Genomic DNA, 66,609 nt, shown 5'->3' on the forward strand with positions numbered 1-66,609 from the left:
TTTATCATTTGTATCTTTACACTTTTACTATATAATTTTTTTTAATCTGGAAAAGTGAAAATAAGATTTTTCTTTCAGCATCTTCAAGTTTATGCCCCAATCTCATTATCACAGAATATGCTGATACACTGTGTGGAAAGTGTAAAAATGGGGAGAAAACCCATAATCACACCTGTAATGTTATTTTTTTTCCCATTTTTTATTTTTATTTCTTCATTAATCTTTATTGTTCAGATTATTACAGATGTTCCTCTTTTTTCCCCCCTAGTTCCCCTCCCACCTGGTGCCCCTCCCACCCCATGCCCTTACCCCCTGCCACTGTCCTTATCCATAGGTGTAAGATTTTTGTCCAGTCTCTTCCCGCACCTCCCACACCTCCTTCCCCCCAAGAATTGTCAGTCCACTCCCTTTCTATGCCCCTGCTTCTATTATATTCACCAGTTTATTCTGACTTAAATTTTTAGGTTCACTTGTTGATAGACATTTATTTGTTGTCACTTTGTTGTTCATAATTTTTATCTTTACCTTTTTCTTCTTCTTCCTCTTTTTAAAGAATATCCTTCAGCATTTCATATAATCCTGGTTTGGTGGTGATGAACTCCTTTAGCTTTTTCTTATCTGTGAAGCTCTTTATCTGACCTTCAATTCTGAATGATAGCTTTGCTGGGTAGAGTAATCTTGGTTGTAGGTTCTAGCTATTCATCACTTTGAATATTTCTTGCCACTCCCTTCTGGCCTACATGGTTTCTGTTGAGAAATCAGCTGACAGTCGTATGGGTACTCCCTTGTAGGTAACTAACTGTTTTTCTCTTTGCTGCTTTTAAGATTCTCTCTTTGTCTTTAGCCCTTGGCATTTTAATTATGATGTGTCTTGGTGTGGTCCTCTTTGGATTCCTCTTGTTTGGGGTTCTCTTCGCTTCCTGGACTTGTAAGTCTATTTCTTTCATAAGGTAGGGGAAGTTTTCTGTCATGATTTCTTCTAATAGGCGTTCAGTATCTTGCTCTCTCTATTCTACTGGCACCCCGATAATTCCGATGTTGGTACGTTTGAAGTTGTCCCAGAGGCTCCTCACACTGTCTTCATATTTTTGGATTCTTTTTCGTTTTGCTTTTCCGGATGGGTGTTTTTTGCTTCTTCATATTTCAGATCTTTGGCTTGATTCTTGGGATCCTCTAATCTGCTGTTTGATCTCTGTATATTATTTTAAATTTCAATCAGTGTATGTTTAATTTCTGACTGGTCCTTTTCCATTTTTTTGGCATTCTTATTAAGATCCTCAAAGGTCTCACTAAGTTCTTCGGAGGTTCGTAGAAGATTCTTGAGTAGCCTTATAACTGTGATTTTGAACTCTATGCCCTCCATTAGTTTGCTTTCCTCCCTTTCTTTCATTTGTGACATGTTTCTTTGTCTTTGTATTTTTGGCTGACTGTGAGGGCCCGCTGTGTCTACAGTGGAAGAACTGCTGTGCTGGAGACACCCTTATGGGGTAGGACTTGCTTCAGTGGGGCTTTGGTGTTCACTGAGTCTGCTTCTTGAGTGTGTCCCTTATGGATGTGAGGAGTTGAAATCTGGTGTCTGACCAGGGGTACCCTGGCTCCTGGATCTCCAAGTCAACCACTGTGTGAGTCCACCCAGCAGGAGCTACAGCGACACCAGCAGATTTCTCCTCTTTGTTTGGTGTTTGGAAGTTTTGGAGCTCTCTGATCCAGCTGCAGTTTGTTAGGCTGCAAAAGTGTAGGTGATTGCTTTGCGCCACTGGGCACCGCTTGGGTGGGGATGTAAATTGAGTGGGGCGGGGTCTCAGAGAATCACCAGGGCGGAGCAAACAGCAATGGCTGTCGTCAGCCGTCTCCGAGACTCCATGTCTCTGCGTCCCAAGTCCCACGCCCCCACAGCAACAATGATCCCTGCGAGCAGCTCTGCGAGAAAGTCACCCTCGCTTTCCGACCTGCTGCAAGACAGTCCAGTTTCTCCCTGTAGGAGTCTGGGACCCCAGAGTCTCGCGTAAATGAGTTCAGTGCATTCAAGCGCTTGTCCCCTTCTGATTGAAAAAAAACGCGCATCCAGGTGCAGCTGCCTCTCGCGCACCTCCCTACCTCTGTTCTTGGTGCCTCTGCACCTCCTATTCGGTCTCAGTGCGCTTTTTTCTTTCCTTCTGGTTGTAGAACTTCCACTCAGTCAGCTTTCCCGTGGTTCTGGATGATAGCTGTTTTGTCTTATAGTTGTAGTTTTAATGTTGTTGTGGGGGGCAGCACGTACAGGTTTGTACTTTATGCCACCATCTTGGTTCCTTTTTTTTCCATTTTTAAAAAAAATTAAATTCTTTATTCTTTAAAGTATTACATAAGTCTCCTTTTTCCCCCATTGACCTCTCCCTGGCCGCCCCCACCCCCCAACACATGCCCTCTTCCCCCCCCCCCCCATCTATGTCCATTGGTTATGCTCATGTGCATGCATACAAGTTTTTTGGTTGATCTCTTACCCCCTTACCCCCCACCTTTCCTCATACTAGTAGGTTGGACAGTCTGATGCTTCTTTGACTCTGGTTCTATTTTTGTTCATCAGTTTATGTTGTTCATTATATTCCACAAGTGAGTGAGATCATGTGATATGTATCTTTCTCTGACTGGCTTATTTCACTTAGTATAATACTCTCCAGTTCCATCCATGCTGTTGCAAATGGTAAGAATTCCTTTTTTACAGCAGCATAGTATTCCATTGTGTAGGTGTACCATAGTTTTCTAACAGTTGAAATTTTGATGTCTTTTCTCCTAAAACCGTTGTAAGGGAATGTTAGTAAATGTTTGGGTAAGATTTTAACAAATCTCCCTTTCCCCTATTTTAAGAAGTATAAATGTGAAATAAAGTAAAATAGCATCATGCATCTATTTAATGTATAGTTAGTAAGCCATAGTTAGGTTTGATACCTCTGCGGGGCAGTTCTTTTCCTCTCATAATGTCCCAGTCTCTCCTGCTCTATTTTTCCTCCAGATTCCTCCCATGATGAATATCAACATAGTCCTGCCCTCATAAATCCTAGAGACTGGGAGGCATGCGGGGGGATATTAAACAGAATAATCAGAGATATAAAAATGTCATGGCAGATTTTAAAAGTTCTGTGAATATACGTATGGGTACTGTGAGAAAGGGAATGATGTTTAAGTTGAAGCCTAAAGGATTGGGAGTGTTTGTTTATACAGGGCTTTAGCTAAAAGGTAATTTCATTTGTTTGTTTATACTAAAGACTTTATTTCAAACCAAAAATTGAGAGCTATTTCCCTGGGTGTGGGGAACGGATTAGGGCAAGGAATTCCCCGTGGCTAGGCCAATACCCTCACATACCGGAGGGGTTGTGTAACTCTCTTCGTGGCCCCTGTGATTGAGAATCTCAGCAAGTGCAGGACCTTATGCCATAGCTCACCCACCAAGGGGAACTCCAGCTAGGAGTCAGTATCTGGAAAGAGCATGGCCAAAGGCAAACCACAAGATCAAGTCCTAAGTACTAGGAACCCACTCTTTTCCCCCTTCCTAGGACCCAGAACAGATTAAGAAGATGGCCAGGGAGCTCCCCGCTGTCACACTTTCTCAGTGGTTAGAGTGTCGTCCCAGGGACCAAAGGGTCATGGGTTCAATTTCTGGTTAAGGGCATGCATCTCTGTTGCAGGTTCAATCCCCAGACCTGGTTGAGGCATGTGTGGGAGATGACCAATCCATGTGTATGTATCTCTCTCTCCCCTCACCCTCCCTCCACGCTCTCTCTAAAAATCAATGAAAAAAATATCCTCATGTGAGGATTAACAACAACAAAAGAGATGGCCTGTAGAGAGAACCTCTCAGATCCTGGTGAGAAGAAAGACCCAATGTCCTCACATTTATCACCTCTGTTCTCAGGAGGGCACTAAATCCTGGAGTCTCTCAGGTGGTAGTACTGGCACCAATGGAGGCAGGGAAACCCCAGCAAGTCTGGACCCTAAGGCTGACTCTCCCACCCTCTGGAAAAGTCTACACTCACCTGTGATCCTTTGTATTTCTTGCCTTCCATTTCCCTTGGGTGGATGGGTGGATAAATTAGGTTTCTTTAATAAGGGCCCTCCAGGAGGGTCCCCTGAATGCCCATCAATCCAGGGCCTGAGAAAGGACGGTGTCACATGATGTTTGGCGCTGATTGCTGCTCCTGTCATGCTCATGTGGAATCTCTCTGAGGTTATGGATGGTGCTGGAGCCCTGGAAGCAAGGAAGCTGAGAACTTTGCTGCATGATTTCCATGATTTGTCTTTGTCTTTGTGTTTCCAAGCAGCAATCCTGCAGCATCCACATCTTGTAGTAGTGAATATGTCACCATTCAGGCTGCCTCTGTGGTCAGCTTAAAGGCTGACATCACAAAGCTCAGGTTTCAGGGAGTGCTGGACAGGATGAAGCCAAAGTTGATGTGAATGATGTGGCCTGCGTCCAAAAGGATGTTCCCATTGTGTCTCTTTGACTTGCAGCAGGTAGCTCAACTTTGCATGAAATTGTGCTGGGCACTAAGGAATGCCTCTGGTGTAACTGCCATGCTCCTGCAGGAAGTAATCGAGCAAGGACAGCTGTCTGTTTCTTTCCCTGGTAGATGAACAGTGTTGACCACTGGTCCAATCATGCTACTGTCCACAGAAATCACAAGAATCTTGTGTGGCTTGATCCACAGGGGCACTTGTCCCTATTCCCAAATGGACTGCAGTTGCTTCAACAGCTGGAAGGTCAACAGTTCCTTCCCAAAGATCATCTCCCATACTTGACAGTGACTGATAGAACTCCCAATTAGGGAGATGGCCATAGTAGACGCCCTCTCTGATCACCTCACTTTTTTCTGCCAGGGCTCTTTGAGAGCAACTGTAGAAGGGTCTTATGGGTCTCATTTGAAGGCAGGGGGTGTGAACCAGCTGCTCTGAAAGGCACTGTCATACGTACCCTGCTGCAATGAACACAGGCTCCTTGCTCTATTGGATGTTGATATTGTACATGGAAAACATACTGTCTCAGCTGTTGGTGTGCATTCAGGGAGCTCCACCTGCAGCTCCCCTATGTTGTTCACTAACCAGGCCTCATTATTGTTTTTCTTTTTTAAAATATATTTTTACTGATTTCAGAGAGGATGGGAGAGACAGAAACATCAATGATGAGAATCATTGATCAGCTGCCTCCTGCACACCCCCTACTGGGGATCAAGCCCAAATCCTGGGAATGTGCCCTGACCGAGAATCTAACCATGCTGGCATTCATAGGTCTTCTACACTCAAAGACCAAGCCACACACCTGCCGGGGCTCATCATTCTTTTGTTAATCTTCACCTGAGGATATATTTCCCCCATTGATATTTAGAGAGAGTGGAAGGGGCGGGGAGAGATAGAAATGTCAATGTGAGAGAGACATTGATTGGTTGCCTCCTGCACATGCCCCGGTCGGATATTGACCCTGCAACCCAGGTACGTGCCCTTAACTGGAATCAAACCCATGACCCTTCTGTCTGAGGGCCAATACTCTAACCACTGAGCACATAGATCAGGTAGGGAGTCTTGTCCTTGGAGTTGAGGACAGGATATGGACCATGTGGTGGCCAAAGCTAGTAGTGGGCAGTGAGACTGAGGGAGCTCACAGTTGAGCAGGGAGAGCTCTGAGATCAGCCACTGTGTTTTCTGCTCTTTGGAGGAAGGGGTGGGGTTAAGGGTGGCGATTGCCATCAGGAATTTGATGAATTCTCATTAAGGAGCCAGTCTGAAAGGCTCATCCCCATTCTCCACTTTGGGGTTGCTGGTATTCGTTTCAGATTGCTGCTGAGACTTATGCTGGTGGTGGCATCTGACTTAGGACACTGGTGAACTCTTTTAGAGGGAGACAGCCCTGCCTATGTCAGGGACTGGACTCAAGGAAGGTGGCTCCCTCTTTCAGTGAGCTGGCTTCAGCTCGTCTGAGATCATCTCCCGTAGCTTGGTCCCACAGGAGAGTTGTTGAGTGGAAATGTGCAACAGGCACACTAGAGGGAAATATTAATGCTCTAGCAGCAACGGTGGGCTATGTAGGGCTTGATAGCATCATCCATGACCTCATCCATGTGGATGTACATGGTAAACAACTGGGGCAAATGGAAGTCCATGTCTCTTCAACATCACTCATCATCAGAGAGATGCAAATTAAAAACACAATGAGATACCACTTCACACCATCAATAAATCTACAATGGGCAAATGTTGGTGAGGATGTGGAGAAAAGGGAACCCTTGTGTACTCTTTGTGGGAATGCAGATTGTTGCAGCCACTATGGAAAACAGTATGGAGGGTTCTCAAAAAAGTTAAAAATGAAACTGCCTTATGACCCAGTGATTCCATTTGTGGGTATATATCTGAAGAAACCCAAAACACAAATTTAAGAGTATATGCACCCCTATGTTCATTGTAGCATTATTTACAACTAGTGGCCCGGTGCACGAAATTCATGCATGGGGGTGGGGGAGTCCCTCAGGCCAACCTGCGTCCTCTTGCAATCCAGGACCCCTCAGGGGATGCTGGGCCCAAACTGGCAGTAGGACATCCCTCTCACAATCCAGGACGCTGCATGCACCAGTGACCATACTTTTCATACTGGTGAAAGGCATCTTGCTGTTGTAAGGGCAGCTACATTTTTTTGCCCTGATTATAAAAAGTAGTACATAACATGATCCTTCTGAGGCAGTAATACCATTTCCCCCATCTAATGGGTGGAAAAACTGAAGCAGAGAGAAGTTAAGTAATTGCCTATGTCACACAGTTAGTTATAAGTGTCAGAATCAGGGCTGACCACAAAATGTGCAAGCCAGAGTCAATGCATGTCATCGCTGCATCATCCTGTTTTGGGTTTTTTTTTCAGCGTTAGAGTAGCCTTGCCAGGTTTTAATTTTTAAATCTAAGAGACTGTTTCCAATATATAGTGTAGGGTCCCTAGGCCTGGCCAGCGGTCAGGGCCGATCTGTGGGGTGACTCGTGGGCAGGGCGATCAGGGCCCCCCCCCCCCCACTGGCACCTGCCTTGACTGGTGGCCTGGCGCTGCCCACTGGCCGGCCCTGCCCCCCAATCACCTCCACCAGTCGCCTCCCTCAGGGGGCAGACACTCAACGCAGGAGTTCCTGCATTGTCTGCCCCCCTGGTGGTCAGTGAGCACATAGCGACTGGTTCTGCCAGTCATTCTGCTGTTTGGTTGATTTGCATATTAGGGTTTTATTATATAGGACTAGAGGCCCGGTGCACAAAAATTTGTGCACTGGTGGGGGGGGGGGTGTCCCTCAGCCCCACTTGTGCCCTCTCACAGTCTGGGACCCCTTGGGAGATAACGACCTGCTGGCTTAGGCCCGCTCTGGGGTGGCAGAGGGCAGGCCCAATCCCTAGGTATAGCCCCTGGTCAGGCTCAGAGCAGGGCCGATTGGGGAGTTGGGGCACCACCCCCTGTCATGCACAGAGCAGGGCGGATCGGGAGGTTGCGATGCCACCCCCAGTCACACTCAGGGTAGGGCCGATTGGGGGGTTGGGGCACTGCCCCCTGTCACACTCAAGGCAGGGTTGATGGGGAGGTTGTGGCGCCACCCCCTGTCACACACAGAGCAGGGCTGATTAGGGGGTTGGGACGCTGCCCCCTGTCACGCACAGAGCAGGGCCCATCAGGGGGTTGGGGAGCTCCCCCCTGTCACACTCAGGGCAGGGCCGATGGGGAGGTTGCGGCTCCACTGGGTCACACACAGAGCAGGGCCCATGGGGGGGTTGGGGCGCTGCACCCTGTCACACACAGAACAGGGCCGATCAGGGGGTTGGGAAGCTCCCCCCATCAGGCACAGAGCAGGGCCTATCAGGGGGTTGGGGCACCTTCCCCTGTCATGAACAGAGCAGGGTGGATAGGGAGGTTGTGGCCCCACCCCCTGTCACACACAGAGCCGCAGGGTGATCAGGGGGTTTGGGCGCTGCCCCCTGTCATGCTGCTCCAGGGGCCAGGAGGCCTCACGGCTCCGCTGATCCCAGTGCTGGGAGGCCTCGCGGCTCCAATGATCCCGGTGCTGGGTGGCCTCACGGCTCCACTGATCCCGGTGCTGTGAGGCATATTAGCCTTTTACTATATAGGATAGAGGCCTGGTGCACGGGTGGGGGCCGGCTGGTTTGCCCTGAAGGGTGTCCCGGATCAGGGTGGGGGTCCCGCTTGGGTGCCTGGCCAGCCTGGATGAGGGGCTGATGGCTGTTTGCAGCTGGTCACACCCCCTTCAGGGTGGGGGTCCCCACTGAGTGCCTGGCCAGTCTGGGTGAAGGGCTGAGGGCTGTTTTCAGGCTGGCGGGCAACTGAAGCTCCCAACCTCTCCTTTTTTTCTTTCTTATTTTATTCTAGGATTTATTTACCTTCTATGGCTGTCACTGGAACTGAGAGCCGGCTTTAGCTCTGAGGCTCGGCTCCAGCTATGAGACCTTGGCTGCTGATCTGGGTTTGTTTGGATTCTATAATTGAAACACTGTTTCAGCTCCAGCTCCGAGGCCGGCCGTCTGGAAGCAGGTTTCTGGGGTTTGTTTAGGTTCTATAATTGCAACATTGTTTCTTAGACTGCAGCTCAGAGCCCAGCAGCGGCAGGCGGGGAACCTTGGCTTCCTCCGTCACTGGAGCAAGCAAGCCTCCTGTTCATTTCAGCTGCCTGGCTTCCAGCCGCCATCTTGGTTGGCAGTTAATTTGCATATCTCGCTGATTAGCCAATGGGAAGGGTAGCGAAGTTATGGTTAATTACCATGTTTCTCTTTTATTATATAGGATAGCCAAGATATGGAAGCATCCCAAGTGTCCATAAATAGATCAATGGCCCATCAATAGACAAGTGAATATAGAACAGGTGGTACATATATATATATACAATGAAATATTACTTGGCCATAAAAAAGAACGAAATCTTACCATTGTGACAGCATGGGTGGACCTAGAAAGTATTATGCTAAGAGAAATAAGTCAGAAAAAGACAAGTATCATGTGATTTCACTTATATGTGGACAAAATAAAGTTGAAACACTCATAGCACAGGGAGTGGACTAGCAGTTGCCAGAGGGGAGGGGAATTGGGGAACTGGGTGAAAGAGGTGAAGGGATTAAGAGGTACAAATTGGTAGTTGCAAAATAGTCATAGGTATATAAAGTATAGCATGGGGAATATAGTCAATAATATTGTGAAAACTATTGTGCCATGTGAGTAATTGAAATATTGGGGAAGAAACACTTTGTAAAGTATATGATTGTCTAACCACTATTCTGTTCACCAGGAACCAATACAAAATTGTGAAAGTAAACTGTAATTGAAAAAAAAAAAAGTCCACATTCTGATTGTGAAAGCAGAAGAGCCAGTTGTTGATGTAGGCTTGTAGTCTAGGCTCCTTGGAGTTATACAGCTATAAAACGGCCATGGACATCTCAGAGTTTTTACTCAGTCTCAGCAGCCAAGATGTTGTTTTGCCACTGCCTTCTTGCTCTCTTGGCTGTGCTGGAGGCCACAATGGCCCCCATCTCTCTTCCTCCTCTCTTATCTGGGCAGATGGATCATCCAGGCAGCGGATTTCACTGTGCACACCATCTGCATTAACCAACTCCAGTGGGATGCCTCTGCTAGAGACAGCCATACCTCCATGCAAAAGCTTGACCTTCTCCAGCACCTCCTGGCAGGCCTTTTGGGCCACTTCGGGTTCAATTTCTAATAGGTCTCCACCCCTCTCCATGATGACACTTAACAAGGAGCCCCCATTATTCCCTTGTGGGCCAGGAGTGGGCTCAGAAGTTGGCCTCAGGGGGCAGGCTCCACTATCATATCTCCCATAGCCACAGCCAGACTTTGAGCTTAAAAACTCCACAGGACCCCTGTTGAGCGGATGCTGGTGGTTTGGGTCGTGCTGCCAACACTGCCACCTTAGTGGCAGTGTAGTTGCTCCAGGTTCCATTGGCTGCCTGTGCTTCCCTGACAGTGGCCACAGGGTCTGCCTCTAAAAGGTAATTTTATTTTTCTATTAAATTTATTGGGGTGACATTATTATACAGGTCTCAAGTGCACAATTCTACAACACATCATCAGTACACTGTATTGTGTGTTCACCACCCCAAGTCTTGGTCCATCACCATTTATGTCCCCTGTACCTTCCTCCACCTTTCCCCACCTCTCCTCCCCATCCCCACAATCACCACACTGTTTTCTGTGTCCATTTGCCGGAAGCCGGTCCATCCTTGCTGCTTGACACAGTCACTGCAGGGAAGAAACATCTGCACAGCATATGTTTCAAGGGACCTGGCGTATATGGCATACTGTTCTTAATATGTTTTCTCCCCTTCTTGGCGCTATGTGTTTTAACAAAGGTCACCTCTCCGAGAAAGGTTGTTTCCCCAGGTAGGGATTTTTTCCCTGAAGTTAGGGAATAAAACCCCTTAACTAAGTGCCAGGCGGGTAGTTAATCACTTTAACTACGAACAATCACACTTAAGCTACATAATCTTTACTCCCTGGAATGGAGATAAGAAACGCCCTAACCTTTGGAATAGAAATTGATAGTATTAAGATCAACTGGCAAAAATACAGATGTAACGAGACAATAAAACACAGAACTTGGCTGGAAAACCTGGCTACAGAACCTGGTGAGAACCTGGCTATGCTGATCAACTGAAGGCTGCCTCGGTGTCCTTCCTTCTTCGCTGACTCTGTCCACACCTTTGGGAACCCCTGGACCTGTTGGGGCTGGATCCCAACATCCATTGATTTTTTCTTTTTGTTTCTTTTTGGTTCTATCCCTCTACTCACCCCCTACCCCACCTCTCCTCCCCTGAGAGCTGTCAACCTGCTCTCTATGAATCTGTTTTTATTTTGCTTGTTAGTTCATTGCATTCATTAGATTTCAAATATAAGTGAAATCATATGGTACTTGTCTTTCTCTGAATTGGCTTATTTCACTTAGCATAATGCTCTTCAGGTCCATTAAAAGGTAATTTTATTTTTTAAATATGTTTTTACTAATTTTTAGAGAGGAGGGAGATGAAGAGAGAGAAACAGATGAGAAATGATCAGCTGGCTCCTGCACTCCCCACAATCCAGGCCTGTGCCCTGACTGAGAATTGAACCAGTGACCTCTTGGTGCATTCATGGTATGATGCTCAACCAACAAACCACACCAGCCAGGGCTAAAAGGTAATTTTTATTATTTTTTTAATATATATTTTTATTAAGATACAAATTATGAACAACAAATATGCATCTATCAACAAGTGAATCTAAGAATCAAGTGAATAAATAATCTGATGAACAGAATGAACTGGTGATTATAATAGAATCAGGGACATAGAAAGGGAATGGACTGACCATTCTTGGGGGGGGAAAGGGGTGTGGGAGATGCGGGAAGAGACTGGATGAAAATCGTGCACCTATGGATGAGGACAGTGGGTGGGGAGTGAGGGCAGAGGGTGGGGCGGGAACTGGGAGGAGGGGAGTTATGGGGGGGAAAAAAGAGGAACAAATGTAATAATCTGAACAATAAAGATTTAATTAAAAATATATATTTTTATTATTATTGATTTCAGAGAAGAAGGAAGTAGGAAAGAGAGATAGAAACATCAATGATGAGAGAGAATCATTGATAGACTGCCTCCTCCACGCCCCCTACTGGGGATCGAGCCCACAACCTGGGTATGTGCTCTGACCGGAATCGAACCTTGACCTCCTGGTTCATAGGTCAACTGTCAACCACTGAGCCATGCTGGCCAGGCTAAAAGGTAATTTTAATTACTGTATCACACATTTGGGTTTTACACCATTGGAATGGGGAGGAGGGATTTTTTTGACATTCTCATACATGGATACATAATCACATTTATTTTTTAAAAAATATATTTTATTGATTTTTTTACAGAGAGGAAGGGAGAGGGATAGAGAGCCAGAAACACTGTTGAGAGAGAAACATTGATCAGCTGCCTCCTGCACACACCCTACTGGGGATGCGCCCTATAACTAGCTGAAAAAGGACCATGTCAGTAATCATGGGCTCTTAACATATAGGAGAAAGGCCAAATGTTACAATGGCTTCTGCTCTTAAGGTCATAGGAAGAGCCTGAGGAGGGAACATAGTGATTCACAACTATCTACAAAGGTGAAATTAGTGCTGTGATGGTCTTCATGCCACAAACATTTACTGAACAGGTACTAAGCATTGTGTCAGGTACTGAAGTTAGAACAGTGAATGGGAGAAACAGAATTGGAGCCCAGAGAAACTGGAGGTAGGGGCACAATACAACTATATTGTATAGCAGTAGAGTTAACACTTAATGAGGATTTTGAATTAGGGTAATAGCAGTAGAAATGGAAAGAGATTAATTTTGATTAAGTTACATCCTTGAGTTGTAGTTATCTAATTTGGTGAGGGGGAATAAGAACTCTTAGAAGGCCCCTTTTACAGATATGAATGATGGTGCCATTCATAGGAAAACAAGAGTCAACAAGAAGAGGAGCTTGGTGCCCTGACCAGTTTGGCTCAGTGGATAGAGCGTCGGCCTGCAGACTCAAGGGTCCCAGGTTCGATTCCGGTCAGGGGCATGTACCTTGGTTGCGGGCGCATCCCCAGTGGGGGGTGTGCAGGAGGCAGTTGATGGATGTTTCTCTCTCATCGATGTTTCTAACTCTCTATCCCTCTCCCTTCCTCTCTGTAAAAAAATCAATAAAATATTTAAAAAAAAAGAAAAAGAAGAGGAGCTTGGTACGTGGTGGAGAAGTTACTGCATTTGATCCTGATCCTATTAGATCTCAAGTATTAGTGGGCAGAGTAGGTCTAGAAATCTGAAAAGAGGCAGAGACTAGAGGGATTATGAAGGAAGGCCATTTGGAGACAGATGTGAAGTCTGTTAATGGCTAAAGTTAGAGGGAAATAGGAGAGTTAACTTTTTATTACATAAAATTTAAAACATATAAAATAGAGCAGTATTATAAATTCTTATAAACTCAACACTCCACTCTTCATCTGTATCCTCAGTAACCCCAACTCCAAATATTTTGAATCAAATCGCAGGCATCATGTCATTTCATCTGTAAATAAATATATTGGAATATCTCAGAAAATACATACACACACACTCAACCATAATAAAGAAAGACTTAAACTTTAAAAAAGAATCCTCACCTGAGAATATGTTTAGAGAGAGGAAGGGAGGGAGATGATAGATGATGATTGATAGATAGATAGATAGATAGATGATAGATACATCAATTGGCTACCTCCCACATGCACCCCAATGAGGGACGGAACCTGCAATCTAGGTATGTGCCTTGCCTGGGACTCTAATCCACAATCATTTGGTGCACGGGACAATGCTCCAACCCACTGAACCACCCAGGGAATGGCTAAACTTTTTTTTTAAAGTAAGTTTTGGTTGTGGTCTTTTTTCCTTCAAATAAAAATATCTTTATTAGTTTTTTTTCCATTATAAAGAATATATGCTCATGAAACAATAAAAGAAAGTACAAGAATAAACACCTGACATTTCACCACCCAGTTATAATCATGACTAGTATTTTGGTGACCATATTTCTAAATGTTTCTTTGTTGTGGACATTTAAGTACTTTTGCATGTTGTTTTACAAACCTGTTTTTCTCCCCGCTGCTTGGTCAAGGCTATTATTTTCTATGTTGATAAATGTAAGTCTCCTGCTCTTTAATGGGGCACAGTATTCCATGGTATGGATATTTCAGTTTGGGTGATGGCTTTTGTAATGATTTGTTCAGTAAGGTATAATTTCCATGGAATCAAATGTGCAAATGTTAAGTGCACAACTTGAGTTCTTAATTTGTAATCTGGAATCATGAATGGAGGACTTTTAAAAGCCGTGTGTGTGTGTGTGTGTGTGTGTGTGTGTGTGTGTGTGTGTGAAGATTAAATAAAGTGAAGTTGTCAGCATACAGCGATGTTCAACAAATGTTAGTTTTTCTGCCATGAATTAAGGGAGTTCAAGGCCAAATTATAGGAGGTGAAGAAATTATCTTAGGCAATGAGGGAGGAGGGCTCCTGAAGAATGATTCTCAAGAGAGTGATGGGAAAGATGGTGAGGGTTGAATGAGATTTGGCATTTCTTTTACATGCTGGAGATTTTTACTATGTAGCTGGATAGAACTGATAGCTGGAAAATGTTACTGTTTCCTTTGCATCTTAAGTTCTGTTGAGATTTCTAAATTTAATTTTTACCTAAGTCATTTGGGCTTTTAGAAACAGATGGCTATTCTAATTAGCTTTTTGTAAATGCTAACCTTTAAACTCATTAAAGTTTGTTACAGCAACACCTTAGACTGCCTTTTAAATCACATTATTTATCTCCTTTATCTCTAAGATAAGGGTTGCAAACTATGGCCCCTGGGCCAAATCTAGCTCACCACCTGTTTTTGTACAGCTGGCAAGCTAAGAATTGTTTTTATATTTTTTAATTTATATTTTTAAAATCAATAAACAATATTTCATGACATGGGATAACCATATGAAATTTAGAATTTATTGTCCATAAATAAAGTTTTATTGGAACACCAGCTACACATTCATTTGCATATTATCAATGGCTGCTTTTTAAAAATTGTAAAGTACACATAAAATTTACTATCTTAAATTTTAAGTGTACAACTCAGTGGCATTAAGTACGTTCACATTGTAGTACAATATCTATGGCTGCTTTTGCACTACAATGGCAGAGTTGAGTAGATGGAACAAAAACTGCATGGTCCACAAAGTCAAAAATATTTTTAACCTTAGCCATGTATGTGGGAGGCCGCCCATTGTCTTCACTAGCAGAGAAGTGCAAACTAGGATCCCGGAATGCTGGTGACCCTTGAACCCATGGCAAGGGCCTGAGTTATGCACCAATTGTCTAGTCCTGACAATGGAGGCTCAAGCTATTTCCTGATCAAATAGTCTCAGGGTAAATCCTTCTAATATTTACTGACCTTTAAGATAGCCTGTCTGTTACTGCAATTACCTGCCTCACTAAGGGCTATATGTTTAACCAAAGTTGAATAAAAGGCTGGCGAGGCCTGGGCACCAGTGGATGTCCTTCCCCTTGAGTTGGACTTGCCCGCCTGTACCCCCAATATTTCCAAATTATCTCGTCTCTTCTCTTTCATTTGCGTGCGGCTCCTCTTCCAGATCCTGAACCCTGAACCACGCGGGACGTGGGGGAACAAACATACACAATGTATACAAGTTTCCCAACCTCTAATCTAAAATAATAGAAATCATTTTCAGAGCAAGCAAACATCTAAACCACAAGTCTATTACTAAGAGGCAAAGATGACTAGATAAATCTACTGATAAATTTCTTACTCCCATCAAATGTCTATGCATTCTCCACCACCCCACCTCATCCCCTATCCCTGCCATTAAATCAAGTTGAATTGATACCTTTGCTGTGCTGGAGAAAATAGGTACATCTTTTTGTTTGATGGATTCTAGCTTTACCTAAAATAAGTAGATAGTAAATATTGTTTGCAATTTTAAAAGGATCCTTCCACAGATCGATAATGGCTTCTTACCTAACAGAATGGGGTCTCTAACTTTTTCTTTCCCTATTCTTTATTTTGAAAAATTTCAGACCAATTAACGTTTTGCTACATTTGTTTCATACCTAGTATATATACACACTTTTTTTCTCAACTATTTGAAAGTAAGTTGCAGACATGACTCTTTATCCTTAAATACTTAAGTAGACATCTAAAAATAAGAACTTTCTCTTCCTATATAACCACAACACTGTTAATATGCTTCAAGAAGTTTGGCATAAAATATATACATTTTATTATTTTATTTTGTCTTATTCACCTTTTAAAAAAATCTTTATTGCCGAAACCGGTTTGGCTCAGTGGATAGAGCGTTGGCCTGCGGACTGAAGGGTCCCAGGTTCGATTCCGGTCAAGGGCATGTACCTTGGTTGCGGGCACATCCCCAGTAGGAGATGTGCAGGAGGCAGCTGATCGATGTTTCTCTCTCATCGATGTTTCTAACTCTCTATCTCTCTCCCTTCCTCTCTGTAAAAAATCAATAAAATATAAAAAAAAAAAAAAAAAATCTTTATTGTTGAGAGTATTACACATGTCTCCCTTTATTCACCCCATTGCCCCTCTCTACCTAGTTCCTGCCCCATCCCAAGCCTTCACTACCCTATAGTCTGTGTCCATAGGTAGTGCATATCTACACTAATAAAATACAAACATGCAAATTGACTGTACCTTTGCTATGCCTTAAGCCATGCCCACCAGCCAATCAGAGCGACTATATGCAAATTAACCCAACCAAGATGGCGGCTGGCAGCCACGGAGCTGGATCAAGTAGGAGGCTTGGTTGCCCCATTGATGGAGGAAGCCAAGCTTCCCGCCTGCTGCGGCCGGCTCTGAGCTCCACTCAAGGCAACAAAGTTTCAATTATAGAAGACAAATAAACCCCAGGTACCTGCTTTCAACCGGCCGTGGCCACGGAGCTGGAGCAAGCAGGAGGCTTGGGTTGCCCCTGGCAATGGAGGAAGCCAAGCTTCCCACCCCGCCCAGGCCGGCTCTGAGCTCCACTCAAGGCTACAAAGTTTCAATTATAGAAGGTAAATGAATCCCAGAATAAAAAAGAAAAGAAAAAAAGGAGAGGCTGGGAGCTTCCGTCGCCTGGGGGTCTTGGCCAGCCTGAAAACAGCCATCAGCCCCTCACCCAGGCTGGCCAAACCCTCATGGGGTGAGGGTCCCCACTGGGGTGGCCTTGACCAGCCTGCAAACAGCCATCAGCTGCTCACCCAGGCTGGCCAGGCCCCCCAGTGGGGAACCCCACCCTGAAAGGGGTGTGACCAGCCTGGAAACAGCCATCAGCCCCTCACGCAGGTTGGCCAGGCACCCCAGTGGGGACCCCCACCCTGAAGGGGGTGTGACCAGCTGCAAACAGCCATCAGCCCCTCACCCAGGCTGGTCAGGCACCCCAGCAGGACCCCCACCCTGATCTGGGACACTCTTCAGGGCAAACCAGCTGTCCCCCACCTGTGCACCAGGCCTCTATCCTATATAATAAAAGAGTAATATGCAAATTGACCCTAACAGCAGAACAACTGGGAATGACTGGTCACTATGACACACACTGACCACCAGGGGGCAGATGGCTCAATGCAGGAGCTGTCTCCTGGTGGTCAGTGTGCTCCCAAAGGGGGAGCTCTGCTCAGCCGCAAGCCAGGCTGATGGCTGCCAGCACAGTGGTGGTGGCGGGAGCCTCTCCCGCCTCCTCAGCAGCACTAAGGATGTCTGACTGCAGCTTAGGTCTGCTCCCTGCTGGTAAGTGGACATCCCCCGAGGGCTGCCAGGCTGCCAGAGGGATGTCTGTCTGCCAGCTTGGGCCCGATCCCCCAGGGAGCGGGCCTAAGCCAGCAGGTGGACATCCTCTGAGGGGTCCCAGACTGCAAGAGGGCATAGGCTGGGCTGAGGGACCCCCCACCCCCCGAGTGCACAAATTTTTGTGCATCGGGCCTCTAGTCCTATATAATAAAAGCATAGTATGCAAATTGTTCCCTCAACCAGGAGTTTGTCTGGGAGTTTGACCAGAGGGCAGGGCTGGCTGGGGGAAGGGAAGGAGACCCAGCCAGCAGCTGGCAGCTGCCAGGGACCCTACCAGTGCTCAAATTTTGTGCACTGGGCCTCTAGTGTGCATATAAGATCTTTGGTTAATCTCTTGCCACCCCCATCCCCATTCGTCTGAGATTCATCAGTCTGTTTCCATGCCTCTGATTCTATTTTATTCATCAGTTTATTTTGTGCATTAGATTTCTTGGTCACTTGCTTTGATTTTTAGATTCAATTGTTGATAGATATGTATTTCCATTTTATTGTTCATATTTTTTATCTTTTTCCTTTCCTATTCTTTTTTTCTTCTTCTTCTTCTTCCTCTTCTTAAAGAATACCCTTCAACATTTCATGTAATACTGGTTTGGTGATGATGAACTCCTTTAGCTTTTTCTTGTCTATGAAGCTCTTTATCTGACCTTCAATTCTAAATGATAGCTTTGCTGGGTAGAGAATCTTGGTTGTGGGTCCTTGCTATTCATCACTTGGAATATTTCTTGATACTATCTTCTGGCCTGCAAAATTTCTGTTGAGAAATCAGCTGACAGTCGTATGGGTGCTCCTTTGTAGGTAACTAACTGCTTTTCTCTTGCTGCTTTTAAGATTCTCTCTTTGTCTTTGACCCTTGGCATTTTAATTATGATATGTCTTGGTGTGGACCCCTTTGGATTCCTCTTGTTTGGGATTGTCTATGCTTCCTGGACTTGTAAGTCTATTTCTTTCATCAGGTAGGGGAAGTTTTCTGTCATTATTTCTTCAAATAGATTTTCAATATCTTGCTCTCTCTCTTCTCCTTCAAATGTTGGTACATTTGAAGTTGCCCCAGAAGCTCCTTACATTATCTTCATATTTTTTTTTATTCTTTTTGCTTTTTGCTCTTCTGATTGGGTGTTTTTTGCTTCTCATATTTCAAATCATTGATTTGATTATCAGAATCCTCTACTCCCTTGAAAGTCTCTCTAAGTCCCTTGACACTCTCATTAATTCCCTTGAAGCTTTTATTAAGTTCCTTGAAACTCTCATTAAGGTCCTTGAATAACCTTATAACCATTGTTTTGAACTCTGTATCCAGTAGTTCGCTTGCTTCCATTCTTTTCATTTGTGACATGTTTGTCTCCACATTTTGGCTGGTTCCCTGCATTTGTTTCTATGTATTGGGTAGGGCTGTTATCTCTCCTGGTGTTGGTAGAGAGGCCTTGTGTAGTAGGTGTCCTGTAGGGCCACATGGCTCAGCCTCCCCAGTCACCTGACCTGAGTACTCTAGGTGTGCCCCTGTGTGGGCTGTGTGCACAGTCTTGTTGTAGCTGAGTTTTGATTGCTCTTGGTGTCACTGGGAGGAATTGTCCTGCAGACCATTTGGCTGTGAGGTCCAGCTGTGTCTGCAATAGAAGAGCTGCTAAGCAGGAGACACCCCTATGAAGCAGGACTTGCTTCAAGGGGACTTTGGTGCTCACTGAGTCTGCCCCTTGAGTGTGTTGCTTGTGGATGGTGTAGAGCTGTAATCTTCTATGATCTAAAGCTAGCCACTGGGTGCACTGGCCCTGGGGCCTCCACGGAAATGCAAAATCAGTCACTGCTTGGGGCCACCTGGCAGGAGCTACAGAGTGATCTGCAGATGGCTGCTACTTGTATTGGATAGGAAGTGCTCAGGTGAAGCCCAACTGTGAGGCAAGGCAGGCTGGTGCTAGTGCTGGATCTTGGGCATTTTGAAGGACCTCTTTGTGGAAGTGTCCATTTAGGTCCTTTACCCATATTTCACTTGGGTTGTTTACCTTCCTTTTGTTGAGTTGTATGAGTACTTTATATATTTTAGTAATTAACCCCTTATCAGATGTATCACTGACAAATAGCTTCTCCCATGCGGTGGTTCCCTGTACATTTTGAAGATTAAACCCTTATCGGAGATAACATTGGCAAATATGTTCTCCCATGCAGTGGGCTTTCTTGTCGTTTCGTTGAAGGTTTCTTTTGCTGTGCAGAAGCTTTTTTTTTTTTTTTATGTAGTCCCGTTTGTTTATTTTCTCTTTAGTTTCCATTGCCCTAGGAGCTGTATCAGTAAAGATATTGCTACCACATGTCTGATATTTTGCTGCCTACAGATTCTCCTAAAAATTTTATGGTTTCCCATCTTACATTTAAGTCCTTTATCCATTTTGAGTTTATTTTTGTGTATGGTGTAAGTTGGTGATCTAGTTTCATATTTTTGCATGACTCTGTCCAATTGTCCCAACACCATTTATTTAAGAGTCTGTCTTAACTCCATTGTATGCTCCTTTGTCAAATATTAATTGAGAATAATGGCTTGGGTCAATTTTTGGGTTCTCTATTTTGTTCCATTGGTCTATATGTCTCTTCCTGGGCCAATACCAGGCATTTTTGAGACTAGTGGCTTTGTAGTATAGCTTGATATCTGGTATTGTGATCCCTCCAACTTTGTTCTTCTTTCTCAGGATTGCTGCAGCTATTCGGGGTCTTTTTTATTCCATATGAATTTTTGGAGAGTTTGTTCTAGGTCTGTGAAATATTCCACTGGCATCTTAATGGAGATTGCATTGAATCTATAGATTGCTTTGGGTAATATAGACATTTTAATGATGCTGATTCTACCAATCCATGAACACAGTATATTCTTCCATTTGTTTGTCTTCCTCTATCTTTTTTTTTCAACGTCCTATAGTTTTCCTCATATAGGTCTTTTAGCTCCTTAGTTAAGTTTATTCCTAGGTATATTCATTTTTTTGTCGCAATGGTAAATGGGATTATGTTTTTAGTTTCTCTTTCTGTGAGTTCATTATCTACACTAATAAAAGAGAAAAATGGTAATTGGCGTACGACGATACACTTTTCATTGGCTAATCAGGGCTATATGCAAATTAACTGCCAACTAAGATTGGCAGTTAACTGCCAACAAGATGGCGGTTAATTTGCATATGTAGGCACAATGCAGGAAGGCGAAAGGGAAAGCAGGAAGAAGCCCCCTGCCACTGACAGTGATCAGAAACCCAGGGGGGAGCTAAGAGCTGGGGGGCAGGGCAAAGGCGGCCCTGGGGCCGCCTTTGCCCTGCCCCCCAGCCATGATCGGAGAATCAGGTGCCTTTTCCGCCCTGGCCAGTGATAGCAGGAAGTAGGGGTGGAGCCAGCGATGGGAGCTGGGCACGGTCGAAGCTGGCAGTCCCAGGAGCTAGGGGCCCCTTGCCTGGGCCTAAAGCGAAGCCCACGATCGCGGGGCCACTACAGCTGTGGGTCCCCGCTGCCCCGGCCGGACGCCTCAGCCAGAGGCATCCTGCAGGGGCAGGGGCGGAGCCCACGCGATCAGGGCCCCCCCCCCCGCCGCTGCCACTGCAGGTCCCCACTACCCGGGCCGGATGCCTAGGCCAGAGGCGTCAGGCCTGGGCAAGGGGCCGATCCTGTGATTGGAGGGTGATGGGGGTCAACACCTGAGGGCTCCCAGTATGTGAGAGGGGGCAGGCTGGGCTGAGGGACACTCCCCCCCACACACACATCCAGTGCACGAATTTCGTGCACCAGGCCCCTAGTTGGTGTATAAAAAGCCATAGATTTTTGGGTGTTAATTTTGTATCCTGCTACATTGCCAAATTCATTTATTAAGTCTAGTAGTTTTTTTATGGAGTCTTTGGGATTTTCTATGTACAATATCATGTAATCTGCAAATAATGACAGTTTTACTTCTTCTTTTCCAATTTGGATGCCTTTTATTTCTTCTTCTTGTCTAATTGCTATAGCTAGCACTTCCAGTACTATGTCGAACAGTAGTGGTGAAAGTGGGCATCTTGCCTTGCTCCTGTTCTGAGGGGAAATGGTTTTAGTTTTTGCACATTGAGTATGTTGTTGGCTGTAGGTTTGTCATATATAGCCTTTATTATGTTGAGATATGCTCCCTCTGTTTCAACTTTGCTGAGAGGTTTTATCAAAAATGGGTGTTGGATTTTGTAGAATGCTTTTTCTGCACCTATGGATAGGATCATGTGATTACTGTCTTTCAGTTTGTTTATGTGATGTAGCACGTTTATTGATTTGCGAATATTGTACCAGCCTTGCATCCCTGAAATAAAGTGCACTTGATCATGGTGTATGATCTTATTTGTCTAATCTAATAAAAGACAAACATGAAAATTGACCATTCCTTTGCTATGCCTTAAGCCACGCCCACCAACCAATCAGAGCAACTGTATGCAAATTAACCCAACCAAGATGGCGGCCAGCGGTCACGGAGATGAAGTGAGCAGGAGGCTTGCTTGCTCCAGTGAAGGAGGAAGCCAGCCTGCCACCAGCTCTCAGCTCCACTCAAAAGCAACAAAGTTGCAATTATAGAAGGTAAATAAACCCCAGATACCTGCTTTCAGCTGGCCATGGCCACGGAGCTGGAGCTCAGCTCTCAGCTCCACTGAAGGCAACGAAGTTTCAATTATAGAAGGTAAATAAATCCCAGAATAAAAAGAAAAAAGAAAAAAAGAAGAGGCTGGGAGCTTCCATTGCCAACGGGCTTGGCCAGCCTGAAAACGGCCCTCAGCCCCTCACCCAGGCTGGCCAGGCACCCCAGTGGGGGCCCCTACCCTGAAGGGGGTGTGACCAACTGCAAAAAGGCCATCAGCCCCTCACCCAGGCTGGCCAGGCACCCCAGCAGGGACCCCCACCCTGATCCAGGACACCCTTCAGGGCAAACCAGCCAGCCACCACCCATGCACCAGGCCTCTATTCTATATAATGAAAGGGTAATATGCAAACTGACCCTAACAGCAGAACGACTGGGAATGACTGGGCACTATGACACAATGACCAGCAAGGGGCAGATGCTCAATGCAGGAGCTGCCCCCTGGTGGTCACTGTGCTCCCATAGGGGGAGCTCTGCTCAGCCACAAGCCAGGCTGATGGCTGCCAGTACAGTGGTGGTGGTGGGAGCCTTTCCCACCTCCTCAGCAGCGCTAAGGATGTCCGACTGCAGTTTAGGCCTGCTCCCTGCTGGCAAGTGGACATCCCCCGAGGGCTGCCAGGCTGCCAGAGGGATGTCTGATTGCCAGCTTAGGCCCAATCCCCCAAGGAGCAGGCCTAAGCCAGCAGGTGGTCATCCCCTGAGGGGTCCCTGACTGCAAAAGGGCACAGGCCGGGCTAAGGGACCCCTCCCCCAAGTGCACAAATTTTTGTGCACCGGGACGCTAGTATATATATAAAAGCCAAAGCAACCAAACGACCAGATGACCGGTCAACCAGTTGCTATGATATGCACTGACTACCAGGGGGCAGGCACTCAACGCTGGAACTGCCACCGGGTGGTCAGTGCGCTCCCACAGCCAACCACCCATGGCTGGCCAACCTCCTGTGGTCACTCCCCTCCAGCTGGCTGGCCCTGATTGACCCTGATCACCAGCCAGGCCAAGGAACCCCACCTGTGCACGAATTCATGCACTGGATCTCTAGAATAACCTATCTAATAAAAGAGAAACATGGTAATTAGCATACGGCCGCTACCCTTCCCATTGGCTAATCAGGGTGATATGCAAATTAACTGCCAGCCAAGATGGCGGCCGGCAGCCAGGCAGCTTGAAACTAACATGAGGCTTGCTTGCTTCAGTGACGGAGGAAACCAACGTTCCCCGCCTGCCTTGCCGGCCTCTGAGCCGGCAGTTTGAAACATTGTAACAAATACAGAAGCTAAACAAAACTCCAGAAACCTGCTTTCAGGGAGCCAGGATCTCAGAGCTGGAGTAATACATTCTTTCGATTATAGAACCCAAACAAACGCCAGAAACCTGCTTTCAGCAGCGGAGGCCTAAAAGCTGGAGCCTCAGAGCTAAAGCTGTCCCAGAATTTTAAAAAAAAGAAAAAAAGGAGTGGTTGGGAGCTTCCGTCACCCGCCAGCCTGAAAACAGCCCTCAGCCCCTCACCCAGACTGGCCAGGCACCCCAGTGGGGACCCCCACCCTGAAGGGTGTGTGACCAGCTGCAAACAGCCATCATCCCCTCACCCAGGCTGAGCAGGCACCCCAGTGGGGACCCCCACCCTGATCCAGGACACCCTTCAGGGCAAACCAGCCAGCCCCACCCATGCACCAGGCCTCTATCCTATATAGTAAAAGGGTAATATGCCTCCCAGCACCGGAATCAGCAGAGCCGCGAGGCCTCCCAGCACCGGGATCAGTGGAGCCTTGAGGCCTCCCGGCACTGGGATCAGCGTGACAGGGGGCAGCACCCAAACCCCCTGATCGCACTGCGGCTCTGTTTGTGACAGGGGCCGGGGCCACAACCTCCCTATCTGCCCTGCTCTGTTCGTGACAGGGGAAGACGCCCCAACCTCCTGATCTGCCCTGCTCTGTGCCTGATACGGGGGAGCTCCCCAACCCCCTGATCGCCCTGTGGCTCTGTGTGTGACAGGGTGCGGCGCCCCAACCCCCTGATCGGCCCTGCTCTGTGTGTGACAGGGTGCGGCGCCCCAACCCCCCATCCCCCACGGGCCCTGCTCTGTGACAGGGTAGAGCCATAACCTCCCCATCGGCCCTGCCCTGAGTGTGAGAGTGGCGGCGCCCCAACCCCCTGATCGGCCCTGCTCTGTGTGTGACAGGGTGCGGCACCCCACCCCCCATCCCCCACGGGCCCTGCTCTGTGACAGGGTAGAGCCATAACCTCCCCATCGGCCCTGCCCTGAGTGTGAGAGTGGCGGCGCCCCAATCCCCTGATTGGCCCTGCTCTGTGGGTGATAGAGCGCGGCGCCCCAACCCTCCCCCCCCCCCACCGGCCCTGCTCTGTGTGTGATGGGGTAGAGCCATAACTTCCCCATCGGCCCTGCCCTGACTGTGACAGTGGCAGCGCCCCAACCCCCTGATTGGCCCTGCTCTGTGTGGGTGATAGAGGGCGGCGCCCCAACCCCCCCACCCACAAGCCCTGCTATGTGTGTGATGGGGTAGAGCCATAACCTCCCCATCGGCCCTGCCCCGAGTGTGACAGTGGCGGTGCCCCAACCCCCTGATCGGCCCTACTCTGTGGGTGATAGAGGGCAGCGCCTCAACCCCCTGATGGGCCCTGTTCTGTGCATGACGGGGGGAGCTCCCAACCCCCTGATGGGCCCTACTCTGTGCGTGACAGTGGGGAGCTCCCCAACCCCCTGATTGACCCTGCTCTGTGCGTGACAGGGTAAGGAGCCCCAACCCCCCTGATGGGCCCTGCTCTGTGCATGACAGGGGAGGGGCTCCCCAACCCCCTGATTGACCCTGCTCTGTGCGTGACAGGGTAAGGAGCCCCAACCCCCCTGATGGGCCCTGCTCTGTGCGTGACAGGGGGCAACACCCCAACCCCCTGATTGGCCCTGCTCTGTGCGTGACAGGGGGTGGCGCCACAACCTCCCCATCGACCCTGCCTTGAGTGTGACAGGGGGCGGTGCCCCAACCCCCCAATTGGCCCTACCCTGAGCGTGACTGAGGGTAGCATCGCAACCTCCCAATCCTCCCTGCTCTGTGCATGACAGGGGGCGGCGCCCCAACTCCCCAATCGGCCCTGCTCTGAGCCCGACCAGGGGCTGCCCTAGAGATTGGGCCTGCCCTCTGCCACCCGGGAGCAGGCCTAAGCCAGCAGGGCGTTATCTCCCAAGGGGTCTCAGACTGCGAGAGGGCACAGGCCAGGCTGAGGAACCCCCCCTTCCCCCATGAGTGCACAAATTTTTGTGCACCGGGCCTCTAGTATATATATAAAAGCCTTAGCAACCAAACAAATGACTGGTCGACTGGTAGCTATGATATGCACTGACCACCAGGGGGCAGACGTTAAATACAGCAGCTGCCCTCTGGTGGTCAGTGCACTCCCACAGTGGGAATGCCGCTCAGCTGACAAACTGGTGGGTGGCCCACCAGCCCGGCGGCAGCCTCTCATTCCCTCAGCATTCCTGCAGGTCCAATCTCCGGAGAACGGGCCAGGCACCGACAGACCGGCACCACCAGCAAGATCCTGACAGCACACCAGCCTTCTTGAAGTTGGCCTCGAGCACCACAGCCTCTTCCGCTCCCTAGACGCTCCACAAGGAAGAAACGATATAAAGGCAGCCATCAGGTGTCTGCCAATAACCAGTGTGAACATCAGTGGAATGGATCCAGATCCCAGTCTGATCCCAGTCCGGCAAGGGTGTCCCACCAACCGCCAAGAGAGCCAATCGAATCCCAGCTTCCCCCACCCCCTCAGGACGGGCACCAGATGCAGGGCTTATGGCTGGCGAGCACTGCTGTGGCAGTGCAAGCCTCTCCCGATCAGGACTGACTGGCGTGAGACCACAGCAAGCACAGCTAGGCTGAGAGCAGCAGGCAGGAGTGGCAGGCCGCTTTGGACTGCCAGTTTTTGGCCTAATCCCCACAGGCCAAACTGAGGGACCCCACCCATGCACGAATTCGTGCACTGGACCTCTAGTTTTAATATATTGCTTGATGCAATTTGCTAATATTTTGTTGAGGATTTTAGCATCTATGTTCATCAAGGATATGGGCCTGTAATTCTCTTTCTTTGTAGTGTCTATCTGGTTTTGGAATTAGGATAATACTGGCCTCATAAAAAGAGTTTGGAAGTGTTCCTTCCTCTTGGCTTTTCTGAAATAGTTTGAGGAGTACAGTGTTAGTTCTTCTTTGAATGTTTGGAAAAACTCCCCTGTGAATCCATCCAGACCTGGGCTTTTGTTTGGTGGAAGTTTTTTTTATTACTGCTTCTATTTTATCAGTTGTTATTGGCCTATTCAGGCTTTCTAATTCATCCTGATTCAGTTTTTGGAGATTACATTTTTCTAGAAATTTGTCTATTTCATCCACATTGTCGAGCTTGTTGGCATATAGTTTTACACAGTATTGTCTTACAATCCTTTGTATTTCTGTGGTGTCCGTGGTTACTTTCCACTTTCGTTTACAATTTTACTTATTTGGGTCCTCTCTCTTTGTTTCTTGATGAGTCTGGCTAATGGTTTATCAATTTTGTTTATCCTTTCAAAGAACCAGCTCTTGGTTTCATTGATTTTTATTTTTATTTTTAGTCTCTATGTTGTTTATTTCTGCTCTATTATTATTATTTCCTTCCTTCCACTAATTCTGGGCTTTTCTTGTTGTTCTCTTTCTAGTTCTTTAAGTTGTAGGGTTAAATAGTTTATTGCTGCTTTTTCTTGTTTTTGAAGTACGCCTGTAGTGCTATGAATTTCCCTCTCAGGACTGCTTTTGCTGTGTCCCAGAGATTTTGGGTTGTGTGTTCATTTTCATTTGTTTCCAGGAAGTTTTTGATTTCTTTCTTGATCTCATTGGTAACCCATTCATCTACACTAATAAAAGAGGAAAATGGTAATTGGCGTACGGCGATACCTTTTTCATTGGCTAATCAGGGCTATATGCAAATTAACTGCCAACTAAGATTGGCAGTTAACTGCCAACTAAGATTGGCAGTTAACTGCCAACAAGATGGCGGTTAATTTCGGTTAATTTGCATATGTAGGTACAATGCAGGGAGGCGAAAGGGAAAGCAGGAAGAAGCCCCCTGCCACTGACAGTGATCAGAAACCCAGGGTGGAGCTAAGAGCTGTGGGGCAGGGCAAAGGCGGCCCTGGGGCCGCCTTTGCCCTGCCCCCCAGCCATGATTGGAGAATCAGGCACTTTTGCCGCCCTGGCCAGTGATAGCAGGAAGTAGGGGTGGAGCCAGCGATGGGAGCTGGGCACGGTCGAAGCTGGCAGTCCCAGGAGCTAGGGGTCCCTTGCCTGGGCCTAAAGCAAAGCCCACAATCGCGGTGCCCCCCGCTGCCACTGCAGGTCCCCGCTGCCTGGGCCGGAAGCCTAGGCCAGAGGCGTTAGGCCTGGGCAGGGGCGGAGCCTGCAACCGCAGGGAGCTGGGGGTCCCCTGCCCAGGCTTGACACCTCTGCTGGAGGCCTCAGGCCTGGTCAAGGGGCCGATCCAGTGATTGGTGATCGGAGGGTGATGAGGGTCAACTCCTCTGGCCGAGGCATCAGGCCTGGGTGGGGGGCAGAGCCGGGGATTGGGGGGATATGATGGTCCCCTTGCCCAGGCCTGAAGCCTGGGTCAAAGGCGTCAGGTTTGGGCAGGGGGTGGAGCAAGCGATCAGAGGGAGATGGGTGTCCCCTGCCCAGGCATGATTCCTGGGCCAGAGGCCTCAGGCCTGGGCGGGGGCCAGAGCCAGTGATCGGGGGGAGATGGGGGTCCCCTGTCCAAGCCTGACACCTCTGGCCGAGGCATCAGGCCTGGGCAAGGGGCCGATCAGGCGATCGGAGGGTGATGGGCGTCAACGCCTGAGGGCTCCCAGTATGTGAGAGGGGGCAGGCTGGGCTGAGGGACACTCTACCCCCCCACACACACCCAGTGCACGAATTTCGTGCACCGGGCCCCTAGTTGTTTAATAATATGCTATTTAGCCTCCATGTATTTAAATGTTTTTGGATGTTTTTCTGTAGTTTATTTCTAATTTCATTTCACTGTGATCTGAGAAGATGCTTGATATGATTTCAGTCTTCTTGAACTTTTAGAGACTTGGTTTGTGTCCTAACATGTGGCTTCTCTTTGTATATGATCCATGTGCACTTGAGAAGAATGTATATTCTGCTGTGTTGGGATGAAATGTTCTATAAATGTCTATTAAATCCATCTAATCCAGTGTGTCCTTTAGAGTTTCTGTTTCCTTGTTAAGTTTCTGTTCTGTCCAGTGAAGTCAGATGGGTGTTAAAGTCCCCTACTATGACTGTATTGTTGTCAATCTCTCCATTAAAGTCCTCTAGAAGTTTTGTTATATATTAGGTGCTCCTATATTGAGTGCATGTATGTTTCCCAGGGTTATATCCTCTTGTTGGATTGATCCCTTTAGTATCATGTAGTGCCCTTTGTTGTGTCTTTTTTTTGTGTGTGTGTGTCTTATGATGGCCTTCATTTTATAGTCTATTTTGTCAGATATGAGTATTGCTACTCCAGCTGTTTTTTCTTTTCCATTTGCATGGAAAAATTTTTTCCATCCCTTCACTTTCATCTTGTGCGTGTCTTTTGTTTTGAGGTGGGTCTCTTGTAGACACCATATAGTTGGGTCATGTTTTTGTATCCATTCAACTACCCTAAGCCTTTTGATTGAAGCATTTAATCCATTTACATTTAAGTTTATTATTGATAGGTACTTATTTATTGCCATTTTAATTCTGTATGGCTAGGTTTCTCTCTTTGTTTCTTCTACTCAGCAATCCCTTACAGCAATCCCTTTAGCATTTCTTGTAATGCTGGCTTTGTGGTGATCAACTCCTTTAGCTTTTTTCTTTCTTTCTTTTTTTTTTGTTTTGTTTTGTTTCTTTATGTGATCATCTATTTTGAACGATAGCCTTGCTGGATATAGTAAACTTGGTCTCAGATCCTTGCTTTCCACCTTGAGTACTTCATGCCACTCCCTTCTGGCCTGTAGAGTTTCTGATGAGAAGTCAGGTTTCCACCTTATGGGAACTCCTATGTAGCTTACAGTTTTCTCTTGCTGCCTTTAAGATTCTCTCTTTGTCTTTCATTTTTGGCATCTTAATTATGATGTGTCTGAGAGTGGGTCTGTTTGGGGTCTTCTTGTCTGGGGTTCTCTGTGCCTCCTGAACTTGTGTGACTTTTTCCTTTACCAGGTTAGGGAAGTTTTCTGCCATTATTTCTTCAATCACCTTCTCTATTCCTTTCTCCCATTCTGCTTCTTCTGGCACACCTGCTATTCTAATATTGTTACATTTCATGTTGTCCCACGGTTTCCTTAAGCTGTTCTCCTGTTTTTTAATTGGTTTTTTTTTCTTTTGGTTCTCTGCTTGAGTGATATTTTCAACTCTGTCTTCTAATTCACTAATTCTATTCTCAGCTTCCCCTTATCTGCTGTGTATTTCTTCCAATGTGTTCTTTATTTGTTATGTCATTCTTTATCTCAGACTGTTCCTTTTTGATAGTTACTATATCTTTTTTCATACTGTTGAGCATTTTTACCATCATTATTCTGAACTCTGTTTCAGATAAATTTCTTGTCTTTGCTTCATTTATCTCTTCTTCTGGATAATTCTCTAGTTCTTTCATTTGGGGATTCTTTGTTTCCTCATTTTGGTTGTCTGTTTGGGTTTGTGACTATGTTTTAGATCAGTAGTTCTCAACCTTGGCTGCACATTAGAATCACCTGGGAATCTTTTTTAAATTCTGATTTCTGGGCCTCATCCTCCGGAAATTCTGTTTCTTTATTACTAATGTTCAGGCCTCACCCCATAACAAAGAAACAGACTTTTCGGAGGATGAGGCCCAGCAATCAGGATTTTTAAAAGATTCCCAGGTGATTCTAATGTGAAGCCAAGGTTGAGAACCACTGTTTTATTTTATTTTATTTTATTTTATTTTTTTGAATTTTTATGCGTTTATTTGAGCCAAACTTGACAACAGTTACCAGGAAGCAAAATCGGAACAGATTGGGAAAAGCGGCCAGAGTATGGCAGTTTTGCAGCTTATTTTATACATTAGAATACGTTAGAATAAAAGGAGGAGACATAAGGAGGGTTACATGAAATCCTTTGGTGGTAGATTAAGGCATAGGAGAGAGCAAAGTAGAGAAATTTCTGGGATTGGATAAAAAGTCAAAATAGACACATATTTCTTTTACATTAGTGGGTACAGGATAGTTAATAATTAACATTTTCAGCACATGGAGATGGTGTGTGGGGAGCAAGACAACAATGAGGGGGAGAACCACTGTTTTAGATAGATCCTCTATACCAGTGGTCGGCAAACTGTGGCCCCTTGAGTGTGGCTCTTCCACAAAATACCACATGCAGGCGTACACGTACAGTGCGATTGAAACTTCATGGCCACACTCAAGGAGCCAAAGAGCCACATGTGGCTTGTGAGCCGCAGTTTGCTGACCACTACTCTATACCTCTCAATCTCTAGTTCAGGACAGTGTTAAGGGCTGTTTCTGACTAACTGGATCAGGCAAACACTCAAAGACTTCAGAGACCATCTCAGTCTACAGCAGCCGAAGGCAAACTACAGCCCGCGGGCCGGATCCGGCCCATTTGAAATGAATAAAACTAAAAAAAAAAAAAGACCATACCCTTTTATGTAATGATGTTTACTTTGAATTTATATTAGTTCACACAAACACTCCATCCATGCTTTTGTTCCGGCCCTCTGGTCCAGTTTAAGAACCCATTGTGGCCCTTGACTCAAAAAGTTTGCCCACCCCTGGTCTACAGACTAATAGAATTCTGACTTGAATTGCCCCCAGGCAATCGTCCTCAGGGGTAGGGAGAGTTTTTTTCAACAGGGTGGGGCAGTTGCTTCTGCCTGGAGGCTGTTACCTTTAATATCTTAAGTGGCCTCAGGGCAATGTGATTTCCAATAGGGTGTCTGGACTGTCTTCCCCCAGGTTAGGCAAATGTCTATGTGGGAAAGATGTCCTCTGCTGGGTAAGGGAATGACTCAGCCTAGGAAACTTGGATGTCTGCCTTCTGAGTTCTATCCCCTGAGTTCCCAGTTCTGGGTTCTACTCTCACAGCTCCAGTCCACTTCACCCTCCCTCTCCCAGAGCACAAGGTGGGTGGCTCCACAGGGAATTTTTGTGCATTGGCCCTTCAAGGGGGTACTTGAACTTTCAGCTGCTACTCCCCGGCAGACAGCACCCCACTGCTTTTCACAGCTAGATGTTATGTGATACCATCCTCAGATTTGGTGCTCTCTACTGGGGAGCCCAGTTTGGGGATTAGATCCCAGAGTTCTCAGTGGCACCGCCCCCCCCCCCACCCCCACCCCCAACAGCTGATATATCTCTCCGGGACTTCAATGTGCTTTCAGTGGTTGGAGGGGTGGAGGCATGGAACAGGCTGGTCCAATGCCCATGTGCTATTTTTCAAATCAGGATGGAGATCATCTCTGTGGAGGCCTTGTGTGGGGAGCAAGGGGTCCCAGCCCCACACCAACCACCAAACCCAGGGTTCCAGAGGTGGAAAGAGAAGTCCCCGGAACCACAAGCTGTAAAGACCAGCAGGGATTATGGCTGAGCAACAAGGAGGCTGCTGGAGACCCAGATGTTCCTCTTAAAGGGCCTGCGCACAAACTTACATGGTCCCATTTCTTCTGAGCTGCAGCGTGGGGTAGGGCAGGGGGAGGGGCAGACACATATGTCTTGCTTCAGGGCAGAAACTCATGGGAAGCTTTCTTCCTGACAGGGGAGCTCAAAGGAGTCATTGTTCCTGTGCTGGGACCTCCTCTGCTGCAGGGCTGACTGGCAGCCATATCTTAGTCTCCATCAGCCTGGAGCACACTGTTTGCTCCACCCTGGTGATTCCCTGAGACTCCACCCCATCCAATTTGCAGCCCCACCCAAACTGTTTGTAGCAGCTTTTTCATATGAATGGCCTGTCCCAGCTCAGGCTTCAGACTTTGCTAAAATCTCTCAAACAAGTAGCAGCAGCTGGTGACAGTATGCCCCAAACCTATCAATAAAAAGCCCAAGACCTGGCACTAGCACCAGCCCACCTTGCTTCACAACTGGGTCTTGACTGAGCACCTCCAAACCCAATATAAACAGCAAATAGTAGCTGTCTGCAGATCCCTCTGTAGCTCCTGCACCTCCTGGGAGGCCCTAGAGCAGTGATGGCAAACCTTTTGAGCTCGGCATGTCAAAATTTTGAAAAACCCTAACTTAACTCTTGTGCCGTGTCACATACAGAAATATTCATAAATTTTTTTTATATTTGCAACCATAGTAAAAAAAAAAAGATTTATATTTTTGATATTTATTTTATATATTTAAATGCCATTTAACAAAGAAAAATCAACCAAAAATAGTATAAAATGAGCAAAAACAGAAAAACAATGTACATTTAGGAAAAAATAATAATAAAAACAATGATAATCAAATGGTATGAAAACTAGAAATTAGTGACTTTTTTGGTGCTGAAGTTTGTCTGCTAATTCTTCGATTGCAGGTTCATACTTGGTGCACTTCAAGGCCAAGCAAGTGCCACTAACTTCATGGGCTAGCCGGTTTCTTTTGTTCATTTTAATATTATTTAATGCTGAGAACAAAGTCTCACAAGAATATGTTGATGAAAAAATTGTTAGCAAAGCCATCGCTAGATTTTTTATGTCACTAGAAGTGTCAGGTACTCTGTTCCAAGCACTCAAAATTTCTTGTTCGTAGTTGTACTCTTCTTCATTATTCAAACGATTTCATTCCAGATTTTCAAGTTTCAACCTTAAGTCGACAAACACATGAGTCCAAATGCTACCTTGAAAATCTGCAAGTTGCATCTCTAAATCGTCAATTTGCATCCATTGGAAATCCTTTAATTCCAAAGTACTGTAAACAACTACATCTGGATACTTAATTATTTTAATGGTCTGTTCTAGGCTTCTAAATTGGTTGAATCTTTCGCTGAACTGTTCAAATAACGAGTTTACTATATTCTGGCACATAAGTATGGACTCCATTACACTCGTTGTAGTGGCCTTCTCGAAATACATTTTTATCTGAGGAAAATACTTACAAGTTTTAGTTTCACTTGAAAATTTTAAGTTTACTTTCAAAAGATTTGATGTATCCAAACATAACATCAATACTTTTGCCAAAACCTTGTAATTTTAAGTTCAGTTCATTCATATGAACAGAGAGATCTGTAAAAAACATCAAATTGCTGACCCACTTATGATCATTGATCTGAGGAAAGTTTACCAGACCCTTCTTCTCAATAAATACTGTAATTTCTTCAAAGCACTCCACAAATCGCTCAAGTACTTTACCTTGACTCAGCCATCTCACATTATTGAACATCAGTAGTCCACTGTAGGTTGAATCAACTTCCTGTAAAAGTGCAGAAAATTCTCGCTTGTGAAGGGGTCGAGAAGCTATAAATTTCACAATTTTTGCTACAACTGACATTAAATCATTCAATTCTGAGAATCCCGATTTGGCACACAACACCTCCTGATGGATAATGCAATGAAAAGGTACAAATGGATGTCTAATAGCTCCCATAAACAATTTCAGGAATCCCACATTTTTTCCCACCATATTTGGTGCCCCATCTGTCGTGACTGACACAATTTTAGAGATATCAATGTTTAGGTCACTGAATGTTTTTATAACAACCTTACATATTGTGTTTCCTGATGTACTTATTGGCACTGATTCTAACTTTATCAACTCTTCTCTCATTGTGAGACCATCAGAATATCTAGCAATAATGGCCAACCGAGCATTTGATGTGACATCAGTAGTTTCATCAAGAGAAATCGAAAAATATTTACAACTATGTAAGTCTTTTTTTAATTGATGTTGTGTTTTTGTTAAGATCCATTATTCTGTCTTTGATAGTATTTCTACTGAGTGGTAACTCAGAAATTCTTTTAATATCACCTTTATTTTTCATATCGTGAAATAGAGCTGGCGCACATCTTAGAAATGTTTCCTTAATAAATTCTCCGTCACTGAGGGCTTTTCCATGCTGAGCTATGGAGTGAGCAATACAGTAACTTGCTGATGTTAAATTTGTAGAGCATCTTACAAATTTAATGATGGAATTTGATTGACTTTTATAGAGGTATAGCTGCCTAGAAATGTATTCCTTCCTTTCATCGATACTTTTTTTTCAAGAGCGGACAATGATTAGTTTCAAAATGTCTCTTTACATTCCACATTCTGCTCACTACCGTTTCATTACACAGTATGCACAATGATCTGTTGTTTCTGTCGACAATCCCGTACATCTCGGTCCATATGTCTTGCTACTTCCACTTCCTTTATCATTAAATCTTGCTTTTTTATTTTTTTGATTCTCCATCACAAGGCTGCAAAAATAAATAAATATAAATCACGGCATTTTTTATAAAAGATTGATAGGTTTCTTACCTATTAACTTTTTGCAGTGTTGTTGCACTGACTCCTGGTGCAAAACAATTCAAAGATAGTATGTATAACCAACAAATATATGGTGCTGTAATCAATTATCCGACACGCAGAATGTCTCCTCAAGCACTGTTGCACTGTATATCTTTTTCTTCTAACCCTCCCACTCCTGTCTCCTAACAAACATGGCGATCAAATGCGTCCGTTTGCCGAATGCACCCGAACGCACGGGAAGCTTACCCGAGGCACATGTTGACAATAACGAGGCCGTTTCCAGAATTGGGCATTTTGTCACTCGAGTAAAAATAAAATGTCATGAGTAAAGATTAATCTCTTTATAGTGCAATTCTTAACCTTTTTATATTAATGTCAATATTGGAACAATGTATCTTGGATGTTTTCACTATGTATCTTTGCTACGCAACACCGATGTACATGTTTACATCTGGTTTTAGAACTGCATTATTGATCATGAGTAACGTGAGTAATAATATTACTCGAATGATGCCCAACTCTGGCCGTTGCGAGAGACAAATATTTAAATTATGCAATTTTTTGTTTCTGTCGATGTGTGTCACCCAAAATGAGTTTGCATGCCATCTCTGACACATGTGTCATAGGTTCGCCATCACTGCCCTAGAGCCAGTACACCCAGTGGACAGCTTCAGGCCATAGCAGATTACAACTCTACACATGCACAAGTGACACACTCAAGGAGCAGACTCAGTTAACACCAAAGCCCCACTGAAGCAAGTCCTGCTCCATAAGGGTGTTTCAGACATAGCAGCTCTTCCACTGTAGCCGCAGCTGGTCTTCACAGCCAATTGGCGTGGAGGTCAATTCCTCCTAGTGACGCCAACAGCAATCAAGACTCAGCTACAAGACTGTGCACACAGCCACACAGGAAACTAGAGTGCCCAGCTCGGGTGACTGGGGAGGCTGAGCCACTGGGCCCTACAGGACACCTACTACATAAGGCCACTCTACCAATTCCAGGAGACATAGCAGCTCTATCTAATACACAGAAACAAACACAGGGAAGCAGCCAAAATGTGGAGACAAAGAAACATGTTACAAATTAAAGAAATAGAAGTAAGCAAACTACTGGATACAGAGTTCAAAACCATGGTTAAAGATTACTCAAGGATTTTCATGAGACTTTCAAGGATCTTAGTGAGAATTTCAAAGACATGAAAAAGGACCAGTCAGAAATTAAGCATACACACCCCTAGCCAGTTTGGCTCAGTGGATTAAATGTCAGCCTGCATACTGAAAAGTCCCGGGTTCGATTCTGGTCAAGGGCATGTACCTCAGTTGCAGGCTCCTCCATGGCTGGGGCCCTGGTTGGGGCTCATGCAGGAGGCAAACAATCTATGTGTTTCTCTCCCATTGATATTTCTCTCTGTCTTTCCCTCTCTCTTCTACTCTCCCTAAAAGTCAATGGGAAAAAATCCTCAGGTGAGGGTTAACTACAAAATAATAATAATAAACAAAATAAAATAATTTTAAAAATAAAGAAATTAAGCATACACAGCCCAGCTGGCAGGACTCAGTGATTGAGCATCGACCTATGAACCAGGAGATCAACCCAGATCACATGCCTGGGTTGCGGGATCAATCCCTAGTGTGGGACATGCAGAAGGCAGCCAATCAATTATTCTGTCTCATCATTGATGTTTCTATCTCTCCCTCTCCTTTCGCCTCTCTGAAATCAGTAAAAATATTTTTTTAAAATAACAAAATTAAGCATACACTAACTGAAATAAAGAATAATTCACAGGGATTCAACAGTACAATAGAGGATTCCAAGAATCAAATGAATGATTTGGAATATAAGGAAGCAAAAAACACCCAATCAGAAGAGCAAAAAGAAAAAAGAGTCCAAAAATATGAAGATAGTGTAAGGAGCCTCTGGGACAATGTCAAGCATACAATATTCGCATTATGAGGGTGCCAGAATGAGAAGAGAGACAGCAAGATATTGAAAACCTATTTGAAGAAATAATGACAGAAAACTTCCCCTACCTGGTAAAAGAAATAGACTTACAAGTCCAGGAAGTACAGACAGTCCCAAACAAGAGGAACCCAAAGAGGCCCACACCAAGACACATCATAATTAAAATACCAAGGGTTAAAGACAAAGAGAGAATCTTAAAAGTAGCAAGAGAAAAGCAGTTAGTTACCTACAAGGGAGTGCTCATACAACTGTCAGCTGATTTATCAACAGAAATTTTGCAGGCCAGAAGGGAATGGCAAGAAATATTCCAAGTGATGAATAGCAAAGACCTACAACCAAGATTATTCTACCCAGCAAAGCTATCATTTAGAATTGAGGGTCAGATAAAGAGTTTCACAAACAAGAAAAAGCTAAAGGATTTCATCACCACCAAACCAGTATTATATGAAATATTGAAGGGTATTCTTTAAGAAGAGGAAGAAGGAGGAGGAAGAAGAAGAGACAAAAAAATACAAACAATAAAAATGGCAACAAATACATGTCTATCAACAATTGAATCTAAAGAACAAAATAAATGAACAAGAAATGTAATGAACAAAATAAAATGATGAATAAAATAGAACCAGAAGCATGGAAGCATGGAGCAGACTGACAAATCTTAGGGGGAAGTGGGGAGAAGGGGTGGGAAGAGATTAACCAAAGATCTTACCTATGGACACAGACAGTTAGGTGGTGAAGACCTGGGGTGGGGCGGGAACCAGGGGAAGGTGACATCTGTAATAATCTCAACAATAAAGATTTTTAAAAATTAAAAAGATAAGAAATAGCCCAGCCAGTGTTGCTCAGTAGTTTTGCATTGACCTATGAACCATGAGGTCCCAATTTGATTCCTGGTCAGAGCACCTTCTGGGCTTTCGGTCTCAATCCCCAGTAGGGGACGTGCAAGAGGCAGCCAATCAATGATTCTCTCTCATCATTGATGTTTCTCTCTCTCTCCCTCTCCCTCTGTGAAATCAATAAAAATAATTTTTTAAAAAAATACAAGAAATATGTGTTGGCAAGAATATGGAGAAAAAGGAACTCTCGTGAACTGTTGGTGGGAATGTACTTTGGTGTAGCCACTATAGAAAACAGTATAGAACTACTGTATGACCCAGCAATTCCACTTCTGGGTATTTATCCAAAGACAAGGAAATACTGACTCAAAAAGATATCCATCGCTATGTTTACTGCAGCATTGTTTACAATATAGAAACAACCTAAACGTTGATTTATGGATAAATGGGGGGAAATTTGTATACATAATATACAACTCAGTCAATAAAATAACATGAATTATTCTTATTTAGCCATAAAAAAGAATTAAGTTTTCCAATCTGTAACAACATGGATGAAACCTGAGGCATTATACAAAGTGAAATAAGTCATATAAAGAAAGACAAATATCATATGATCTCACTTATATATGTAATGTAAAACACAAAATAAATTCATAGATGCAAAGAACAGATTGGTGGTTGCGGGAAGGAGGAATGGATGAAGGGAATCAAAAGATACAAAAAAATTTTAAATATATTTTTATTGATTTCAGAGAGAAATGGAGAGGGAGAGAGACAGAAACATGAATAATGAGAGAGAATCATCACTGCACACTACCCACTGGGGATCAAGCCTGCAACCTGGGCATGTGCCCTGATCGGGATTTGAACTCTGTTCTCCGGGTTCATAGGTTGACGCTCAACCACTGAGCCATGCTGGCCAGACAAAGATATAAAATTTCAGATATAAAATAATTACCATGGGATGTAAATGTACAACATTATGACTATAGTTAATAATACTATACTTCATATTTGAAAGTTACTAAGAGAGTAGATCTTAAAAGTCGTTATCTGCCCTGGCCGGTTTGGCTCAGTGGATAGAGCGTCAGCCTGCGGACTCAAGGGTCCCAGGTTCGATTCTGGTCAGGGGCATGTACCTTGGTTGCAGGCACATCCCCAGTGGGGGGGAGGGGGTGTGCAGGAGGCAGCTGATAGGTGTTTCTCTCTCATCGATGTTCTAACTCTCTATCCCTCTCCCATCCTCTCTGTAAACAATAAAATATATTAACAAAAAAAGTCATTATCATGAGAAAAAAAAGAAAAAGAATTTTATAACTATGTATGATTATGGATGTTAACTAGACTTACTGTGGTGATCATTTTACAATGTATACAAATACTGAGTCATTCTGTTGTACATCTGAAACTAATATAATGTTATATTATGCTATCCTATATAATAAAAGCCCAGTGACTGAACTTGGAATGACCAGAAAAACCAGTCGACCAGTTGCTATGATGCTCACTGACCACTAGGGGGCAGACGCTTAACACAGGAGCTGCCCCCTGGTGGTCAGTACGCTCCAACAGTGGGAGTGCCACTTGGCTGACGGCGATAAGCAGCTGCTACCGCAGCTGGAGCAGCCACTCAGAGTGTGGATCCACAGCCACTCAGCTGATCGGGATGAGTGGCACTCCCACAGCAGGCTGATCCCCACAGGCCATGCCCCCCACCAGTGCACAAATCCCATGCACCGGGCCTCTAGTACCTCAATAAAAAATATTTCACCACTATTCCCCATCACTTCTTTTGCTTAATCACAGGTTCTTACCAGTGGACAGCAGAACAAGAATTCTTAACTGATAATGAAGATTCATCTGTCCCAGAACTAGAGAAAGGTTAGGGAATGGATGGGATGCCCATGATCTGAAGCCAAAGGTAAAGGATGTGACTGCCCAATGGGAACAGAAGGGCCTGGAAGCCAGGGTGGGAATTTCCCTCCACTCCATCCTACCCTACCTCCAACAACAAAGAATAAAAGAAGACTGGGAATCAAAAAGTAGGAGGCGCCTTCTCTGTCCTGCTCATCATTAGATCTGTAGGGTCTCACATAGCACCTGCCCCACCTCAGATGAATAAAACTTTGCTGAATGGAGGAGCTAAGGCTCTCCAACCCAGCAGGGGTGCCAGCACAGTCATTCTGGGTTAAGGTCTGGGTAGATGAGGTGAGGAAGAGGGGCTTTTTCCCATGTACTGTGGCAGTTCTTGTCCTGAAGACTTATCCCCTTGAGCCTAGGCTTTATTCTTTGTTGTTTGTTTTGGGGAGTTGGGAGTAATTTATTTTTTCTTCAATTCCTAGTGAACATCATATCTTAAACAGAAAAGAGAGCTGTCCAGCCAAGTGAGAGAATAAATATGAAGTACTTAGAATACCATGTAAGCTGTGTAAAGTTAAATTTCTTGGTGCCAGTCCAAGCACTTGACAATTTAACCTCGTAATAGATTAGACAGTTATATAATCATCCCCATTTCTCAGCTAAAGGAACGGAGACATAAGGAGGTTAAATAATTTGATAGTAAGTGATAGAGCAAATAATCTGGAGTCAGGGTCCATGTTCAATCACATAGCAATGAACTGAGCACTAATGATGGGAGATTGAGGAGGGGCATGAATGAGGGCACTCACTCTTTTTTGCTAAAAGTTCCTGAAGATTTTCTAACATCAAATAGGTTTTGATCACATTTTCTTTGGCCTTTGGTGAGGTCCCCATCAGTTTAACAGGCAGCATAGCTACGAGAAAAGCCATTTCTTTGGAGTCTACAGGGAGCTTGATTCAAATTCCAGATTTACCACTTAACTAGTGAAATTGACCAAATCTAAGTCTTATTGCATAACAGGAGTAACAACCAGCTTCATTGGGAGGTCAGAAAAGTTAAATATTAAGTTGCCCAGCCTGTGACCTATGAACTAGGAGGTCACAGTTCAATTCCTGGTCAGAGCATATGCTCGGGTTGCAGGCTCCATCTCCAGTACGGGGTGTGTTTCTCTCTCCCTCTCCCTTCCTCTCTGAAGTCAATAAAAATATTTTTAAAAATTAAGTTAAACCATAAATTATTCTGAGGAGAACCAAGATGGCGGCATAGGTTAACGCCGGAGTTTGCTGCTTTGAACAACTACTTCAAAAGTGAAACCAAAAAACGGAAGGGACATCACCCAGAACCACAGGAACGCTGGCTGAGTGGAAGTCCTACAACTAGGAGGAAAGAGAAACGCATACGGACACTCAGAGGAGGCGCAGTGCTGAAGTCAAATTCTGAGGTGAGGAGTGCGTGGAGCGGGCTGGCGGTGGAGGGCGCGGTTGGCGTTTTCAATCGGGAGGGAGTCGCAGACTCTGAGCTCCAGATACAGGCGAGTCTTTAGGGACCCAGACTCAAACGGGAGAAGCGGGACTGTCTGGCTTCGGTCAGAGCGAGTGCAGCTTTCTCTCCGAGGTTTGCAGCGGGTGCTGGGACTCAGAGAGGCAGAGCCCCTGGGGACAGGACTGAGAGCCGCCATAACTGCTCTCTCCGGCCCACCCTATTGATCCTGTGTGACCCGCCCCGCCCAAGCCCTGCACAGAGGCATTTGCCGGATAGCCTCAGGCAAAGGCCAGATTAGCACCTCCCTAGAGGACAGAAGTTCTCTCACTGCAGACACAGCTGATTCTCATAGCCACTTGGCCTGGAGGTCAAACCCTCCCTGGTATTAGCTACAACAATCAAATTTTAACTATAAGACTGCGCACAAAGATCACTAGGGGGTGCACCAAGGAAGCATAACAAAATGCGGAGACAAAGAAACAGGACAAAATTGTCAATGGAAGATATAGAGTTCAGAACCACACTTTTAAGGTCTCTCAAGAACTGTTTAGAAGCCGCCGATAAACTTAATGAGATCTACAAGAAAACTAATGAGACCCTCGATGTTATGTTGGGGAACCACCTAGAAATTAAGCATACACGGACTGAAATAATGAATATTATACAGACTCCCGACAGCAGACCAGAGGAGCGCAAGAATCAAGTCAATGATTTGAAATGCGAGGAAGCAAAAAACACCCAACCGGAGGGGTGGAATGAAAAAAGAATCCAAAAATGCGAGGATAGTGTAAGGAGCCTCTGGGACAGCTTCAAGCGTACCAACATCCGAATTATAGGGGTGCCAGAAGATGAGAGAGAGCAAGATATTGAAAACCTATTTGAAGAAATAATGACAGAAAACTTCCCCCACCTGGTGAAAGAAATGGACTTACAGGTCCAAGAAGCGTGGAGAACCCCAAACAAAAGGAATCCAAAGAGGACCACACCAAGACACATCATAATTAAAATGCCAAGAGCAAAAGACAAAGAGAGAATCTTAAAAACAGCAAGAGAAAGAAACTCAGTTACCTACAAGGGAATACCCATACGACTGTCAGCTGATTTCTCAACAGAAACTTTGCAGGCCAGAAGGGAGTGGCAAGAAATATTCAAAGTGAGAATACCAAGAACCTACAACCAAGATTACTTTATCCAGCAAAGCTATCATTCAGAATTGAAGGTCAGATAAAGTGCTTCACAGATAAGGAAAAGCTAAAGGAGTTCATCACCACCAAACCAGGATTATATGAAATGCTGAAAGGTATCCTTTAAGAAGAGGAAGAGGAAGAAAAAGGTAAAGATACAAATTATGAACAACAAATATGCATCTATCAACAAGTGAATCTAAGAATCAAGTGAATAAATAATCTGATGAACAGAATGAACTGGTGATTATAATAGAATCAGGGACATAGAAAGGGAGTGGACTGACTATTCTTGGGGGGGAAAGGGGTGTGGGGGATGCGGGAAGAGATTGGACAAAAATCGTGCACCTATGGATGAGGACAGTGGGTGGGGAGTGAGGGGGGAGGGTGGGGTGGGAACTGGGAGGAGGGGAGTTATGGGGGGAAAAAAGAGGAACAAATGTAATAATCTGAACAATAAAGATTTAATTAAAAGAAAAAAAAATTAAGTTAAACCATATGAAATTGCTGTTTCTGGAAGTCAAAACAGAGGTGGAATCTAACAAAATAGTTAACATTCCTTTATGCCTCTAATTTTTAAAAAAGTCCCCAACTCTAAATTCTTTTCTCCTATGCTGCCTAAGGTATAGTCTAGCTCAGTGATGGCGAACCTTTTGAGCTCGGCATGTCAGCATTTTGAAAAACCCTAACCTAACTCTGGTGCCGTGTCACATATAGAAATTTTTTTATATTTGCAACCATAGTAAAACAAAGATTTATATTTTTATATTTATTTTATATATTTAAATGCCATTTAACAAAGAAAAATCAACCAAAAAAATGAGTTCGCGTGTCATAGGTTCGCCATCACTGGTCTAGCTCAACTGTTTGTATCACCCTTAGGGCTCAGAAGTTGCATTTGACTCCGAACAGCCTCAGGAGACTCATTAGTTCCTACAAGGATCTGGGACTTCTTTTCAACTAGCTACAAGCACATCACTTGGGGGCCAGAGAAGTCAAGAGCCATTGTGGCACAATAGTAAGAAGCTAGGAAAATTTCTGGGCAAGTAGAAGGGGAAACTGAGAAAATTCAACAAGGCCAAACAAGTTTGTGCAGCTTGCAGCCAGCTTGTAGCAAGACCTTACCTTCCCCAAGGACACTTGAGAGCAAATGGTTAATACCTCTCCTCCCAAACCAAAGAATACAGGAAAGGCGGGGGGGGGGGGGGGGGGGGGGTATCTCACCCATTGAACAAAGAAGTCAGCAGTCTTGGGACTTGCCAAGATAAAATAACCAGATGTTCTCATAAGTTCTGGGAAAAGCCACAACAGAGTAAAAGGGGGACCTTAAAATTTAGTCTGTTGCCCAAAATATCCAGGCAGGAACCTATAGAAGGGTAAAAACTGCTTGAACCCCATGGGGCAGTGTGCTCAGTTTAGCTGGGTGACTGCTTGAGCTATATGCCAAGTTTATCCTATATAATAAAAGGCTAATATGCAAGTTGTCCCCTCTGCAGTTCAACCGACCTGGAGTTCGACAGCTTGCTATGATGTGCGCTGATCACCAGGGGGTGATGCCCCACGAAAGAAGGCCCCAGCCAGCAGCCAGGAGGAAGAAGGCTCCCATCCGCCCTGATCTCTGGCCAGGCCTAGGGACCCTACCTGTGCACAATTTTCATGCACCAGGCCTCTAGTCTTTAATAGAGTTGCTTCCCTTGCTTCCTTAATATATGTGCTTACTTTGCTTCAACACTGATGTCTGTCTCTCCTTTGAAATCTTTCTTACAGCCCAGAATGGGATAGCTTTCTCCCTCCCACTCAGACGGCTGACCCTTAACACCATGGCAGTTCCATGCCTTACCTACCACACACAGACTCGGTGCACACTTTCACCCTTCTGTTTACAGCCTATTTTACCCTTGTTTGTCGCTGCTGTAGGGTTAATGAGGTTGGTTCCATTTTCAAATGTAGAAACTGAGGCCTAAAGAGGGTCTGGCCTCGTCCAAGGTCTCAGACAACCCCTGGTGTTGGAAGTAACGTGATTTTGGCATTAAATCAGCCCAGGCACTGCCTCTAGTTATGACCTCCGCAAGGTCCTTGAATCTCTCTCCGAACTGTTTCCTTTTATGGAGAAAAGCGCTAATACCTTTCTCATACAGTTCTTTTCCATTCAACCCAGGCTCTCTCCGCCGGTCCTTGAGGGGTCCGGCGGTGGCAATATGATCCGCGACACATGCGGAGACCACGTGCGCGCAGGGGCACACCCCTAACTCTCCATAAACATCAACATTTGATTTTTACTAGAGACAGAACTAGCCACGACAATCCCAAATTCAGACCTACGACAAGTACCGAAATGCGTCGGAAAGGAGCGACTGAAATTACCTCGCCCGGGAAGAGCGGACGGCTGGCCACGCCCTCAGTGGGCGGGGCCGGAAGCTCTGCGGCTACAATCCGCGCCTGCTCGCCGCCATCTTGTTCAAAGGGAGCACCTCCCTTCGTTCCTTAGGCTTTAGGCGGGACTTGGCGAGGCCATGGCGACTGAGGAGCGCAGCGGGGCACGGCCTGCGGGGCCGGCCTCCGGGAGAAGTGGCTGCGGAGTCCCCCGACGCGGGGAGCAGACCCCGGCGGCTGTGGAGAAGCGTGGGCCGTACAGGATGACGCGCGCGCCTTCCATTCAGGCCAAGCTGCGTGAGTGCGGCCCGAGGGGGTCTGCCTGGGCGGGCTGCCGCGTCCCCGCTGGCGGGCCCCGGAGCCCCGCTGGGGCGACCCCCGAGAGGCACCTGCAGCCCGCTCCCGTCCCCATACTCTGTTCGACAAGAGCAGCTTCCTGGCGCCTGGGAGAAACGGCCGAGCGGGGAAGACCCCGCTAACCCGGACCCTTTGACTTCCAGAGAAGCCCCGGGACCTGGCCAAGGCCGCCCTGCGGAGAAAAGGCGTGCTGGGGGCCGCGCGCCGCCCCGACTCTTCAGGGAAAAGGTGTCCGCAGGCGCCGCCCCTCCTGCCAGCGGTTTTCTGACGAGGCTGGGCGACCCTGGACTCCCGTTTAAGGCCCCGCTAGGGATTCCGCTGACGCCAGCCTGTCAGGTTCACTATTGTAAAACAGGAAGGAAAACGACCTTTATCTCTTCTGTTTCTTTAAGAATGTGATGGTGTCAGGGCAAGGGCTTTGGAATCAGAGTTTTGTCAGGGCATAGACTCACTCGCTGTCTTAAGTTAGGGAGGAGCACGGTGGCTGGGTCCCCGGGAGTGAAGATGGACCGCCCCGGGGAGGGGCCCGCGCCGCCCTGAGCGATGCCAGTGTGGCTGTCCTGGGTAGCAGTGGGGGCGCGGGTGGCAGTGCCTGTTCTGAGGGCTGTGTAGCCAGATACATAGCCGGCGGCGGTGGCCGTGTGACAGGTAGGGGGCAAGTCAGGAGTAGAGCCGTTCTTTTTCCGAAGGGAAGGATTCTGGCTTTCCCTGTAGATGCTGGTGCTTCATCTATGCTTGATCTCTTCTCCCATCTTCCCTCAGGTCAGTGAAGTTTAACAAGGGCTATACTGCTCTTAGTCAGAGTCCAGATGAAAACCTGGTGTCCCTCAACTCTGACAGGTGAGTGCTCTCCTTGGCAATGCCCCTTGGGGAGTGACTTGGGTAAAACTGCAGATCGCTTGGTGCCTTCGCTAGTCCCCTGTCTCTTCCAAAACCCTTCATGCATGTTCCAGGGCTGTCTTCTTTGGAGCACTATTCCATCCCAAGATGGCTTGCTTAGAGGACTCAGAGGATTCATGCTGCTCTTGGATTTGGAGCACCAGCCTTGTCTGGAGAAACCATCCTTCCCTATTGTGTCTTGCACTGTTAGTGACCTTGTCCCTGCCGGAGCCATTGAAGGAACCATTTGTACACTCACAGCAAATTCTGGGCTTGAATCCTATGGTGTGTGGTCTTTACCTCACGAGTACTGCAGACCCTCTTGCATGCTCTACACCTTGTCATTTGCAGCTGTGCTCCACAGGCCTTCCCCTGAATTAACTGTCTTCCTCTTCTCCTAGTGATGGGGAGCTGGAATCCAGATACTCCTCCGGGTATTCCTCTGCAGAGGCAAGTGCAGAGTGCCTTCTTGCATGGGGCCAGGCGTCAGGCAGTGTTATCACCACTGCCAAGTGCTTGTCTAGTGCCTGCTGTATGCACAGCACTATGCCAGACTTCCAGTTGGTTCTCCAATCTACTCTGTCCTCTTCCCACAGCAGAGGTAGAGGTGTCTGAGGAGGGCTGTTGAAAATTCAGGAGACCATAGACTCTTGGGGCTGGAAATGGCCTCACAAATCTAATCCAGGCCATCACTGACAAAAGGAATCCTCCAGATAAATCCCAGCCAAGTGTTTACCAGCCTCTGCTTGGTTGCTTCTTGTAATCAGGTACTCACTACCTCCAAGAAACCTTGCTGCCCGTCCTCCCTCCAGCACAGTGGTTCTCAACCTTGGCTGCACATTAGAATCACCTGGGAATCTTTTTAAAATCCTGATTCCCGGGCCTCATCCTCCAGGATTCCCAGGTGATTCTAATGTGCAGCCAAGGTTGAGAACCACTGCTCTAGCACATATGCACGATTCCTTCTTCATGCAGCTCTTAGAGCTAAGTCTTCCTTATTAATTTGAAATGTCTCCTGCAGCTGGACTCAATGGTCCTAAGCCTGCCCTCAGTGTCACACAGTAATTCTAGTCTCCTTTTTATGATAGTCTTTTATCTGACATCAGCATTCCTGTCCCTCCCCTGGCCATCCTCCACCAAGCTTGCTTGCTTCCAGGCCATACAACTGTTCCATCTATGGGAACTCAGACTGAGATACTCGGGCTGGTCTTTTGGATGCGTTTCCAGAGTGATTGTCCCAGACAGAAACAAGGGATGTAAAGTTCTGGCCTGTGCTTTGAACAGAAGTGAGTGCTGGGGACATGACTATATACCACTGGTATTCTTATACTCTTGGAAACCTTTGACTACCCCCAAGTTTCTGCCAAAGAGAATAGAGGCAGTTTTTAAATTGCTGCCTCCTTGTATATCTGGGTGCCTAAGATTGTTAAAACTAAGAAAATTAGCCAAGAGCCAGAGAAAGTCCTACACTGTTCCCAGTCTGACTTTCCTTCTGTTCAGAGCAACTGGTAAAACCAGACTGACAGGTTCCACTTTGCAAGAGACAAGCTCTGCAGGCATCGAAGGACTGTATGTCTAATGGTAGTGCTGACAAAGTGGCTCTCTACCCTGTTGTATAACTTATTCCTTTACTATTTTACCCCACCATTCTGGTGTCATTGTCCCATATTTTTCAGCCTTCATAGGGACCAGTCTGGGTTCCCAGTGGAAAGAGTCAGAGCATTGATTTTCAAACATATTCTAGAATCTAGTATTTACATCAGATTCCTCCATATTCTTTAGTGAGAGCAGCTCCCCTGGGGGTTTGTGACAGTGCAGTCTGGACAGTACTGGCTCAAGCTCCTGGGAGCCCCTCACTGCTGGCTGAGGCACAGGTAGAAAAAGCTGACATTTCCACCTGCAGTCCAGGAATGTATGGGGTTGACCTGAGGGTGGAGAATGGACAGGAAGCTCTGTAAAGGGAATGTGAGTCTGCATTTTGGGCAGCAGTTATTTCTACTTTGCAGGCTGGCTTATAATTTTCTCTCCTGCTCTTAGCAGGTGAACCAGGATGTGAGCCGCCAGCTGCTCCAGGATGGGTATCACCTGGATGAGATTCCAGATGATGAGGACTTGGACCTCATTCCCCCCAAGCCTATGGCTTCAACGTGCTCCTGCTGCTGGTGCTGTCTTGGGGACTCTTTCTCTTGTACCATCCAATAGACATAAGCCCCTAAAATGGGCCCTGCTTGCCATGCCTGCAGATCTCTTTTGGCTCTTCCTAGGTCACAGACTGCATTCCCAGAATCACTTGAGATACTGGCCTTCTGGGAAGTCAGTGACCTGTAGTTACCCCTTACCTGGTGCTTCTCCGGCAGGAGGCCCCCATCTGGGTGATAGGGTAATATATGGAATTCTGCAGTTTTCCTCTGCTGTTGGAGCAGAGTTTGAAACCATTTAATAAGGGGGGGAATAGAGGAATTCTGTTTCTTAGGGTGAGTGATAATGCTGGCTAAGAAAAACACTTGAAAACATCTTGACTGGTATTTGTTGTCATGCTCTTTGGATGGAAAAAGAGCTTTTGTGCCCAGATTGTGCTGGATGGTGTTGTGTGGAGGCAGAAAATTTGTGGCTTGCAGCTGGGAATGTGAAAAAGAATTTATGTGGGACCAGTTCAAGAAATTTCTTATGCTCTCCTTTCTAGCTCCAAGACGGGTTTGCCCTTCAAGGAAGGATAAAGCTTTGGCCCTCTTCTGGTTGTGCCTGTCTGACTGTTGCAAGGAGGATAGCAGCTTGCTTGATGACACAGCAGGTTCCAGAATCCCTGGGCCCAGAGCATCCCCAAATGATCTGTATGAGTAGGTTTATTTTGTCGTTCCTTGGTTGCCATTCTCCACCTTGGTCTTAGCTAGTTTCTCCATCCAGTCTTGGAGCTAAATGTTGGCCCAGAAGCCTGCAGATTTTGGTTACCAGGAGAGGGAGCTGCAGGGAGCATTCAAATGTCTTTCTATTTAATAGCCTTGTAAACTTGAGAAGTAGCAATGGGTGAGAAGTATACTGGCTGAGCTGTGTGTGGGCTCTGACATAGAGGCAGACAGGATGGGGATTAGGGACCTGTGCCAGCTCCCAAGGCCTCTGCCTGAGGCAGAGGGCCTCCCTTCAACCCAATGTGGACCATTCCATTGTGTCCAGCTGTTCAGATTCTTCTGACCACAGCATGGGCCTCACAGTGGATACTCAGGATTGGACTTTGTACAGTAAACCTCTGTGTGCAACACAGCCTCTCAGCCCCCCATTGTGAACACAGCAGACACATAATCCCCTCCATGATCCCTACTAGACAACATACCTTGCTAAACCACACGTCTCCCTAGAATTTAGCTTTAGTATGTTTTGCCTTACCTGGAAACGTGGTGAGGACTGAATGGGTGTGGGCAGGGTTCCTAGCCCAAGGGGCATGATAGCCAGGATTGGATTGTGGGCCCCACAGGGAAAGTGCCTGGTCTCTTGACTTACTTGATGCCCTACAACTACTAGGGGTATATGAGGGATGGCATGGACTCTTTTTTTGCTCTACTACTACATGAGGTGATTGAAAGACTGAGAATGTCAGATTAAAAGGCCATATTTGTCAGAGGACTAGCCTCATGAGGGTAATCCTATTAGCTTGATTGGCATCTATATTGGTGCTTTTCTCAAATCTCAGAAAGCTGAGAGGAATACAGTATCCAGGGGGCCGTGGCTAACTTATTCTATGATCTCACAGTGCACACAGCAAGAGAGAGGGGACAGGGACCAGAGCCACTTCTGGGATAAGGGATAAGGGAGGCACATGGTCATTCTTTTCTGGAATGGGGCTCTACAACTCTACATAGGTGCCCACTTTCTGAGCACTTTGAAAATGCTTGCAGGGAGTGAGGACATCTCCATTCTGACGCCCTTGCCCACCCACAGATATATCCAGGCCTTTCTGGCTTCTGCAGAGGTGACAAAATGTACACAAAGGGTGTCAGATGTAGGACAGTGTAAAGGAAGACAGTGGTAACAGGAAACCCAGTGGGGGCCAGAAAGTGGGTGGCAGCTAAATGTGGGACAATTTTCTGTGGGGGAGGTGGTTAGGACAGTGGAAACTGCTGGTGTGGCTATAGGAACCCAAGACCAAGGCCCTCTGGATCATTGTTGCTGTTAACACTAGTATATTTGGCTGCAGCTGTTCCTGAAGAGGATGTTCCAGAGCTGGTTGACCCTAAGTGGGAGGCACTACCTTTGTGGGGAAAGTTGCAGGAACCTGAAATAGGGGACAGTGTGTAGTGAGGCAAGATAGGTATGGTCATTTGTTTGGGGCCAGAAGCTAACGTATCACCAAAAGGCACCAAGATGCCCAGAACCAAGAACTGCCTTATTGAGAGTGCTGGGTATTCTGTAGGTGACAGTACCCTGGGGACAGGGGTGTATTCAGGCTTTACCTGACTGATGGGAGTGGTGCTCTATGGTGTTTACAGAGTACTCTACAGAACTCTTGGCTTAGATTTCCACAGCTCTGTAAGTTTATAATAAATAGCCATGCTAGTTGAGCTCTCTGTTGCAATAGGATTTTTAAGAAAGGTCCAGGCCATAGTCATTGCTACTTCTAAATTCTGAAATAAAGAAATATCCAAATAGCCTGGCCAGTGTTGCTCAGTGGTTGAGTGTCAACCTGTGAACCAGGAGGTCGTGGTTTGATTCCCAGTCAGGGCACATGCCTGGGTTTCGCGCTCAATCCCCAGTGTGGGGCATGCAGGAGGCAGCTGATCAGTAGTTCTCTCATCATTGATGTTTCTATCTCTCTCCCTCTCCCATCCTCTCTGAATCAATAAGAATATAGAAAAGAAATAGCGTAATAGCCCCAACTGTGACCATTCCTCCTAGGAGCTCCTCTCTGCTCTTCCCAGTAGGCTTTATTTTCAGACCCGCTTCACTGGAGACCATGGATGGAATTAGCCTTTGCACATCACTTCTCTTTAGAATAAGCTCCCTTTAACAGACACTTTCTTCCCAGGTTTTTTGTTTGTTTTTTAAGCCAAGGACATTTGGGGGCCAAGAAAACCCAGAACAGATTGACCAGAACTTTTTTTGAAAGTAGTTTCCTAGAATTCACTTGAACAGGGAGTCTGGTGTGGGCAGTAGCCCAGAAAGATCCTTTGGTGAGAGTCCCAACCCTTATCCCACAGGAAGGAACCAATAGCCTGGGTTTCTGCTTAGTCTGGAGTGATAAGCTCTAAGACTGTTGGTCAGAATCTTCAGTGGTAAAACACAACTGTGCAGCCTCCTGCAGAAGTGTGTCCCCCTGAGATGGTAGGCACAGGGAAAATTATATGCCCTCCAAGGTACTTTCTGCCAGTTTAGAAAAAGTACCTAGATTGCTCTTCACAAGACGAATTGTATTATCTTGTCCCTGTCCCTGAGTGTGCTCCGGAGAAGTGGCTAACAAACTTTCTCTGTGAAGGGCCAGTCAGTACTTTGCAGGCTATACAGTCTGACATATCTACTCAACTTTGTAACCTGAGAGCAGGCAAAGAGGTATGTAAATGAGCAGGTGTGGCCAAACCTAGCCTGCTGGTTTTAGCAAGCTAATCTCAGCCCAAAGGCCAGATCACATCCTTAAACAGTGGTTCTCAACCTTCCTAATGCCGCAACCCTTTAATATAGTTCCTCATGTTGTAATGACCCCCAATCATAAAATTATTTTTGTTGCTACTTCATAACTGTAATTTTGCCACTGTTATGAATCATAATGTAAATATCTGATATGCTATATGTGTTTTCCGATGGTCGCGACCCACAGGTTGAGAACCACTGCTTAAGAATCTTGCTCTCTTTTTTTTAAATTTTTTTTTGTTTTTATTTTTTTTTTAAATATATTTTATTGATTTTTTACAGAGAGGAAGGTAGAGGGATAGAGAGTTAGAAACATCGATGAGAGAGAAACATCGACCAGCTGCCTTCTGCATATCCCCTACTGGGGATGTGCCCGCAACCAAGGTACATGCCCTTGACCGGAATCGAACCCGGGACCTTTCAGTTCGCAGGCCGACGCTCTATCCACTGAGCCAAACCGGTTAGGGCAAGAATCTTGCTCTTTTATACCCACTTTCCACTCTCTGCAGGGGTGAAGGGCCAAGGCCTGCCTGTAGGCTCTGCATCTAAGGCTGAAGCTGGCCACACCTTCCTATAAAAGTGCTCTAGAGTCCAGCCTACCCACTTCAGAGACTGAAATACCAAAGATTCAGTGCCTTAATACAAGTGATCTTTAATTACTTTGACAAAGCAAGAGAGTGACGAGGAGCAATACTGGTCCACAGGCCTAACCTTTCACTCCTCTGCCACTGAAGAAATGGGCACTCCCAGGGCCAGAACCCTGTTCTTAGAAATTAGTTACTACCCTTTTGCTATAACTGATGCTGAGCTAACCATAGATTTCACCAACCTGTCTAATACTGTAGGTGAAATAGTTCCTCTATCCTGCATTGAGTCCGTCTCAGGTGTGGTGAGAATACAAGTGGAGTATTGGCCCTTACTCCTCACACGAGCCCCTCCTCCCAGGAAGATGGTTCAGCCTAGGGTTGCTTAGGAGTCACTACCTTTTGAGTTCACTGCTCTATACCAGCTCTTCTAGGAAGTACTAAAGAGTCCAGAGCAGGGAAGGAGTTTGGGCTGGACCTGAGGAGTTAAGACTGGCCAGGATTTAAGATGACTGGGCAGGAGAGCCAGGATGGCTATGCCCTCTACAACAGACAGCAAGCACGAAATATCAGCAGGTCCTCAGGCACAGTGAGCTTCAGTGAGACACTCTCATTGGCCCCAATGAAGAGCACCCCACCACGTTTCAGGGGGATTTCTGCCTGGGCTGTGGGAGTGCTGGCTGTCACTGTACCCTGCACCATTAAGAGGATGCTGGCAGAGTCCAATGCTGAGACTTTATACTCAGTGTCTGAACCAGGGACCTGGGTGGGAAGAAACAAAAGAATGATGTAGCTCAGACTCTGCTCCTACAGTTCATAGGCACAGGACAACCTCAAGGACCGCCTTCTCTCCCACTGCTCAGGCTCTTGTCAGCATGGAGGCCTACATCTGGACCCTGGTACAGAGAGGAGTGGGCAGGCCCTGGACCATCTCTCACCAAATGAACTTAACAAGAAAAGGAAACCCAGCCCCAAGTATAGCCCACAATGTGTATCTTGCCAGGTTTATCATGCCCCCCCCCCCAACACACACACAAAAAGGACACCCACCATGGCCCCCTACTCACCTCCATCTTCATAACAGCGAAGTCTGGTACAGGGGGTGCATAGAGAGAAAGGTAGGGGTCTTCCTGACTCCATTTTGGAGGAAAGAGCCTGTCCTTGCTGGGGCTGGGGGTATAGCTGAGCATTTCACACAGAGTTGGCACATCGATGAACTTTGATGTCAGGCCAGCACGTACTGTGTTGTCTGAACACGCCATGCACTCCACACAGTCTGAGGACAGAGAATTGTCATGCTGAGCTGATGAAGGATGCCTTGGTGTTTGGCTCTCCAAGGCTGGTCCTTCAAACTTGAGCACTACAAATCCACAGCAGCTAGGTAAAAACGTGTGAATTGCATTCTCTGAGAATAAAAATGTTGGACACCAAAAACAGGTGACAGTTCACTCAGTTGTTAGGGGTAGTCATGTTCACCTTTGGGGAGCCCCAAACCTCCTCATCCTCAGACCCTTAATTCTCCCAGAAATTCCTGTCCAAGAATGGATATAGGGCCAACAATCAAAATGGAGCACCCTTCCCTGGCAACATGTATTTTAATGTAAAATCCTTGGGTTAATAGGACAAAAATGAAGGCAGTGTGATGCAGGGGAGAGAACAACAGACTTGATCCAATATAGCCTAGGTTCAAATTGTGCTCCCCACACATTGACAGGGTTTAACATGAGTATCATGACTTCAAGGAGTTGGTGTATTGATTCAAGCAGTGTCTGACATCGTCTTAGTATTCATCATCCCTGCTGACTCAGGAACTCTGGAACCCTGGGAAGTCAGAGCTGGATGGGACCTTAAAGGTCTCCTCAACCACCCTCTCTGTCATTTGTCTGGATGGGGAAACTGGGCCCAAGGGAAATGGCAGTGGGGCTCACTGCTAAAATGTGGCTCACCTCCTTTCAGGTAGGCATGGGGCACATTGGCCTCAAGAAACATGGCTTCCCCTGGCTTCAGGGTAAGCAGGTTCAGGAAGTAGATGGCAAAGCATCCAATATCACCTGGATACTGCTGGTGCAGCTGCAGTAGGAGCTCCCCACAGATGTCTTCCACATTGTTTCCGGCAGCCACTGAGAATCACAGAGCACCCCAAGAGCATTTAGGGACACTCAGTGGTATTCACAGCCCCACCTTAGAGAGTCAAGTGCCTGCCCACAAGAATTTAAACCAGCCATATGCTCAACCTCTTGGAGACCAGCCTTCCTTGATACTCCAGCTTGCACAGATGGCAATTTTTCTGTATGCCTAGCACTACACTAGGCATTAAAAGAGCTAGAGTGTGGCCTGGCCAGTGTGTTCAATTGGTTGAACCTCATCCCATGCCTATTTGATTCCCAGTCAGGGCACATGCACGGGTTGGGGGCTTGATCCCCAGGAGGGGGCTTGCAGGAGGCAGCCAATGGATGTTTCTCATCACATTTCCCTCCCTCCTTCTCTAAAAAGTCAATAAAAACATTGTGTGTGTGTGTGTGTGTGTGTGTTTTAAAGCTAGTGTTTGTTTCTCACCCTCAGCACTATTGACAGTTTGGGCCAGATGATTGTTATGGGGGCTGTTCTGTGCACTGTAGGATGTTTAGCAGCATCCCTAAGTTCTACCCACAAGATACCACTAGCACCTCAACCCAGGTTTTTGTGTGTGTGTGTGTGTGTTTTTTTAATCAGAGAGGGAGAGAGAGATAGAAACATCAAGAATCATTGATCTGCTGCCTCCTGCATGCCCCCACTGGGGATCGAGCCTGCAACCTGGGCATGTGCCCTAGACCGGAATCGAACCTGGGACCTTTCAGTCCGCAGGCCGATGCTCTATCCACTGAGCCAAACTGGCTAGGGCTCAACCCAAGTTTTGACAAGGAAAAATATCTCCAGGTAATTGCCAATGTCCCCTAGTTGAGAACCACTGTTCTAGGAGCTCAAAATCTAATTAAGAGCTAACACAAGAATTCAGCCTTTCCCTTTTTTAGCACTGAAAGTACTGCATCTCAGAAAATTACTCAGTCCCAGGTTGGTCACCACAGATAGCATGAGACAGAATGCACTAAGGGTCAAAATGTGAGTTCAGCTTGGGCTAGAGTGGTGAGGGAAGGTTTTTAGAAATGGGCAGGGAGTGGGGGATAGCAGCTGAGTTGTCTTAAAGGTACTGGAGGGGAGGGGGTATTTGTAAGTAAAAAGCAGGGTGTGTCAGTGTCACATGAAGAAACCAGCTGGTCTACATTGGAGGGCTCTGAGTTCATACAGCTGAATGCCTACTCTGGGCTAAGCACTTAGGACACAGAAAGGTCAAGGAGACAGGTCTATGGCCTGTGTGTGCACATGATATAGACTCACAGGTGTCAAGGGCTATACCTGACATATGAGCAGGGTGCTGTGGGATTTCCAGGTAGAAGGAATCACTTCTGCTATGAGTGCAAAAATCCCTAAAGGGACAGGCATGCAAGCAGAGAAAACACCAAAAAAAAAACAAAACAATTGGTAGACTTGGGTAAAACAGTTACTTGTGACTCAAGTAGCAGAGGAAATGTGTAGAGACAGAATCAGGAGAGTTCTGGGGTTACCTGGAGAAGGAGCTGGGGCCTCATGTGTGTCATATTAGCTCATAGGTGAAAGTCCATTCTGCCTTGCTTTTCACTATTGACTCTCTAACCCAAAGATGACCACACCCACCACAGTCATTTCCTGAACTCTCCTTAATTAGCACAAGGTTGGGCACAGGGCAGGTATTTAAGATATACGAATTGAGAGCTCTGAGCATCAGGCTTATGGAGAGAGAAAATTCTCTTCCTTCTTCCTGCTATCTAGCTCCAAAGTGCAAATCCATCCATAGGAGGCAGCTGTATGGCTGGGGAAATCTCAGAATGCCTGGGTGAAAAACATCCTAATTGTCTTCCAGGCCAATCAGTCTCCAGCCATCTAGAGAAGATGGCCAGTTAGGGCCCTGCTCCACAAAGGTTAAGAAAGAAATGCCAAGTCACCAACAGGCCACCTAAGTCGGGCCTGTTTTAGTGTTCCACTTGAGCAAAGGGATTGAGAACCCTGTCCCCACAGCCCAGTGTCTGTGCCGGGGACCTAGGACAGGATGCTGGCCCCAGCCCATGGTGACACCCACCTTGCTGGGAGATCCGCTTCACCAGCAGGTTGAGCTGCTCCACCACCAGCTGCTTCTTGCTCTCCATCAGGTGGGAGAAACTGCTCTGCAGAGCAGAGGCCATGGCTTGGGAGTCCTGGCTTAGGCTCTGCTTCAGCTGGGTTGTTGCATTATCTCCAACTAGGAACTGGAACTCAGGCACTTCTGCAGGAAGGCCAGGCCAGGGCCCATATCAGGAATGGCAAGATAGAACCCAAAAGTGGGAAGTTGCAGGGGGCCTATCCATCCCATCCCTAACCAAGAAGTCAGGCGGTGCTAAGCAAACTGCAGTGAAAACCGACTGCTCACCACCAGCCCTCAGCAACCACACCTAAGCCTGGTCTCATGGGATTATCCCAGTGGCTTCAAGAATTCATGAGGCTAATCAGCCTTTCAGTTCCTGTGACATTCAACCTCTGTTCTTGGCCACTGTTCTAGCTCAGCCCTGGGTTGCCCATGTATTCTAGCCCCAATATGCATGCTGTCAGCATTTTGCTAAACCTTACTTGTCAGAAAGGTCACAATTTCCTCAACTGGCCGGAAGCCACATAAGCCCTGAAAGGAGGTGAGGGCAATGGCCATTTCTGGCTTATGGTTGGAATCAGGGTAGTGCTGTGGAGCCTGGAGGTGCAGCTTCTCTGCCAATTCCTGTGGGATGGCCAGGGGAAGAGGAGGAAGGTCAAGGTGCAGCCATCACCTAGCAGGATACCAGTCCCACCCAGGCCTTGCTCCCTACCCTCCCAGGCCCCAGAAAGCAGTAGCTTCCTACTTCTAGCAACAAGCCCAGTCAAGGCATAATGCAGAAATTCCAGGTTCAGCCAACCCAGGGCAGAGACATGGGCCAAGTCTGGGGGCAGTCTTTAAGAGGCCTGGACTGCGAATCAGGAAACCCAAACACCAAGCCACACTCTGACACAAGCTGTGTGACTTTGGGTAAATCCCTCACTTCTCTGGGTCTTACTTTGCTCATCTAGAAATGAGGAGTTTGGATAGGCAAATGCTTATGATGTTACTCATGGGATTGTTGCAGAAAGACTCCCGGGGGTGGAGCTGAGGCAACAGCTAGGGTACCTGCCCTGCCCTAAAAGGTGAATTCTCTAAAAGAACCAAATAGGAAAATGTCAGATATGAATAGTCCTGGGCTGGGTTAAGTGAGAGAAACTCCCCTGGCACAGGCTGGTCAGCTGTTCACTTAGACTTAGCTGCCAGCATGTGTCACCATCATCTGGTCTTGCCGAGTTGTCAGGCCTGGATTTAGCTTTGAGCTGAAGCCTAGCATAGGTAGGGTAAAAGTAGCAGTAAAAGTTGTCAAAAGGGCCAGACTGGTGTGCTCAGTGGTTGAGCATCGACATATGAACCAGGAGGTCATGGTTCCATTCCTGGTCAGGGCACATGCCCATATTGCGAGCTCAATTCCCAGTGTGGGGTGTACAGGAGGCAGCCGATCAATGATTCTGTCTCATTATTAATGTTTCTATCTCTCCTTCTCTGAAATCAATAAAAAATATATTTTAAAAAAATTGTTAGAGGGCCTTAAAAGTAAGCTCTTCTCTACCTTGATTGTACCCCATTCTGATCCTATACCTTGTTAGGGTGTGCCTGGATGGAGAGGGCTGTTTCAACCGAGAGCACTTTGAAGAGGAAGGGCAGCTTGCCATTAAAGGTGTCCTTGACCTTTGAGCCTAAGCAGTCCTGGTTCTCAGCGATCCACTGGCCTAAGGTCCTCTGAGAGATTCGACTGTCAAGAATCTTGGCATCTCCCCGGGGATGGGTCCCCATCCACAGCTGGAAAAACAGGAAATTTGGGAGGAAAGAGAAAAACATACACCACCAGTTTGCCTGCCCCAATGCCTGAGTTACCCTTTGTTCCCCATAGGGCAGTTAAATCCCAAGACAGGCCTCCCAGCACTGGGTATAAATCCTCATGCAATCATGGACCTAAAATGAGGCAGCAGACCCCAGAATACCAGGAGCAGGAGACCCAGTCTCTAGTCCAGGTTCTGCCTCTAACCAGCTGTGTAGGCTTAGACTAGTTATTTCCTGTCTCTGAGTCTCAGTTTTCTCATCTGTCCAACAAGGAGAATAACACCTACACTGTCAAAGTCACTAGAAATCTCTGAAGCTCAAATAGCTCCAGGAGGTGTTAGCATTCATTTATGCCAGTCTCCGATTTAGAGGCTAAAGCCTCCCTATGCTTTTGGCTTTTTCTCTACTAAATGGGCAGAAATATAATTTAAGCCTATAATTTTAGGTTTAAAAATGTAAAAGCTAGTGCCCTGGCCAGGTAGCTCAGTTAGTTAGAGCATCATCCCAATTCTCCAAGGTTGTGGGTTTGATCCCCAGTCAAGGCACATACAAGAAGTAACCAATGCCTGGCCAGCATGGCTCATTGATTGAGCGTCGACCTATGAACCAGGAGTTCACAGTTCCATTCCCAGCTGGCCTATGCCCAGGATGCAGGCTCCATCCCTAGTATGGGGTATACAGTAGGCAGCTGTTGAGCCATTCTCTCTCATCATTGATGTCTCTGTCTCTCTCCCTCTCCTTTCCTCTCTGAAATTAAAACTAAAAATAAAATACACAAATAAAAAATAGAAGCAACCAATTAATGCATAAACAAGTGGAACAAATCAATGTCTCTCTAATCAATAAATACTTTTGTTTTGTTAATCCTCACCCGAGGATATTTTCCCCCATTCATTTTTTAGAGAGAGTGGAAGGGAGGGAGAGAGGAAGGGAGACAGACAGACATCAGTGTGAGAAACACATGGATTGGTTGCCCTCTGCAAGCAGAGGATTGAACCTGCAACCCAGGTACCCACCCTTGACAGGAACTAGAACCCACGACCTTTCTACCCTTCAGTGCCGGCGGAGATCAAGACTAACCACTTAGAAACACTGGCCAGGGCAGTAAGTAATTTTTTTAAATAAATAAAAATGTAAAAGTCAAAGTAAAAATTTTAATTGTCAAAGAAGACTGAATAAAATTCAGTAAGTGCTAAGAGTTCTTTGAGGAAGGACACTGGAAACCCCGGCCTATTATGAGAAAACCTTTCTTCTTTGGGTGCAGCTTCCCCCTCCCAGGTGATCCACGTGCCTTGCCTCAGGTCCTGTGGAGCGGAGGAGTCTAAGTGGGCTGCCGGGCTCTCACCTCTGCGTATGGCTTGTCCTCTGAGATCCGGGCCAGTGGGTCACTGCTGGCCAGTAGCCGAGCCACTTCACTGTGTGAACCCATCTTCCCCCAGGCATACTGCTGCACCACACAGGAAAGTGGGAACACTGGGGGCACAGACAGGGGGTCAGCTTCCACTCCACCCCTGAGGCCGACTCTACTGTCCCGGGGAAACTTGACATCAGCTGCGGGTTTTGTCTGAGGGGCAAAGTCACATAAGGGGTTTGTAGGCTGTAGGCTGAGACCCTGCTCCTCTGCAGGCCCCAATGTTCCTATTTATAAAACGGGCAATGAGGCTCTTCTGCTGACGTGGGGCAGATGGCTGCACCGAGATGACGGGGAGGGAGAGGAAGGAACCTTTTCCACTGCACGCGGTCTCAAAGCGACCCTCGTGCGGCCTTTTCCCTAACGACCTTCCTCGAGGGTAGCAGTAACGACTCAGTCCCCATCGCAGGTACCCCTCCCCTTCCTGACGCCCATCCATCTTTCCGCAAAGTCCCGAGGGTGGGTTCGACCTGCCATATCAAGTCAGGAAGGGTCCCCAGGACGCGATCCACACCCTCGCTCGCCTGCACCCCGACGCAAAGCCCACCTCGCTGAGAGGCCATCCTGGCAGCACCGGACCTGACTTCTCGCACGTATGCCCTTCCCGGCAGCAACCGCGCGGCCCCTCTGTGCCCAGAGCTTCATGGGAAACGTAGTTCCTCGAGAGGGAGAGCCTGGGATGCGCGGGAGCCCCCTGCGGCCATTCCTGCAATCGCTCTCCCACTCTCAAGTAACCAGAAGCCTCCACCAGTTCACAGGCTTCCAGTCTGCAATCCTTAGATCTAAGCGTTCATTCGTCCTCCACTGGACACATTTTTTGAGAACCTGCTAAATGCCAGGACTGTTCAAAGGGCTGGAGATACATCGGAGGACAAGATACTGATCCCTTTGTCTCTGTAGAGTTTACATTCTTGTGAAGGGAAAATAGTCAAACAAGAATAATAAATAAATCGTATAGTATGTTGAAAAATAAGTGCTACAAAAAGGGGTGGGTAGCAGTTTGCAGAATTTATTTATTTTTAAATATATTTTTATTGATTTCAGAGAGGAAAGGAGAGGGAGAGAGAGATAGAAACATCAATGATGAGAGAGAATCACTGATAGGCAGCCTCCTGCACGCCTCCCACTGGGGATCAAGCCCGCAACCCCGGGCATCTACCCTTGACTGGGATCCCGGGACCCTTTGGTCCGCAGGCCGACGCTCTATCCACTGAACCAAACTAGCCAGGGCTGCAGAATTTAAAATGTTGTCTAAGTAAGCCACATTGAGAAGCTGACATCTAAGCACAAACTTGGAGGTGAGGACAAGAGAGGGTTCTGGGCAAAAGAAACAGCTAGAGGGAAGGCCCTAAGGTGGGAATGTGGAATGTGCCTGCCGTGTTCTGGAGTAAATAGCAAAGAGGCCAGTGTGGGGAGAGCTGGTGAGCAGGACAGGGGTGGTCAGAGGGGAAAGGCAGTGAGCAGAACTTTGGAGGTCATTGTGAAGACCAGGTTTTACTCTGAGCATCACAATCATTAGCAGGTTTGAACAAAGAATTGCTGTGATCTAAGCAGGGACTCACTGATGCTTGATCATGATGGCAAATATCACATGCAAGGCCCTTAACCTGTCTGAGCTTCTCTTTCTTAATCTGTAAAATGGGATAATGCTGGACTGACAAGCTTGTTGGAGGGTCAGATGGGATGATGTGGGATTCAGGAAGGCAGTCAGTTCTGGGGGCTCCTCTCATCCTCCCTGCCCTAAGTTCTACAGCACTCAGAACCCCAGCCTCTCCTCCAGGCTGAACTGCTCACAAGTCACAACACACAGAAGTCAAGGAGAGTCACCAGGAGCCCTGTATGGCAAAGGCTAGCCTGGGCCTTGGATGTGGAATAATATTACTATATATATCCTGTGGAGAAAGGCTCTGACATCTGGACCTCCACAGTCAACAGCCCAGGAGGTAGGCAGCCAGCTGGAGGGGTCCAAGAACACAGTAGCCAAAGCTTCAGGGAACCTTGTCTGAGGGGGCTACAGTCCTGACTCTGCCTCCCCTACACTGATTCCCACAGCCTCTACCACACATGCCCAGGAAAAGAGGGGTACTGTTTTCTCTGTTATGTTATGTCCATCTGTAAACATCAACCTCCCCTGGGGTCCCCTGGCTCAGATAAATCAGCCTGCATTTCAAAGGAAGCTTCACCATATACTAAGGAATAATGAAACGGAAAAATAAGAATCATACAAACAGTCCTAGCTGGTTTGGCTCAGTGGATAGAGCGTCGGCCTGGGGACTGAAGGATCCTAGTTCGATTCCAGTCAAAGGCACGTGCCCGGGTTGTGGACTTGATCCCTCGTGGGGGGCATGCAGGAGGCAGCTGATCAATGATTCTCTCTCATCATTGATGTTTCTATCTCTCTCTCCCTTTCCCGTCCTCTCTGAAATCAATAAAAATATATTTTTTAAAAAGAATCATACTAACAGCATATCTCCCCCTAGCCTTTTTTTCTCAGTGGTTAGAGCATCAGCCTGAGTACTGGAGAGTCCCGGGTTCCATTCTGGTCAAGGGCACATACATTGGTTGCAGGCTCCTCCCTGGCCTGGGTCCTGGTTGGGGCACATGCAGGAGGCAACCAATGGATGTGTTTCCCTCAGATTGATATTTCTCTCTGACTTTCCCTCTCTCGTCCACTCTCTCTAAAAATCAATGGAAAAATATCCTCAGGTGAGAATTAAAAAACAAAACAAAAAAGAGGGATTAGATTAGGTACTGAGGGTTCTTAGAGCATCTCCCACTATGACCACCACAGAAGACAGAGTCACTTCCTCATAGTATTTTGTTGGGAGCCATTAAAGATATTGGCTTAAACAAAGCCATCTTAAGAACTATAAGAAACTCCTGATTATCAGAGACCACCTGTGTCTTGCAAGTTGGCCAGCAGTTACAGATAAACTACCCTCACACAGCTGCTAAATCACACATCTCCGCTGATAAGCACAGCCATCAAAAGCCTAATCTCTAGTAAAAGGTTACTGCCCATAGACCCCTTTACCCACCCCCCTTCCCTAAAACAGTATATATCCTGCCGCTGTGAGAATAAAGTTTGAGGCTTGATCAGAACTTGTCTTGCCTCCATTCTTTCGTGTCCCTTGTTTGTCTCATTCTCCTAGGGTGTCTCTTCGTTCCCCCGTTGTTGTCCCGCGGGTCGGGACAGTCTGGTGCCCAACGCGTGGCGACTTGGGGGACCCCCTGCGAGAACGTCTGCTTGGAAGCGCCTGGCCAGGCACCCCATAGAGTCGCCGCGCAGTATTGACTCGCGAGTGAAGACTCGGCATCTTGATCGCCACAGTTTCGCCCGCCCGTGAGACAGATTGTTGTGAAGGTAAGCAGACGAAACTTTTCAAACAAGAATTTCAAAATACCTCTTGAGAGCCCTCACCCTCTTTGGTTGGCCCTTTTAGTTTTCTTGATCTCCCTCCAGTCCACTAATAAGCACTTCACCTCGCCGTTCGGGGAAGAGTGAAGGGTACCCGACACCGGCAGTGAAAACTCTGAATCACTGGGAAAAGTAATTCTTCTCTGGCCCGACCTGTGTCGCCCTCTCTGGCAAACTCTGAGCTCGCTAAGTCTTAGTGGTTGCCATCCTGGTATGGGGCTTATACATCCCAACCTATGACACGCAAGCAGAGGCCGTAAGGTAAAAGGAGAGCGGTTACATAAGGATCACCAGAGATTTAAGAAATTCCCAGCTGACCTGGCACGGGGTTTATACGTCCCAGAGGCTTACGTGGAGGAGGAAATCTTGAGAACTACCTGTGCTAGGGGCAGGGGCCTGACAAAAAAGAATTACTGAGTAGACTGAGGGACAGGGGCCATGGGAAAGAAAAATGGCTAATTACCTCACTAGAAAAGCAATGTGTTATGATTGAACCCAGGCAGATGTGACCCTGCTCGTAAATTTTATGTAAACTTTTTACCCTGCCAGTACCAGGAACGGCTAATGACCCGCTTTGCAGTTTTTTTCTTTTTTTAAAAAAAATACTTTGTAGTGTTGCAGATAAAAGGTCTTGCTGTACTCTTGGTCAGCACTGCAAGCTGTGGGCTCTTATGGGAAGGACACAGCTAGCAGTCAGCTGGTCAGCTTAATAAAGGCTCTTAAAATTTAAATTCTGAGTCGGTGGTCTATCTCGCTGAGCTAACCCATAACATTTGGAGGCCCGCAGCGAGATCCCCGGCAGGGGTGAGAGGGACCCCTTATTTAGGGCAGGAGGCTCTCCCCCGGCAGGGAGGAGAGGGACCCCTTATTTAGGGCAGGAGGCTCTCCCCTGGCAGGGAGGAGAGGGACCCCCTATTTAAGGCAGGAGGCTCTCCCCCAGCAGGGGTGAGAGGGACCCCCTATTTAAGGCAGGAGGCTCTCCCCCACTTGTCGCCGGGCACTCAGCGAGATACCCCACACCTGTGGACAATGATTACCAAGGAGGCCTCCAGTCCACCCAAAAACTTTCAATTCGGAAACCGAGCCACCTGGACTCTCGAGAGAGGTAAGGACCGGTCGTTAAACAGGAACTGGGACGTCCCACGGAAGGACCTATACGGAGGGCTGGACGCAGCGGTACTCCTGGTCCTGACCCACGGCCACGACGGTGGCCGGGGTCCCTGGTTTGTGTGGCTGTAGGCTGCACTGGGTTTGTCTGTCTGGTATTTGTTTGTTTTGGTGTTTATTGCCAAAAAGTTGTCTGCTTCTGTGTGTACCCTGCTGCAATGTTTTTTGAAAATTTTCAGGACTTCAAGGAGCAAGCTGCAGGTTCCGGGCAACCTTAGGTTGCATTTGGCTCGTTTGTTTTGTCTCTGTTCTTTGTTGTCTTTGTCTTTGTCAAATGGGATAGGGTCAGTCATCTTCGTCGGCCCCCTAACAATCAGGCCCACTCCGGGTGAGTGGAAGGGGAGCTTGATCACCTCCCGGGAAGCTATAGAGCTCCCTCAGGAATTGGGAAATTGTTAGGAATTAAATGGATTGTTTAAACTCTGAATGAATGTCTGGTGAAAGTATGTGAGTGTGGAGGGAGGGGGCCTGCCCTCTCCTCTCCTTTGTGTGGCTCCATGACTCCAGTCAGGCGGGCATCTGCATGAGGATCTATAAAAACAGGTCACCCCCTCCCTTGTCTGTCTCTCGCCACCAATCATCATGGGATCGGGACAAAGTTTGTGTGGGACTAGCCAAATTGCTACAGAGAAGGGGGACTGGATACAGCTCCAGCCTGGGCTAGGCTACTAAGAAAGTGTAAATCATTACTGGTCTGTGTGAAGTAAAGGCTACTTTGATTTATTCTACTTTCTATTGATAAGCTTGGCTGAACGTTTGGGCTGGCCCCTTTATGGTCTTTCAAAAGCCTCTTGCAGCTGCGAGAATTATTTTTTTTCTCAGAGTCTTTTGCTCACTATTAAAGGGGAATCAGCCCACTTAGCTAATAAAGATTTCTATCAGTTGCTCTAACCTAGGTTGTAGATTTACTGTATTAAACTGAAGTTCTAGGGTAGATTTAAAGGTTATAATGTTAATGCTTTTGATTTACAGCGATTCTGTAAACGGGAGTGGCCCACTTTCCAGGAGGGGTGGCCGGATGCAGGGTCTTTTGATCTGACCACTGCCTGCCAGGTCCATTATGTCATATACGGCCGCCCAGGGCATCCTGATCAAATTCCTTACATTCAGGTTTGGATTGACATATTGTCCAAGAAACCCCGGTAGATAAGGGCTTGCCTCTCGAGGGGAAAATTGGGACAGAGACAGACAATTTTTTTGGCCGGGCCCAAGAAGGGAAAGGCTCCCCTGGTCCTTCAGGGAGAGCAGGAGGAACCCATTAGCCAGCTGCCCCCCTATGGTCCCCAGGCATCGGATCTGGGTGAGCCCCGGCCTCAGGCCCAGGCCATGCCACCAGCTCTTGACCCGGAGCCCCTGCCTCCCCCGATGCCAATTGTCTTCCCTCCGCACCCACCGACGGGAGGGGCTTTGTCGTCCTTCAACCCCTTCAGTCCATCCCATACTAGACAGGGACAGCGTATGGAGGGAGAGAGAGAGAGGGGGAGAACCTGCAGGACCCTGTGACATCTGCCAGTCCTGCAGTTCCTATGTTGCCACTACGGCAGGCCGGCCCTCTAGATCTGGGGCCAGACGGGCAGCCCTCTGGGTATGCAAGGCAGATTGAGACGCTATTCCCCAGCTCCAGACTAGATTGGGGAGTGAATGATCAAAGAAGGGGGGCTGGATGCCTGAGCTGCCTGCAGTGGCCCTGAAAAAAAAAAAGCAGCAGCAGCAGCAGCAGCAAGAAAGTAGAGAACAGCAGAAATTTACCTGACATTAGAGCTGCCCTGCTGCTGCCCAGTAAAAAATGAATGTTTTACAACAAGCAATACAAGACTTAGGCCTTTGGCTTGCAGGCTACAGCAGTTAAGCCAGAAGCCAGTGACTAGTACTAGCCTTCCTACAGCCCCAGAAAGCGTAGCAAGCCTGAGATCTATGAAAGCTGCAGATAGAGCTAGTAAAAGCTCCCTGCTTGCAAATGTTCTGAAGGGGTTTAGTACCTGTTGCTGCTGGAAGAGGAGGGGCTGATAGCCCCTTCCAGTGCACTCTCTTTAAAGAGGCCTCGTCGCTGCTCTGCCATAAAAGGGGACTTGTGGAAAGACAAGAAAAGCAGGGCCCTGTAACTAATAAACAGAGTTAAGAAAAGAGCACTCTCCCTGGACCTGGGAGCCATCAGGACTTTGAAATTCTCCAAGAGAGGAGAAGTCTGACTCAGAGACCAGCCGAAACCTCGTTGGGTTAGTTAGGAGGACCGGAGGCTGCATATTGAACTTATAGACTGCAATTTGCTAGACAGAGGTCCAAGCCCAGTTGAATAGGGGTTAAGCTACCTGTATACTGTCTTACAGGCCTGTGTGGCCATGCCCATGTCAGGGCTGGCACAAAACCTCAACTGTAGGAAACTGGGGAAGGCCTGTCTAGAACAGAGGGGGTTAGTAAAGTAGTGAATACTGGCTCTCTGTTACAGGAATTACAGACCCTGTGAGGTCCTGTGACATGTAAGACCCTATAAGGAAATAAAGCTCCTTTAGTCCGTTCTGAGAGAACAAGTCAAATAAGGGGAGCCCTACTACAGGGAACAGCTATACCTATCTATTTAATTATAGACACATTGTAAATTTCTTCTTACCATTTAAAGATAGATTAAAGGCTGTGTTTCCCTCCAGGCAACCCAACTGAAACCCCAATAGTGACAGGGGAAAGGAGGCTCTCGATCGGTATCGCCAGACTCTATTAGGGGCCATCCAAGCTACTGCTTGGAGACCCACAAACCTCTCTAAAATGACAGAGACAGTCCAGGGGCCTAACCCTGATGCCCCGGAAAATCGGAGGGCTGTCAATGTTACATTTGTTTCCCAGTCGACCTCAGATATTAAAAATTACAGAAATTAGAAGGCTTTGAGGAGAAATCAATCTCTGAGTTGGTTGAGGTGGCCCAGAAGGTTTTCAACAATCGGGAGGACCCGACGGCAGGTTTAAACACCCGGATGGCCAAGGTCCTCCTGGCCTTAAATGAAAAAAAAAAGGCCCAAGAGGCCAGAGAAACA

General features: G+C 46.7%; 2 protein-coding genes across 9 annotated transcripts; one reads left to right on the forward strand and one right to left on the reverse strand.

Annotated features, from left to right (window-relative positions):
- Nucleotides 1-33,077: 33,077 nt before the first annotated feature.
- MPI (mannose phosphate isomerase) lies at nt 33,078-59,608 on the reverse strand. Of its 7 annotated transcripts, none has more exons than XM_081084554.1 (8): nt 59,546-59,608; nt 58,933-59,060; nt 57,366-57,566; nt 56,288-56,429; nt 55,764-55,946; nt 53,557-53,730; nt 52,678-52,886; nt 33,078-34,420 (listed from the first exon to the last, which is right to left on the reverse strand). In XM_081084554.1, the coding sequence occupies exons 1-8, from the start codon at nt 59,559-59,561 to the stop codon at nt 34,394-34,396; spliced, it is 1,080 nt and encodes a 359-aa protein (XP_080940680.1). In that variant the 5' UTR covers nt 59,562-59,608; the 3' UTR covers nt 33,078-34,393. The 7 variants fall into 7 exon arrangements, with proteins under 7 accessions (XP_080940680.1, XP_080940677.1, XP_080940676.1 ...); XM_081084551.1 differs by having other exon boundaries at nt 52,678-53,015; XM_081084550.1 differs by lacking the exon at nt 33,078-34,420 and adding an exon at nt 51,654-52,372.
- FAM219B (family with sequence similarity 219 member B) lies at nt 44,256-50,045 on the forward strand. 2 transcript variants are annotated; one of them, XM_081084752.1, is made up of 6 exons: nt 44,256-44,471; nt 44,675-44,759; nt 45,294-45,371; nt 45,485-45,695; nt 45,812-45,860; nt 47,451-50,045. In XM_081084752.1, the coding sequence occupies exons 1-5, from the start codon at nt 44,315-44,317 to the stop codon at nt 45,812-45,814; spliced, it is 534 nt and encodes a 177-aa protein (XP_080940878.1). In that variant the 5' UTR covers nt 44,256-44,314; the 3' UTR covers nt 45,815-45,860; nt 47,451-50,045. The 2 variants fall into 2 exon arrangements, with proteins under 2 accessions (XP_080940878.1, XP_080940879.1); XM_081084753.1 differs by lacking the exon at nt 45,485-45,695 and having other exon boundaries at nt 44,280-44,471; nt 47,451-47,729.
- Nucleotides 59,609-66,609: the final 7,001 nt, after the last annotated feature.

This window comes from Myotis nattereri (genome assembly GCF_964212035.1).
Source record: "Myotis nattereri genome assembly, chromosome: 1".
NCBI classification, from domain to species: domain Eukaryota; kingdom Metazoa; phylum Chordata; class Mammalia; order Chiroptera; family Vespertilionidae; genus Myotis; species Myotis nattereri.

Bases quoted from the DNA above. Each gene is read 5' to 3' on its own strand.
- FAM219B (XM_081084752.1), top strand. From the start codon at position 44,315: ATGGCGACTGAGGAGCGCAGCGGGGCACGGCCTGCGGGGCCGGCCTCC. The intron at 44,472-44,674 runs GTGAGTGCGGCC...TTTGACTTCCAG, and splicing joins TTCCATTCAGGCCAAGCTGC to AGAAGCCCCGGGACCTGGCC. The intron at 44,760-45,293 runs GTGTCCGCAGGC...ATCTTCCCTCAG, and splicing joins CCCGACTCTTCAGGGAAAAG to GTCAGTGAAGTTTAACAAGG.
- MPI (XM_081084548.1), bottom strand. The intron at 57,567-58,932 runs GTGAGAGCCCGG...CTGTTTTTCCAG, and splicing joins AGGACAAGCCATACGCAGAG to CTGTGGATGGGGACCCATCC. The intron at 53,731-55,763 runs GTGGGTGTCACC...TGTGATTCTCAG, and splicing joins GAAGCGGATCTCCCAGCAAG to TGGCTGCCGGAAACAATGTG.